Source organism: Eublepharis macularius, chromosome 19 (assembly GCF_028583425.1).
Source record: "Eublepharis macularius isolate TG4126 chromosome 19, MPM_Emac_v1.0, whole genome shotgun sequence".
Classification (NCBI taxonomy): Eukaryota; Metazoa; Chordata; class Lepidosauria; order Squamata; family Eublepharidae; genus Eublepharis; species Eublepharis macularius.
Window position 1 is genome coordinate 17248682 of NC_072808.1, and position 60948 is coordinate 17309629.

The 60948-nt window shown below is 46.6% G+C and overlaps 1 protein-coding gene across 1 annotated transcript; it reads right to left on the reverse strand.

Annotated features, from left to right (window-relative positions):
* Nucleotides 1-6553: 6553 nt before the first annotated feature.
* On the reverse strand, nt 6554-60692 carry RASAL3 (RAS protein activator like 3). Its single transcript, XM_055003270.1, has 19 exons — nt 60592-60692; nt 57050-57470; nt 49404-49528; nt 48771-48858; nt 46609-46706; nt 43917-44005; nt 41431-41536; nt 39407-39505; nt 34995-35537; nt 33452-33596; nt 31042-31186; nt 28200-28436; nt 25159-25360; nt 22598-22701; nt 21305-21572; nt 15348-15470; nt 12118-12317; nt 9420-9495; nt 6554-7177 (listed from the first exon to the last, which is right to left on the reverse strand). Exons 1-19 carry the CDS (start codon nt 60595-60597, stop codon nt 7022-7024), a joined length of 3231 nt encoding a protein of 1076 aa, XP_054859245.1. The 5' UTR covers nt 60598-60692; the 3' UTR covers nt 6554-7021.
* Between the last annotated feature and the right edge of the window lie 256 nt (nt 60693-60948).

The window sequence follows — 60948 nt, forward strand, 5'->3', positions numbered from 1 at the left end:
CCAGAGTATGATAAATAGCTGGCTGTCACTTTGCCTGCGTAAGGACTTAACCTTCAGCTCCTGGCCAAGGCCTGCTTGAAAGAAAGAACGCGTTGAACGGATGTCATGAATGAGTCAAGGCTCTTCTTGCTACACCGAGGATGTTCCGAATAACCATGTAAATTCTAGATATGGAGCTGCTTCTGAGGAAGGCATCGTCTCCATTACCTGATCTGAGCAGCCTAACCTGAGAAGGTAGTGGCACTCAATATCCAGATACAGCATAGCCAAGCTGGGTCTAGATGCTGCACTGGGCCCTGCAATGGCATGTCTGGAGCCACTGAAATCCTCCACAGTTTCCAAAACAGCCGTTCTGCTAGGCTGGAACATTAATTGTCTGTTGTTGTTATGCTCTGTGTGGAAAATGAGCTGCCAACTTCAAGTAGCTCAATGTGGCCTTTTTGGATCTGAGTTTCTTCATAAACTTTGGGATGAAGGAGAGGGAAGGCCGGTACGGACTCTCTCAACAAGGGGAGATTTGGTGTCACCTGGCCCCTGATCTCCGAAGAGGGACCTAAGAGGGATTCCAAGCTGTCCACTTGTGGTGTCCTGAGTCTCTCAGAGACCTGTTGAAATATATCAGGCTCCAAATATCTCTCACTGGGATCGATCATCCACCTGCTGAGGTAATTGGCTCAGATGATCCCAGGGCCTGGTCATGGACCAGCCAAGCCCAGCGGAGTAGAGACACAGAGGACTCTTTTGAGGGAGATGGAGTCAGCGTACCTGACTCAAGCCCACAGCCAGTGGCAGAGAGACTGCAGGAGGAGGCAGTCGCCAAGGGGGTTAGATATGGTCTCAGCCAGGAATTGGCATAATAACTCCTCAGCTTCAGAGTGCCAGCTGCCGGTCAGTTCACACACCCACCCCTTCACCAGATCCTCAGAAATGCCATCAGAAGAAAGTCAGGAGAGACTTCCAAGCCAGAAGGCGCAGCTAGTCTCACCACCAATCTCCAGGTAGTGGCTGGAGATCTCGCTGATCTCCAGGCACCAGAGATCAGTTCCCCTGGAGAAAATGGCTGCCTTGGAAGGTGAACTCTATGTCATTATACCCAGCTGACGTCCCTCCCCCGACGCCACACTTCTCAAGCTCCACCCCCTAAATCTCCAGGAATTTCCCTACCCAGAGCTGGCAACCATAGCTGCAAACAGGATTGAGGCAGCTGGCAGGTGCACGATGCAATACAGGTAGTGAGCAGCACGGGGCTTAAAAACAACAGAGAAGGGAGCAGTTGTGCAGAAGCAATGTGTCCGTTAGCTACTGACCTTGCTGCCCATATTCTGGACAGATTTCTCCATCTCTGACCTAGGCCTGTACCACAGAAACCTTGCTCCTGGAATTCCCTTCGGACTTGATTCCCTGAGCGTTGACTGATCTAAGCTGAAACCTTGGAACTGTATTTCGACCAACTCTGACGTCTGGCAATTATCTCCGTGTGCCTGCTGTGAGCCAGCAGTCAGGACAGGCCCAGAATATTCCCTGCACGTATAGACTCAGGAGCATCTGTGTCCATGTTAAAAGTTAGGATGCCTCTTGGCAGAGAGGGAGAGACTTGATTACTCCCTGCCTGTTTACATGTGGTAGGCCTTGTTTTCTGGCCTATAATGCCACTCTGCCACTCCACTGAACAAAGTTTATTTATTTAAATCTTTAAAACACACCTTTCATTTGGGCTGCCAGTTTGTTTCTGAGGTCAAGTCAAGGAGTTGGCCGTCAACTTTAAAAGCCCTCATAACCTGGAATCCACATATTTGAATGACCATCTCCTTCCATACGTCCCGGTACACCATCTGTTGGCTGGGCTGCCCTACCATCTTGAATGGCCCATCTGGCACCGACCAGAAGCCCAGATCTTTTCCATTGCGGCTCCTACTCTATGGAAAAGGGCCCCTAAGGAGGCGAAAGGAGCGTCCACCTTGGAGAGCTAAAGTAGCTGCTGTAGGACTTGTTTGTTTCCTAGGACTCTTGAGGGGTTGGAAAAATGGCAGATGTCTTTTAAGGGAGGGAGGCAGGTTTGGGGTTTAATCTGGAAACTATACCAGTTTTGTGTAGTGGTTAAGAGCGACGGGACTTTAATCTGGAGAACCAGGGCCGTCGTCACACGGGCATCTCTTCCGTTAAATTTACAGCATATAGCGTCCTACTTGTTATCGGCACAGTAACGTTGCTTTGGGTCACCTAACGGCTCTTCGCGCCACCAGCTGTCCACACCGAAGCACTCTGTTCTGTTCTCTCTAACCGCACAGAAGCAGCTCCTCCCCCTTTTTTTTATTATTCTGGCGTTTAATTCCGCTATAACGGAATAACAGCATATAAACATTCCGTTAGAGCAAAACATTATGACCCTTTTGTTTTTCCAACTTTGAAATTATATAAATAGCCCTTTGCCCGCAGAAAACTCCCTGTCTGACGTGATCCCCATCGCTGACGACTCTGCCATGGCGATTGAGTCATTTTTACTTCAGCAGAAAGTTTGCATTGTGTTATGTCGTTATGGCGTTATAAGGACACAATAAAATAAAAAAGGGGGGAGTTGCAGGAAGAAATGGATTCTGGGATTGAAGGGAGGGCATAGGACGTTGCGAGGCGAAATACATCGATGTGAGGCATTCACACTGAGGCACAAAATAGCGCGACTATCAAGCACAAAGCAGAAGAGAGAAAATCGCTACAGTGTTGGAATAAGGTGGGTGTTTGCCAGGAAATAGCGCCATTTTAGCGCTAAATAAAAGCCGGTGTGACGACGGCCCAGGTATGATTCCCCACTCCTCTGCTTGAAGCCAGCTGGGTGACCTTGGGTCAGTCACAGCTCTCTCACAGCTCTCTCAGCCCCACCCACCTCACAGGGGGATTGTTGTGAGGATAATAATAACACACTTTGTAAACCCCTCTGAGTGGGTGTTAAGTTGTCCTATAGGAACGTATATAAATCGAATGTTATTGTCGTCGTTATTATTGTCATTGACCATTATTGCAAGTTGCCTTGAACAACATGGAAAGGCTGGATAGAAATAATTTAATTAATAAATAAATAATTAAAAAGTTGGAAGACGGCTGCTACTTAGACAATGAGTGAATCCACCCCATCAGCTGACCTTACTGAGATGTATTTGAGGACAAAGAAGAGTCTGGCCAGTTGATATTTCTTGCCTTGACATGGCTGTTCCAGACTCGTGGATATGTTTTCCTTGACCTGTGGCTCCCCATCAAGTTGGTAACTGAAGAGTTTTGGCTCTGAGACAGGATTACATATACCAGGGCTTTTTTCTGGGAAAAGAGGTGGTGGAACTCAGTGGGTTGCCCTCAAAGAAAATGGTCACATGGCTGGTGGCCCCGCCCCCTGATCTCCAGACAGAGGGGCGTTTAAATTGCCCTCTGCGCCGCTTAGCGCGGTGTGGAGGGCAATCTCAACTCCCCTCTGTCTGGAGATCAGGGGGCGGGGCCACCAGCCATGTGACCATTTTCAAGAGGTTCCGGAACTCCGTTCCCCTGCGTTCCCCCTGAAAAAAAGCCCTGACATAGAGCAGAACCACAAGTGACAAAAGGCACAGATTGGACACTTGTCTGCTTCCCTCAAGTTTTGATGGGAAATGTAGGCAGCTTGGCAGAATGTTGGACAAGTGACAGTTGAAAAGTCCATTGGACAGCAGTCAGAGAGCGAAGCTGCGAGACCAGGATGCCTACATTTCCCATCAAAACTTGAGGGAAGCAGACAAGTGTCCAATCTGTGCCTTTTGTCACGTGTGGTTCTGCTCATATACTCTCCTTGGGAGAGATTGAGCTGTTGGAGATATTACCTCATGTTCTGGCAGAAAGAGCCTGAAATGTTGGCCTTCACGTTTTGTTTTGCCATGATTTGCAAGAAGCCTTACCTGAAACCTCACTCATTACACAGAACAGGTACAAGACCATTGGACCCTGCAGGCAAGCTAGGGTCAGGTCTGTAGAATTGAACTTCAGGACCTGGTGGTGGTGGAGAGTGCCCTCAAGTCATAGCTGACTTACGGCGACCCCTGGCAGGGTTTTCATGGCAAGAGACTAACAGAGGTGGTTTGCCATTGCCTGCCTCTGCAACCCTGGGCTTCAAGGTCTCCCGTACAATTACTAACCAAGGCTGAGCCTGCTTGGCTTCTAAGATCTGACAAGATCAGGCTCACCTGGGCTATCCAGATCAGGGTGGACCTCAAGACCTACTCAGCCAATTAATAGGCCTCTGGGCCTTGTCTTCATGAAGACATCACTTCTCTCTTGCCAAATCTGTTATGTGAACACGTGAAGCTGCCTTATCATACTGTTATAAATCATACTGTCCTACTCAGGCTGAAAGCAACTCTTCGGAGTTTCAGGTGGAGATCTTTCGCCACACCTCCTACCTATGGCCTTCTCATGCCAAGCAAATGCTCTGGACGTCCCGTCCCCCAAAGATACACTGCGGGCAGGAAATATGCCTTGGTCTGCAGTTGAGGAATATTTAGACACAGGATCAGAGCACTTTGTTATATATGAAAATAAAACAGGGTGGTGGCTATTGCCCAATAGACCCACTCCTGTATTGGTGAGCACACTGGTAATTAGTTGAGGTTATGCAAGCACCCCCTGCTGACACAGGCAGGCCATCAGGATCCCTTCAACCTTTGAGAAACCCCTTGGACTGTTGCCAAACCAACTAAAGGTGATTGCCCAGGTACAAGACTTTCAGATACTTCTGAACAGAAGAAAGGATGGGTATATTCAAGTATGTCTCTCCGAGACTGACCGTGGCCAGAACTCCACTGTGCTCCAAGGCCATGACTGCGAATCTCAGAGTCTCCCCACAGAAAATCCTGCTCTGGAATTTAAAGCCAGTCCAATCCATGCCCCTTGGAGACAGTAGAAATATGGGCTGTTTCCACACTACTCACCTTCATCCGGAGCGCTGCAGAACGTTGCGAAAAAAATGTGGAAGATAGCGTCTTCTCGTGCAAGTTTTGCACGATGTCACGCAAAACCCGCGCAAGAAGACGCTATCTTCCGTGGGGTTTTTTGCAACATTCCGCAGTGTTCTGGATGAAGGTGAGTGGTGTGGAAACGGCCACGGAGTAAAATTCTTCAGAAATTTTCTGATTGAGAGCCTTGCTACAAGTGACATTTTATACATGAAGGATAAAGGATCATTTTCGCAAGTCTTTCTGGGAACTGAAGTTCCTCTCCCCCACCCCTTTTCCTTCTGTTCCTTCCCCTCGCTGCCTGAAGAGACAGAGACACCCTACGGCAACATCAGCTTTTGCAAATAATCTTGTGGGGGGGGGGAATGCTCCGGAAAAAGCTGAGAAAGTTGCAGCTGCCTGCCCCAAAGATCATTGAGAGCAGGCTTGTGACTGGAGAAACGATTTGCAAAAGTTGCTGTTGCCGCAGGCTTTCTCTGTCTCTTCAGGCAGCGAGGGGAAGGAACAGAAGGAAAAGGGGTGGGGGAGAGGAACTTCAGTTCCCAGAAAGACTTGCGAAAATGATCCTTTATCCTTCACGTGTAAAATGTCACTTGTAGCAAGGCTCCTAGATACCTGTTATGGCGGAAGTAAGATTGCAACCAAGTGCACAGTGGTCTTCTGGGGAAGTCCTTGTATCTGTTGGAAGGAAGAGCTACACATGCGATGGCATGTGCTCTCTAGTTGTCACTGATCTCCCTGTGGAGGGTGGTTCCACAGGTTGCTGGAGCACCTGGAGTTGGTTTTCCACAGAGTTGAGCCTGGCTTCAGGTACAGAGTTACTGAAACCTACAAGACCATTGCTATGAGGGGCATTGCCCGGGAAGAAGCTTGGGTGGGGTTAAGACCCTATCGTCTTGTTTAGACTATGAAGGATGTGTTGATCGGTTAGAATCTGGGCAGCACATGCTGGTTGTGCAAGAAATGAAATTATTGATTCTTGAGATTTTGAGTCTCCCAGTTGTTGCCACTGATATATGGCCTTTTCCTTGTCCTTAGTTCTTGCTAAGATATCCTCTACTGGTCTCCAAAAAACTTTTCCCCATAGAAAAGAAGCATGGCCGAAATGAGTCGAAACTAGAGATGGGCACGAACCGGAAAAACGGCGGTTCGTTGCAGTTCATGGTTCGTCGCGTTTCATGAACCATGAACCACGAACAGGCATGAAATTGCCCTGTTCGCAAAGTGGTTCATTTGGTTTGTGAATACACCACTTCCGGATCAGCAGAAAGTCTGCAGAAAGCCCACCCCCACCCCCTCATTGCCTAGGAAACTGATTGATCTGTGTCAGGCTGTCTGCAATGAGAAACCAAAAAATGAACCAAATGAACTGCCTTAAAAGTCATCGCAATTCGTCATGGTTCATCAGAAATGACCTCTGACAAAACCGCTGGTTTGTGAACCATGAACCAGCCCAATTCATGAGGACTTTTGGTTCGTATTTTGGTTCGTGCCCACCTCTAGTTGAAACGGTAAACAACATACCAGGCTTTTAGGTATAGACAATGCTGGAGCACCACAACTGAAGACAAGATTCCTGAGGCAAACATTTATTTATTTTTTGTTTAAAAAAAACTTTTTTGTGTAACCAGTGCTTTAGATTCAAGAGGGTAAATCTGAGATATGAATATGGGGAGAAATTATCATCTCCAAGCAGAATACCAAGAATACCCATACAGATGGGAGGTCAGGCGCTTGTGCGGCTCCTAAGCTAAGAGGAGGATGGAGTTTTAGGCAGCAGTAGGGGTGACAGCAGCATCTTTGGCCACGTAGCATTGGAAACTAGGTAAGGTGTGTAAGACACAGGAAGATATGGCAGAGTTACTGGTGGGGCTGCCAAAATATGCACCATTAAAGCCGTTTGCACACGAGTCCCCCATGGAGAGCTCTGTTGATGGAAGGGACTGTCAGTCTATGGGGACCTTGGCAAGAGCTTTTGCTTTTCTGACTGGGAAGAGAGTTTTGCACAGGATTTGCCCTGGGTGAATTTGTTTTGGGGGGCAAAGTCACCTGTACTAGATCTCATTCCCATTTTCAGTCCTGTTTACCCATACGGGCCCTGAGAGGGGTCGCTGCAGTGAATTGATTGACTTTCCTCGATATCCCAGCATCTGGCTGACAGCTTGGAGAAGCTGGTCATGGTCCCTCTCCATTCTGGACAAGCGGTGTTCCTGCAAAAGAGACAGAAATTGCAAGCAGCTGTTGCCCAGGAGCCCCTCTCTCCTGTTCTGGACTATGTCAGGTTCCTGCATTACTGCTTAAAGACACACTAAAGACCTGTTTCCTGATTACCCTGCATGTGTGGACTCTACTACACGTGTCTGTTTCCTGTCTACACTATTATCTCCTATGGACTATGCCTGTTTCCTGTCTCTGCTATGGACTATGTTGTTTATGCTGTTCACTGCCTCCATGGACGCCTGCCTCACCTGGGCCCAGAGCCATGCTGTTAGCAGCCAGGTGCCAGCCAGGGAGACCCTCAACGAGCCTGGCCAGGCGCCCCCTCTCGTGGGCCGGTCACCAAGCTTGCCCTCACTACCGATCAGCCTGCTAGCAAGCCTCAGTCATGCCCAGGTGGCAGCCATGTTGCCAGGCAGCCAGAAGACCAGCCTGAACAGCCTGCTTAGAGAAGCCATTTCGTGGAAGCGTGCAGACCACGTCCACAGCGGCCAGCCTCACCCTGCTCTGCATATCTTGATAGCTGCCCCGGAATGGAAGCTAAAGTGCCAACCATCCTAAGCACTTAATGGACGGATCTCAAAGCAGCCTCCACATTCCAGAGCTGATGACATCGTGACCCAGCCCAGTGTCCTGGAACATCCATTCAACCCGCCCTCTGTCCCCTCTTCCCAAGGTGTCACAATAACAATCAGATTCTAAAGTGGCCCATCTAGGGTAGTTATAGAGCCATTAAAACCTTTGTTTCACCCGTGAGAATCACAGGGTAAGGCACCAGCCCCAGGGTACGTTTTGGGGTATTTAAGCCAGCCTCCCCGGCCATGTAGCACGCATGCCATTCCTATCCAGACCCCTTGCTGTCACTGTCTTGGATCTAGTGCAGGCATTAGTCCATCCCGTCTTGCTGCTACGTCTTCCTTCCATGCCGTGACTAGGTGTGTATACCCAGTTCTGTAGCTCTCAAGTGGGTGCTACTGCTCATGCAACCGTCTCTATTTTTCCTACTCTGTGTTTCTTAGTTTCTTGTACGTATCTTGTATGTGTGTGCTAACTTAGGCATACGCAACACTATTTAGTAAAGACACGTTTTTTTGTTATTAGTCTGCCTCTTTATTACACGAGTGTTCTGGAGAGGGACCCCGGTATAGTTGGTTAAGATCCGCACTAAATTAAAACCCAGACTGCATGCTAATTCCCCATTGAAAGAGCAGTTCTGGTAACACAGCGGTGTTGATTAATAGGGGGAAATCCAAATGCAAGAGTAGTCCTTAGTAAAAACAATCCAAAGGAGTAGCAAGTAGAGATGGGCACGAACCGAAATATGAACCAAATTTCGTCACGAACTGGGCCGTTTTTTGGTTCACAAACCAGTGGTTCATCAGAGGGCATTTCTGATGAACTGTGACAATTTTTGCTTAATTTTTAGTTCGTCACTGCAGACAGTCCAGCACCGATCAATCAGTTTTCTAGGTAACTGGGAGGGGGGGGATGGGCTTTCTGCAGATCTACTGATCCAGAAGTGACGTATTCACAAACCAAATAAACCGGTTCACGAACCGGGCAATTTTGTGTCAGTTTGTGGTTCATGAAACACTATGAACTACGAACTGCAATGAACCACTATTTTCCTGGTTCGTGCCCATCTCTAGTAGCAATTACTAGAATTCTCCCGAACACTTATTTGTCCAGCCAACATAAATTAAATATGCTTAGGAACAGGAAAGGAAGTAGCTTTCCATCTCTAACCCCGGGCGTATAAAGATATTAAAATTATGGTTATAGTACAGCTTTTAAATTTCATACATGTGTTAAACAGTACAGCTTGAATTATTTGATTTATTTATGTTACTTAGCAGTCTGCCTTTCCCGCTAGGACTCAAGGTGAATTACTGAGTGTCAATACAATCAACAAGACTGGAACATCCAATATATAATTTGTATAGTAGAAATTCAGAGACAACCTGAAAGATGGGCTGCTCCTACAGAGAGATTTCCCCCTGCATGGATAACAGAAAGCCCAGCAAGAAAGGATAACTTCATGCCCAATTTGTGCATAACTTCTCTGGTACTTGCCCACTCCCTTGCTCCCTGTTCACTTGCCCTCCACTTGCCCTCCACTCGATCACTGTGGCGGGCAAGTGAACAGGGAGGAATACATGTGAGTCTGTTCACTTGCCATTCAAGTGTCATTCGTAGCTTGGCCCTGAGTGAGGCAGGGATCCCGAATACTCTTACCAGACATTTGGCCTTCTCTTCAGTGCTTTGGAGTTTCTCTCGATCCTTCTTCCAGGCATTCTCCACAGCCAACACTCTGTAACAGAAGAGAAGGCAGTGTAGAGATCTACTCCACTCACCTATATCCTGCCAGTTAGCCTTGGGCAGCCTCAGCCTGCCTTTTGCCAAGTGAAAACAAGAACTTACAAGGATTCCACGTTAAAGGCATGGAGCGTACTTTTCGCACCAAGCACCTGACTGCCCTGGGCCACTCGTGTGCCCCCTTTAACGGTCCTGCAGCTCAGGTTCTGCCTTTCCCAGGTGAGTGATCCAGCTCAGCCACCTGTCAGTTTTACCAGAACATTTGGAATGTATATATTACTCCACTTCTCAGGGCCAGATCTAGTGTTGCCAGCGCCCAGGGCAACCCTTGTCCGGCTTTTCCCACGTGCGCACACAGCACTTTCGTGACATAATCATGCAGGGCAGGGCGTGCTGCCCATGTGGCAAGCCAGCCGACCCAGTACACGGTGCACTGCAGAGCTGGCGGCGGCAGCGCATGCCTGCGCTGGAGTGGCTGGCTTGCTGTGCGGGCGGCTGAGCTCAGGGCTGGAAGGCCCTCTGCGCGGTTTGCCTGCCCCACTGATGGGGCTCCCTGTCCTGTGCATGCAGCAAGCCAGCTGCCCCATCGGCGGGACATGCGGAGGGCCTCCCAAACCTGTGCTCAGCCACCCACACTGCCACCACCAGCTCTGGCGCGCTCCCAGCGGCTGGCAGCCGTGCCCGGTGCCCCCTCTTTGGCGGCACCGGGGGCAGGCTACCCCCTGCCCCCCCTCGATCCGGGCCTGCCATTTCTGCACAAATACCCTGGCAGAACAAATCAATTTTATATTTCACTCTTGCTTGGTAACTGTTATAATGAAATATCTTTTAAAGTAGCTAGATTTTGTGCCCGGCTGGCATGCTTATAATTAGGCAGAAGAATATGGTTTTATCCTAGCAATTTTAATCAAGACCCATATTTTATATACAGTATATTTGTATATCTATATCTTTTTACATCTATGACCTGAATTTAATGTATATGTCCCAATGACTTTGATTTTGACTTCCGAACTCAGTTCGTAACAATAAACTATACATACTCAGCTGTCCACACATAGCACATTTGGGTGTTCAAAAGGAAAGGTGGCTCCAGGTTCATCCTGGAGAGTGGGGGAATCCCACAGAGTGGTCTGCTCACCATCTAGAGGTGATCCCACTGGCCCTCACATTTTAAGTCTGAAACCATGTCTGCCACCACCTAATTCCTGACTTCTGTATACTCTGGGATTCACTCTTTCTCTACAAGTGGAAATATACATTACTAAGTACCTAGGGATGTTCAAGTTTCACGTGTGACCCATCCAATTCCCATGCAGTCGCTCGCACAATCACTCTTCAGTTTGCTCCGCATGTGTACATTCATGTGTTCTATATCAGTTCCTCCTCAACCAGTTCCCCCCACCTCCCACATCTATTCATTGAAATGCAGATTGTGACACTTTCTCACACCTTAAAGAAATCCAAATCAGCAAGTCAAAGGAGCCTACAGTACTTGGTCTCACAGCGGAGGACTCACTTGCAGATGCAATTGCACAAAGGGAGCTCTCATGAAAGCAGCATTCACATGCATCAAGCGAGAACAGCCTGCACATGAATTGAGGACCGCACATAAAATCCTGCACGTAAGCATCCCCAGGTAATTCACAACGTGTATTTCCACTCTAAATTTTATGGTTACATCTGGACAGTCTTGCTTCATGTATTCCCTATTGACATCTTCCCCGAATCCCAGGATAATTTGGTGTTCGAACAGGAAATCTAAAGAAAGCTGTGCCCCTCCCTTCTCCCTCTGCCACTGCGTGCACATAAATCCATGTGTTGCTGTATGAAGCACATACCCCTATTCATCGCATGTAACAATACACTTCAGAGAACAGAATGTAAGGACATGTACATGGAATAACTTTTAAACAATATCCAATGGCTGAAAATGTGTTGTCTTCAATGGCGCCTGAATTGGTCACCTGAAGTTGATGCTTCATTTTCATCCCACAGCAGAGTTGCCTTTGACAGTTAGTTACACAGTCCAGCTCCTCTGTTGTCCATCCTTACCCCCTCCTTTCTTTCCCCGGTCTTTGTTCACCCGCACTCACCTATCCAGGTCTCCCACATGTCCAGGGTAAGACAGATATTCCAGAAATCCATCCAGTGTCTGAGCCAGGGTTTTATGGTATGGTGTGAGACTGGCATCTCTGGCAGAACTGATCAGACTGGAGATGGATGGAGACCCCCCTGAGTGAAATATCTCTTTAGATGGCCTGTGCCCTTGTCTCAAGTTGGTTGTATCCCAAGCTTCTGTAGGATCGCTGTGCTCTGGTTCTAAATAGATGTCTTCTATAGACTACAGTCCAGTAGCACCTTTAAGACTAACCAACTTTATTGTAGCATAACCTTTTGAGAGCCACCGCTCTCTTCGTCAGATGTATGCATCATGCATCTGACGAAGAAAGCTATGGTTCTCGAAAGCTTATGCTACAATAAAGTTCGTTAGTCTTAAAGGTACTACTGGACTCTTTACTATTTTGCAACTATGGACTAACACGGCGAACTGGATCTATAGACTAGTCATGCAGTTCTTTGGGGTGAATTTTGGGGGATCCTATTGTTTTTTTACCTGCTGTTGAGTTGTGCAAAGCAGCTTTCTGCATCTTCCAGCCTCTTGTAGAGGATCTCTTCTTGCTCCTGAAACCTGGCCTGCTCTTCCAGGAGCCTTTGGTTCTGAGCAGCCAGTCTCTCCCATTGCTCCTCATAAAGTTTCTGCTTGTCCTTGGCTGAGGTCAGCTCCCTCTGCATCTCTTCCATCTGCCTCCCATACTGTAGGGAATGCAAGGGATCCTGTTAGACCAGCCAGGGCTTTGCACAGCACATTGCAGATGGCAAGGACAAGGAGCTCAGAGGCAGGACTCTCCAGCCCAGGCAGGAGAATGAGAACCAAGCTACAAGTGAGGCCTGACACAGGTTGGACACTTGTCAGCTTCCCTCAAGTTTTGATGGGAAATGTAGGCGTCCTGGTCTTGCAGCTGTAATGGAAAGCCAAGCTGTAAAACCAGGACGCCTACATTTCCCATCAAAACTTGAGGGAAGCTGACAAGTGTCCAACCTGTGTCAGGCATCACTTGTAGCTTGGCTCTGAGAGCCACGTCAGAGCCACAGAGGAGGGGGATGTGGAGGTCTGTTCTATTCTCATTGATGCCTCGGGGTCAAGCAAGATGTAACTGGCATCCTTCTGGTCACCATGACGATGCCACTGCCATTTAAAAGTCCTTTAAAAATGCCTTAAGGGCCTGATCCTGATCAGGTCTGCAAAGCAGCGCTGTTCCCCCCCATCATGCCTTTTCAAGTGCCATGTGGTGGAGGGGGATGCAGCCATTCAGCACAGTAAAAGGCATAGGGAGGGAAGGAATAAGAGCCCTTGCAGCGTTTTGAAATGGCTTTAAAATGGATCCAAGTTGGCAAATAAGCTCAGTTTCAAGCAATCGTGTTCCTTTGAAGTTTGAAGTCTCTTTGAAGTTGCCGTTCTCCTTTGAAATTTGAACTTCAGTCCCATTGCGGCAGAGAAACGCCAAAGGAAAGTTCTGACTTGAGATCGTTGAAATTCAGTTTATTTGCAAATTTGGAACAATAGACACCTTCTCCCCTGGGCCTAATAAGGACGTTGGATTTTTCTCTCACCGCAGATGCTGATGTTATGCTTTTCATACCCCTGCTCTAATTACTATACCTTATATCCTTAAATGCCCCTCTCACCATCCGTCTGGACAAAAAACGTACATACTTCCACTACTAAATGTATCCGAAGAAGAGAGCTTTGACTCTTGAAAGCTGGTCTTAGTTGGTCTTTAAGTTGCTACTAGACCTGAATATTGCTTTGTTGGATTATGTGGTCATGGGTGCAAACTCGGTTTCAAATGGCACCAAAAGCTTCTGGGGCAGAGCAAGTCAATTTTCTTCTCACCCACCCTTTCAATGAATACACGGGACATCTGACACGTGAAGAACACGTGTCGAGAGATGGAATGTTAGTCGGGAAGGGTAGTTTAAAAAGACAGAACCAGCGGCAGGGCAAAGGCTTTGCTATACACTGGAGCTGTGGGAAGGGGCTGTGAAATGCCAGAAGGGAAACTTCAGCCCATTAGAACTTCTCTAGGTCCAAGTCTGACTCTGGAAGGCAGCTCCAGCCCATTTCCATTCTTCACTGCCCTCTGGTTGCCATCCCACACAGTTTTAGACTGGAGAAGAGAAATTGGCAGGGCCTTCGGAGAGATGAAGATGAAATTAACAAACCCTCTGAGGAGCGATCTTTGCCAGCTCTGCCTTTTTAAATTACACTTCTCAGCTAACATTGTGTCTTCCTACACATTTAGAGAGGCTTTTTAATACAATCTGTATTAAAAATTGTGGCATATGGATAAAGAGGAGTTAGGCCTTTGCCCCATGCCCTTTCCCTGACCTGAAGTGGCCCATGCGTGGAGGTGCACAGAGATGTGCTTTGCTCCATTTGAGGTTGCATGTGTAGTGTTTCTACAATGGGGCAAAGAACAATGCCTCTGTGAGCTAGGCTTACTTCCATCTTTGAAGCAAAAATTGACTTAAATGGGTGGGAAAGGAAAATTTGCACAGAGTCTCAATGAGATGGGAAAGATAACAGCCCCTCCAGTTTGCAAAGTGTGTCCTGCAAAGCGCCCCCCCCCCCCCGGTTAGGGTTGTCAGTCTCCAGGTGGTGGCTGGAGATCTCCCAGAATTACAACTGATCTTCAGGTGGCAGAGATCAGTTCCCTTGGAGAAAATGGCTGCTTCGGAGGGTGGACTCTATGGCATTATATCATTCTGAGGCCCTCCCCAACCCCCACCCTTTCCAGGTACCACCCCCCAAATCTCCAGGAATTTCCAAACCTGGACCTGGCAACCCTAGGTCCTGGTCCCAAATGTTACTGGAGGAAAAGATGGGCTTAGGAACAACCTCCCTCAGCTTTATTTTCCTTGGAATATATGGCTCTGCCTAAAGTTTGTGACAGGTCTCAAAAACCTCTGCTGGGTGAAGAAATTCAACCACTAGACCTGATCGATTTGTACCCCAAATCAGTGGCGTCTTTTCTGCTTCGTAAGGCTGAGAGATAAGCTACAAAAATGCCCCCTGCACATTCCTAGGCTTTGGTCCCATTGTGGCAAAAGGCTGTACCAGCTTCCGTGGCACCCACCCCTCCATAACGGCCCCTCGGACTCTCTTGACGCAACATCCAGGGTTGAGCTGCCTTTTAGCATAATGTACAAAATTGCTGACAAATATTGCATGGAAGTTTGGTTGCCCACTGTCCTGGAGTCCTGTCCCTTGAAGAGAGGCTCGATGTGTGGCAATGGGCAGCAAAAGTTGGCATAGAGGTCAATAACACCCCCTGGCAAATAACATCCCATTAAGCCTGTACTGGAGAGGCAGGACGTTTTTCTACCAGCCAGTTAGCAACCCTATTTGGAAGATGGACACACGCGCACATGCACGAGGACAAGCATTAACAGTGTGCATGCTTTGAAGTGTAGTCTCTTTCTTATATGCCCCAGGTCATTCTAATTACCACTTTGGGGTCAGGAAAGGTTGGCCAGGTATCCTTGAGGTCTTTTGCCTTCCTCTGGGCACAGAGCAGGAGCCGCTGGGGGAAATGAGGGAGGAGATAATTGTGAATTTCCTGCATTGTGCCGGGGGTTGGACTCCATGTCCCTTGGGCGCCTTTATCTTTCTAAAGGGTTTGGGTGTGTGCATATGGCAGCAGCTACAAAGGAAAGTGTGGGTCCCCCTCTCAGGTGTGGACTGAGCAGATATCAGAGTGGAGGAAGCTGGAGTTCCACTACCTGTTCCAGGGACTGCACGGCACAAAAGCTACTCTGTGTTTCCGCTGCCTCTTCAGAGTATCGCAACCAGGGAACGGTAGGTTTCCGGGGCAGAGATCCGGAAGGGTGCAGCTTCGATGTCTCCTAGAACACATGCAAGGTAGTTAGGCAGGTTCTGAGAGGGACATCAGATCACAGATGCTAGAGAAAGGCGATTGATCCAAGGAAGTTAGCTGTGTTAGTCTGTAGTTGCAAAAGAATCCGTTTTGTTGTGAACAGCCAGGAGGCAGCTGCCAGATAAGACGCTCCTAACTGAGTGTAAATTCTCTCCTGTCTGAAGGACTGTGGATGAAAGACAGATAAGGTCAGACACCTCTGCATTGTGATATAAGGAAGCTTATTGCCAATAGTGAAATAAAGCTTACCCTAATTGTAAACAGCTGGCTGGCTGCTTGGAAATGCCTGCGGGGAAGCGACCACAAATGAAAACAGGGGAGTACTTTTTGTCAAAAGACTCCACTTTATTTGCTATACCAGTCTCTAACTGTTTTGGCCCCTTAGCTGATGATGCCAGCGCTGCTAATATGCCAGGTGAGGCGAAGGAGAGGGGAGAGCTTACCACACACCTGTTGCAGGGGTCATGTAATGAGGCAGATGCAAACGATTCTGAAAACACTCTTGCTGACCTAACTGAGCTAACAGCCAAAACAGTGGCACTCATTCTTGATAAACTAGAGGAGATTGGAAAACAGCTTGATTTTCTATTGCTGAGGTTTCCTGGGCTGAACAAGGGGACCCAGGGCCACTCTGGTGCAAATGAAACTCCTTATGGCAGGATACTACAATCTGCCCCCTCTGCTACTGTAAGAAAGAGTGATGAGCCCCAAACCGCTCAATTACAATCACAGCAGATAACTCAGCACTTAGTTCGACAACCAACTAAGATTTGTCTTTCGGTCTGTCGGTATAGAGGGACGACCCCAAGATGGGACTCTGTGAGGAAGGCCACAGACCACCTGAGGAATGTACTCAGTGGAAATTGCTGCTCAATTGACCTCTCCTCGGTAGAAGTCCTTAATAATATGGCTCAAACACAAAGAGTCATTCTTTCCTTTAAGAGCTCTAGACTCCCAATGAAGATTCTATCTTAAAATCTGGCTTAAGGCAAAAGGGGATCTTTCCGACGAGAGTCTTTGTGAATACAGTTGTATCCCTCTTGATTATAGACCAGCCTAACCTGAAAGACTGCTCATGTATTGAGAACCAGTGTGAAAACCTGACGACAGAACCCAGACAACAAGACCTAACAACCTGTGAAGATTCTACAGAGCAAGAGCCAAGACCTGTCACCAGTGTAATTAATGATGCCTTACCCGTACTAGACATAATGCCTCCCTTATTCACCCCTCTGGATAATACCGTATTGGATGAGGAAGTTCTGGAATCCTTTAAGGCCCTGCCTTTAGACGAGCAAAGGAAGGTCACGGACAGACTGGAAGCCGTGGGAACTAAATTTTTAAAGAATATGCTGGACAATTCTGGTCCCTCTACCAGTTCAATGGTAGGAGTGGAAGCACCATCAGCACCATTAGCGAACGCCGAGTGTACTGAGATTCAAGTCCAAGCAGTTGTCCACTGACTTAAGCCTTCCGGATTCCTCTCTTCAACTGTGCAAAGGGAGGGTGGGGCTTCTAGCTCTAAGAGCCAAGCTACAAGTGACGCCTCACACAGGTTGGACACTTGTCAGCTTCCCTCAAGTTTTGATGGGAAATGTAGGCATCCTGGTCTTGCAGCTGTAATGGAGAGCCAAGCTGTAAAACCAGGATGCCTACATTTCCCATCAAAACTTGAGGGAAGCTGACAAGTGTCCAACCTGTGTAAGGTGTCACTTGTAGTTTGGCTCTACGTCTCCAGGCACAGAGAACTCTTCCCGGTCGGCTGGCTCTATCAGTAATGGATGTGTTATTCTCGATGAGAACAATTCTTTAGATCAACTTGTTGAGATGGACTGACGCCCAGAGAGACCTTCACCCATGTCAATTAAATTTGTCTCTTGGAATATAGCAGGGTGGAGGAATAAGGCCAAAGACCAGGACTTCATAGAATATCTTAAAACCTTTGATATTGTCCTTCTCCAGGAGACTTGGACCCAAACTCCTTTATTTCTTGAGGGATTCAGATCCTACTCCCTTCCAGCATCTAGGACCAGTAGTAGTGGACGCCCTCGTGCAGGCCTAACCATCCTTGTCTCCTCTAGTCTTGATTTAAACTCTACTAATCTCCCAGGCTGCCCTCCTATTGCTCAAGCCATTATGATAAATTGTGGAAGCTCTCCTTTAATAATACTAAATATTTATATTCTACCTTCCTCTGATAGATCTATTTTGTCCTCCTATTGAAGCAGTCTGGCTGCCTATCTCGAACAGCTAGAACAAGAATTCCCCTGCATAGAAATAATCTTAGCTGGAGATTTTAATGCAAGAGTTGGTAATAATATTTCGTCTCTTTTTAGTAATTTGGGTCTTGATCAGGATACCTTGTTGCTTTTATTTACTCCCCCAATGAGACGCTCTAAGGACACTTGGTCAAATCCTGCAGGCTTGAAGCTAGCACAGTTTTGCACCTAATTCTGTAAAATCTGGCTGAATGGTATGACAGGCTTTGACAAATCATCCAATCCAATCCTAGCCATTTAATCGTGTCCGATCCTTGGCTACTCGGTAGATCGTATCCCTCCAGGCCTTTCTGTCTCTGACTGCTTCTTTCAATTCCTTCATGTTCAGTCCAGTGTCTTTCATGATGGTATCCAGCTAGCGGGTTCTTGGTCTTCCTCTCTTCCTCATTCCACTCACCATTCCTAGCATCATTGATGTTTCTAGTGAGTTGGCCCGCATTACGTGCCCGAAATAGCTGAGCTTCTGCTTTGTAATCTTCCCCTCCAGAGACATGTCAGGTTTTATGCGTTCCAAGACAGCTTGGTTTGTTACTTGTGCTGTCCAAGGGATCCTCAGGAGTCGTCTCCAACACCACAGTTCGAATGAGTCCAATTTTCTCCTGCCCGTTTTTGTTAAGGTCCATGTCTCACATCCGTAGGTTGTTATAGGAAACACAACGGCTGTGACCAGTCGGCGCTTGGTGCTTATTGTGACATCATATGAGTATACATATATTTCTACAAGGGGCTGCAGTGCCATTGACTATATTTTAGTCTCCCCTTCTTTTAGGTCACGTGTCTCTGGCTTTACAGTTCGAGATCAGATTCTTAGTGATCCTTAACCCCTGATTTGTGTCTTTGACATTAAGGGGAATTCCTCATCAGCTCTGACTCAGAGTCAAGCTACAAGTGACGCCTTACCCGGGTTGGACGCTTGTCAGCTTCCCTCAAGTTCTGATGGGAAATGTAGGCGTTCTGGTTTTACAGCTTGGCTCTCCATTACAGCTGCAAGACCAGGATGCCTACATTTCCCATCAAAACTTGAGGGAAGCTGACAAGCGTCCAACTTGTGTCAGGCGTCACTTGTAGCTTGGCTCTCAGGATGTGGAATTTCTGTCTAGGATTCCACGATCTCCGGATCTTGGACATAAGACTCTGGAGGTACTGAAATCAAACATTAGTTTAGACCTTAAATCTGCATTAATAAATTCTTCTGATCCCTTAGAGGTGACACAACTCTATGGGAACTTGTTAAATTTCATTACAGAATCCTTAAAACAGGATTCCAGAAGGGCTGTACCAAAGCAAGTAGCAAGTTCTCAGGTGGCTGTGTGGTTTGATGGGGAATGCAGGAATATAAAAGCCCATCTACATACTTTTTACCGTAATTTTCGTGATTCTGCAGCTACCTGCTTGCCAGTGGAGTATCAGAAAATTAAAAATCATTTACACCAGGGCAAAGCTCGAGGGGATGTTGAAACTGTTTCCCATGCTCTTCTCCAGTGCCCTTTTTACCTGGCGCCGCACCGGGATCTTCTACACCCTATATTAGCCCAACTTTCAGAGTTTTCTGATGATTTTAAGGTTCAGTTCCTGCTTGACAACCCAGGTGGGGAAATAAGTGAAATAGTAGCAAAGTTTCTCTGCAGTGCCATGGCTATACGCCCTGACAAGTAATAACCTATACTGATTTTGCTACACTGTTGCCCTGTTCCTATCTGTAATTTTAATCTCATTTTGTATGGAGTCTCTGTATTTAAAATTTTATATTTTATATAATAATAATTATAATTATAATTATAATATGTTTACTGCTTTTCCAGCCGAAGCCATAAGCCATACAAACACCAACAAAATATGAACTGTACACTTGAACATACCCAATTCACACAGACATAACTCGTCATTATCACTTTAAACTATCTAAACTCATGAAAATCTTGTTTCTTTATCACCGTGGCTAAAAAGGAAGCCACTATAGCAGGAAAGTTATCAGACAATAACACTGAGATTGCCCAAGGAAGGAAGGGAAGCTTTTCTTTTAACATAATAGGAATAATAAATCTCTCTCTTTCCTTACTCCACTTAGGGCAAAAAAATATTATATGATCCAAGGTTTCTAACTTTCCTTGTCCACAGTCACAGTTTGTGACTATTTTATATATGCCAATAAAGGCTTGCTTGACTGGCAAAAGAATCCAGTAGCACCTTTAAGACTAACCAACTTTATTGTAGCACAAGCTTTCGAGAACCACAGCTCTCTTCGTCAGATGCTGACAAAGAGAGCTGTAGTTCTCAAAAGGTTATGCTACAATAAAGTCGGTTAGTCTTAAAGGTGCTATTGGACTCTACACTATAGAGGAAGGTGGCAGATGCTGAGTCTGGTCCAGTTCTTGTCACACGACAGGGTCCACGATCTGGAGTGTGCCTGAGAGGCAACTGCTTGATCTGGTCTGGAAACCCAAAAGCGTGATGAGGAATCCTCCCTGGACCATGGACTTCTGGACTAGGAACTGGTTTTGAAGGACTTGACTCGAGAGATGCATCGTGTGGGATTGTACTATTGGGTTCTCAGGTGCCCTTGTGTTTCTACCAGGGCTTTTTTTCAGCTGGAACGCGGTGGAACAGAGTTCCGGCACCTCTTGAAAATGGTCACATGGCTGGTGGCCCCGCCCCTAATCTCCAGACAGAGGGGAGATTGCTGGCGTGGAGGGCAATCTAAACTCCTCACTGTCTGGACCATTTTTGCCGACGGCAATTTAAACTTTACAAATTGCCCCTTTGTTCCAGCTGACCCAAAGTGATGTCATTGTGCGGGCGTGAGTTCCACCACCTCTTTCCCCAAAAAAAGCCCTGGTTTCTACCATGAATGTTTGTGGGGGGGGGCATGCCTGGCTTGCCGGCTGGCTGCTCCTTTTCTCCTTAGTTTTCACGGGAATTCTTGCTGGAGGAGTTCCTTGCCTCCCCGGCCCTTGAATTTTGCACTTAAAAATCCTAAATGCTGTGCAGAAATTTCAGATTTTGCAACCAAAATAAGGCGTGCAAAGCATATATGCAAAATGCTTAATTCCATTAAAATAACCAGGTTTGTCTTCCCTTTTCTTTTGCCAGTGATAGGTAAAGGGAACTATGGGACAATTAGCAGGGGGAGTTTGTCTCTTAGGGTTGCCAGCTGTGGGTTGTGAAATTCCTGGAGATTGGGGGTGGAGCCTGGGTTTGGGGAGGAGGGGGTTCTCCAGGGCAACTGATATCTGTTGTCTGGAGATCCATTGGAATTCTTGGAGATCTCCAGGTCCCACCTGGAGACTGGCAACCGTGGCAACTCTACTCCTCTTCCTCAACCAGTTTCCTCAGCTTCCTAATTATGCAGTGTTGAGGGCTACACATGAGTGCCAATGCGCCCTTCGTTCCACAAAAACGTCCCGACTGTGCATTTTCTGCACCACGGAGGACAAGGGTTTTTTTTACTCCCAGGGAATTGCACAGCTGAAAGCAACCAGGGCCATTTGAAGGGTTGGGGATGTCTGCTTTGAGCCCAGCTTACCCGAGACGCCCTGCTGCTGTTGCCACACGGGTGGGAGGAACATGGCTCACTGCTGCCTGGCTTGCGCAGGTGCCGGGCGGCCTTGCTTTGGGTGGGAACGCTCTGGGTGCGATGCACTTTACTGGTCTTGGTTTGGGGCGAAGGGGCCAGCGGCTCCTCCTTGCCTCGGGCCTTCTGGATATTGGTCATGGAGTGGCTCTTGATCAAAGGGTTGTGTTTGCCCAGTTCCCGTGGCGGCACAAAGCCCGGCTTCTGGTTTTCTGTCCCTCTGAAACACAAACGCAGAGAGGCAAGGGGCAGTCAAGCGGGCTTTACGAAAAAGAGACGTGAGCCCAAAGCAGCACCTATTGCGAGTCCCATAACTGAAGCTACTGTGCTGCCCCAGCCTGATGCTATCCCACCATGATTGCCAACTTTGGTTGGGAAACACTTGGAGATTTGGGGGTGAAACATGAGGAAGGCAGGAGTTGTGGAGGGGAGGCAACTCAGTAGGGTATAATGTCCATAGCAGCCATTTTCTCCAGGAAATCAGTTGTAATTACAGGAGGTCTCCAGGTCCCACCTAGAGGTTGGCAACCCCATAGCCTACCCAAAGGGACAGGTAGCTCAAGTCTCCCATTCTCATAGATATGATGGACAAACCCAAGAGAAAGTGACCTGGCGCTTCCCAACAAGCTAAAGGGCTACAGGCTGATGTGAACGGGGCCTCCCAAGACAGAAGAAGTTCTCCCTATTTCTTGAAGAAGTTCAAAGCTGTACACTCAAATTGTGCAAATAAAATGGGTGCGGGAGCTTCCCCTCCATCAGTGGCAGCTTTCTGAGCCCATTTGCACACTCGTGTTTTTAACAGAAGCCAATCCCCAAGATGATGTGTGTCTGCGAGGAGCACGGGTTGGCTTAATGGAGAACTCATAAAAGGAAGCAGGGCTTTTTTTCAGCTGGAACGCGGTGGAACGGAGTTCCAGTACCTCTTGAAAATGGTCACATGGCTGGTGGCCCCGCCCCCTGATCTCCAGACAGAGGGGAGTTGAGATTGCCCTCCGCGCTGCAGCGGCGTGGAGGGCAATCTAAACTCCCCTCTGTCTGGAGATCAGGGGGCGGGGCCACCAGCCATGTGACCATTTTCACCGAGGGCGATTTAAACTTTAAAAAGCCCTGAAAGGAAATAACGTGTAGCATGTCTGTGAGTCTTTCTTTCTTATTGCCCTACTGGCCCTTGTAAGCAACTGTTCTCATCCCTTTTGGACAGCCCTCCCAAACCCCCCAGCTGGTATCATAAAGACAGTCCATTACCTTTTGTCTGTGTTCGAGCCAAGCTGAACAGAAACCGGCACTGGTGTTCCCTTTTGGATGGCACGCAGAATCGTGGGCAGCGGCTCCAGTCTCTCCTGTGTCCGCTTAGAGGCGAGAGAGCAGACATTTGTCCATGTAAAGAAGTGCTCCGGCATATCATAGGGGCACAACTGGGAAAGAGGGTGTCATGTCTGTCTGTCTACATACATGCCATGATTGTGTTGCTGACATTTACTGTTTACTGCTGATACCATTATGCTAAAGTCATACCACTGTATTTATGTGTCCCAATGCTGTCTCTCTCTCTTCATGCATAACTGTATTGCAGATGAGGACCTGAGCAGGGGCCTCATTCCTTATCTTAGAGAAATATGCCAGTCTCGGCTAGACGTGACCTTGGAGTGTCTAAGTGCCAGCTTCAGCTACTCTCCCCAGATACTGGGAATAAGTTGTTGTATACCTGATACATAGTCATAACTAAGCAGATTCTCACAGAACTCATGTAAGCTTGCGTGCCAAAACTCTTGTCGTTTGAAGCGTGGGGAAATTAAGTATAACAGAGATTGCCGGATTTGAATTGCCACTTCTGTCAAGCTCCGTGATGGAGAGCAGACCTGAACTGACTGGATTTTAATAAAGCTTTATCTGCTGGAACCAATGAGTGTTCACTGTGGAGGGGCTGAGGGATCTACCTGCTAGGGACTGACATTGGGGGTGTTCTCTAGGCTACATTGATGGGGGAGTGTGCTGTCCTTCCAGCTGAGAGTCTCTCTACACAATACTTTTGACACACGTTCTGCACATTGTTCGGAGACACAATGTTAGCCAAGAAACTTAGTTTTAAATGACAGAGCTGGCAGAGATCGCTCCAGAGGGGATGGATTCTATCACAGCCCTCCGCCGCCTCTGGCGTCTCCCCTTCTGGAGCCTTTACCCTGCTGAGGCTCGTTTAATTGAAAGTTTTAAGCAGTGAAGGTGGCAGGGTAAAAGCTCCAGAAGGGGAGACAGTCCGGCATGCTAGAGGTGACGGAGGGCTGTGAGAGAATCCATTCCCTCCAGAGTGATCTCTGCCGGCTTTTTCTTTCAAAACTACGCTTCCTGGCTAGCATTGCATCTCCCGACACTTAATGGACACACGCCTCGTGTGGAGAGACTCCAAGTCTAGCCATGATAAGCTGAAGGATCCACTAACAGCTTGTTAGCATTTCTGACTTTTTTCATGTATGATTTTTTAAAAGTATATATGGAGACATGCCCTCCCCTTCATACAAATCCCAATCCCTCCCATATATGCATGCGCGCGCACACACACACACACACACACACACACACACACACACACACACACACACACACATATATATATATATATATATATATATATATAAAATAGTATGTGTATATACTATATATACACATACACGCACACATATACACACACACTCTAGTATATATATACACACACACACATACTATCTTGCTCCAATCTTTTAAAGTCCAAATTGGATATACATTTGAAAACAAAAATCCCAAATTTTAAATTCCAAAAAACTGAAACAAAACTCCTTTTACCCCCTGCTCAATACAAATACAAGAAGGAATATTTTGAGGAAGTTTATTCACTTTTCTGATGGAAAAAAATGGAATTTGGGGGAGCTCCAAAAACATATCTATGATTTTAAAAAAAATTGTAATAAGTGAAATACAAAGATTTACTCACACAAAATGTATAGCATGAATTTGTTTTATGTAGGATAATCTACAGCATTAGATAATGTCAAGCTTTAATTTTTCGTACCTCTCAGGTGCTAAAGTAGCACAGGGTACAGAAGTCTGCAGTTTTCTCTCAAATATTGCATATATTTGCAGTTTTGCTTGCACAAAACAAAGGCATTTATACTTTTAAATCCCATCATTTTGACAAACAGTACCATTCTATATGCTAAAATATTTGCTTTTAAAGCGACAATATAATTTTTTAAAGTTTATGTTTGGTAGGAAAGTAAATATTGCATATTTGTATTTTCAAGAAAAAAAGGAGGGAAAGGTTTTTTTTTTTCATTGCTACATTTCTGACAATATTACATCTCTGCACACTGCCCCACAGTCGCTAATTTAATTCTGTCACTCCACGACAACGCTCACCAATCAGCACGCAGCCTTATGTGAAGCAAAGGGTGCAAGTAGACTAGTCACCCAGGCTTCCCAGAGATGCCACACCTGTTGGTTCATGCTGGGGTCTGCTTTGCATCCTTGCCAGGGCTTTTTTTCCTGGGGAACTCAGTGGGTTGCCCTCGGAAAAATGGTCACATGGCTGGTGGCCCCGCTCCCTGATCTCCAGACAGAGGGGAGTTTAGATTGCCCTCCGTGCGGAGGGCAATCTCAACTCCCCTCTGTCTGGAGATCAGGGGGCGGGGCCACCAGCCATGTGACCATTTTCAAGAGGTGCCAGAACTCCGTTCCCCCACGTTCCTGCTGAAAAAAAGCCCTGATCCTCGCCATGAACGGTTCCAGGAGAGTACACGGTTTCCAGCAGGCAAGCCACACACACACAGACATACCTCTTCTAGGCCAGAAACAATGTCCCAGAGCAGGGAATGCAAGATGGACAACTCCAGGGCTAGGTCAATGGAGTCACAATAGTCTGCAAAGGAGATGGTGTTGCCGGGACTGGAGACACGGTCGAGGAATGCTGCCATGTTGTCTGAGTTGTACTCCAGGAATTCATTCATGAAGCTCATGTAGGCTTCTTTTTCTCCAAACCTGCAACGAACAGATTGCCATAGTGTTGCCAACCTCCAGGCGGGGATCTGGAGATCTCCTGGCATTTACAACTGCTTCAAAGGTAGGCTGCGAGTATTTCCCAACCCACAGTGGGAAACCCCTAAATGCCATGATATCAAGGTGTTATTATTTTTATTATTATTTATTAAATGTGTAGTCCGTCTTCCCCGTGGACGGGCTCAGGGCGGATTACAACACATTGATAAAACGGTACATTAAATAATGATAAAAGCCAGATTTAACAGCATAAAACAAACTCTGCACTATGTTCTGACTCTGCACTATGTCCCAGGTTCACTTCACCCCTCCTTGCCAACCACAAGGGAAGAGAGGGGTGGGGACGTGAGTTGGTGCGAGATTGGCCACCATTCCTACATGGGGCAGATGACTCAATATAGCCCCCCACTAATAAGAGACAGGCAGGGAGGCCAATTGGTGGATCTGAGTACCAGCCTCAATCAAGTGCCTGGCGGAACATCTCTGTCTTACAGGCCCGCCAGAAGGACACAAGGTCTTGGCGGGCCCGAGTATCCTCCAACAGAGAGTTCCACCAGGTTGGGGCCAGGACTGAAAAAGCCCTGGCCCTGGTTGAGGCCAATCGAGCCTCCCTGGGTCCAGGGGCCGCCAGTAAATGTTTTCCTGAAGATCTAAGCGCTCTCCGGGGTACATATGGGGAGAGATGGTCCCTCAGGTATGCCGGTCCCAGTCCATTTAGGGCTTTATAAGTTAAGAACAAAACCTTGAACCTGATCCGGAACTCCATGGGAAGCCAGTGTAGCTGCTGCAAGGTAGGAGTCACATGTGTCCTGTATGGTGTACCCACCAGGACACATGCAGCAGCATTCTGGACCCACTGCAACTTCCAGGTCAGACCCAAGGGAAGCCCTGCGTAGAGCGAGTTACAGTAGTCTGATCTGGAGGTGACAGTTGCATGGATCACCGTAGTTAGGTCATGGGTTGAAAGACAGGGGGCAAGCATAGCTGCTGCTCCAAGAAGAGGTGTAAGGACTACTGATTTGCGAGATCACTACGCCATTTCTCCATACATACCTTCTCCAAGCAGATTGAGTCAGATAAATCAAAACAAGCAAAAAAACTCTTTAACAGTTGAACACATCCCAAGACAAATAAAAAGCTGAAGCAGCATCCAACAATTTAGGAGCCTATTTCTAAAAGTCAAAATTAGTATGAAACAGGGTTTTTTTTTAATCTGCCTTGGAAAAAACCTTGCCAGACTCGCACCAGGGCCATTTCCACACCTTCCCTCGGAACGACCCGGAACATCGTGAAAAAAACGCGGAAGATCGCGTTTTCTCGCACAAGATTTGCGCGACGTCACGCAAATCTTGCGCGAGAAAAGGCAATCTTCTGCGGTTTTTGCGCGATGTTCCAGGTCATTCCGAGGGAAGGTAAGCAGTGTGGAAACAGCCCAGATGTGCAGGAGAGGGTACGAGGAATGGTCTTTCTTGAGCAGCACACATTCGACTGATGATGAAGAACCAATGAAAATTTAGAACATAACATTTGCTTTCTTCCCTTGTATTGGTAAATTGTCTTTGCAAATGTATTTTTTTGGTACTGGCAAGAAGGGAATGGGGTAGGGGATAGGGGAGCAAACCAAGACTTACAGTGCAATCCTAAGGGGAAAATAGTAAAGAGTCCAGTAGCACCTTTAAGACTAACCAACTTTATTGTCGCATAAGCTTTCGAGAACCACAGCTCTCTTCATCAGATCCTAAGGAGAATTACTCCAGTTCAAGCTTATTGAAAACAATGGGCTTAGACTGGAGTAACTCTTCCTAGGATTGCACTGTTAGACAAAAATGATGTGGCCCAATATTGCCCAGTCTCTAATCTGCCCCCTAGGCAAAGTGATTGAGAGAACAGTAGTGAACCAACTCTAGGTCTTCTTGGATCACTCTGGTGCTTTGAATCCTTTTCGGTCTGGGTTCAGACTGGGCTATGGGATGGAGACAGCTCTAGTAACTTTAATTGATAGCATCCATCTGAATGCAAAGGTATATTTCTTGTTGCTCCTCCTATTATTATTCTTCAGATACAAGTGATCTGTGACTCATGAAAGCTCATACTCTACCACAAATTTTGTTAGTCTTATAGGTGCTACTAGACTCTTGCTCTGTACCTTGGATTACTGATCCTGTCTGCTTATGACTAGAGATGGGCACGAACCAAAATACGAACCAAAATTAAGCATGAACCAGGCTGGTTCGTGGTTTGCGAACCATGGTTTGTCAGATCCCATTTCTGACAAACCACCATGAACTTTTAGGCTGGTTCATTTGGTTCGTTTTTTGGTTCCTCACTGCAGACAGCCTGGTGCCAATCAATCAGTTTCCTAGGCAACAGGGGATGGACTTCCTGCAGACCTTCTGCTGAGCCGGAAGTGACCTTCTGCTGGCCCGGAAGTGATGATTTTCTGATCCAGATGTGACATTTTCATGAACCAAACAAACCAATTTGTGAACCAGGGGCAGGTTTGTGAAAGTTCGTGGTTCGTGAAATTTGACAAACCATGAACCGGATAGTTTGGTTTTTTTCTGGTTTGTGCCCATCTCTACTTATGACCTGTTCATCTGTAAGCATGAAATAAAGGACTGTACTGGACCACAAATGCATTTTGATACCTATAAATATATATGCAACCCTGCATGTATATAGAATTCCACCCAGACTACAGTTAGCAATTTCCTGAAAATGTATTGGGCTTCGAGACCCATCTGCATTGGCACCCCAAGTAATTTTCTAGCCCTTTTCTGAATTCCTCTTCCTGGATCTAGCCAGGAACTCCGTTACTTACGTGGTAAAGTTTGCCAGGTTCTGGATGACTTTGGCCACCAGGATGAGGGTGCGGGAAGTGGCGTCATCTGGGTATTCCTGAGTGAGGCCAAACAGGCTGGGTGACATGATGGCCGGGCACAGGAAGCGTAAGAAGAGGGATGCAGAGACGAGCCGCCGGCCAATGCCTGCCTTGGCCCGCAACTGGCATTCTTCCTGCCAGGCGGTGAACACCTCACTAAGTTCCGCTGGAAAGGAGCTGCAGAGAAAGGGAAGGGGGAGAGTGGCTCTCAGAGAGATTCATGAGAGCCAAGCTACAAGTGACGCCTTACACAGGTTGGACACTTGTCAGCTTCCCTCAAGTTTTGATGGGAAATGTAGGCATCCTGGTTTTACAGCTTGGCTCTCCATTACAGCTGCAAGACCAGGACGCCTACATCTCCCATCAAAACTTGAGAGAAACTGACAAGCGTCCAACCTGTGTCAGGTGTCACTTGTAGCTTGGCTCTCAGCAAGAAAGGCAGACTAGAACTGAAGGAAAAATTAAAGCTGAGCAAAATCATATCATGGCTATCGGACGCTCTTCCCACTGCACTAGTAATACCCCCATGGGATACCACTCCTACGTGCCAAGAAAATATCTACACCTTTGCCAGCCACCAAAAGTCTCTATACTGGAAGAAACTACCAGAGAGGTCTGGTTTAGGGGGGACCCAGCTAGGATGTTCTCATCCCTGGACCACTCCAGGGTGGCGATCACTGATTCCTTCTCCAGGTTGGGAGCAGGGAGGTCACTCATAACAAATATAAACAAACACAGCAGCCAAAGCCCTCAACTCCAGTGGATACAGCTGAGTTTCGGACATCTCTTGTAAGATGTCTCATGTAGAGAGATGCTGAGCCAAGCTACAAGTGACGCCTGACACAGGTTGGACACTTGTCAGCTTCCCTCAAGTTTTGATGGGAAATGTAGGCGTCCTGGTTTTACAGCTTGGCTCTCCATTACAGCTGCGAGACCAGGATGCCTACATTTCCCATCAAAACTTGAGGGAAGCTGACAAGAGTCCAACCTGTGTCAGGCGTCACTTGATGTATGCACAGCAACAACAAAGAAGGAAAAAGGGGAAGCCCCCACAAACTCAACCCAAACGAGCAGAGGGAAAAAGATAGAGGGGTCAAGTTAAATGTAAAATATATTCCAAGAAAGTATTTATTATGAATGTGCACAAAATATAGGTTAAAAACAAGTTTAAAACATAGGGCCTGAATAGCAGGCTTCATGCATATGTTAAAAATTGCTAAAATGTTCTCCATACCCAGATGATGATACAGTCCAATGACCCACACAAAGGCAGACCAGACACGTTTTGGCCCTAAGGCCTTCCTCAGTGGTCAATTGTACAATATTTATAATCAAACACACCCACACTTTCAGAAACCAATATAGAAATGCTCCCGATTCTTTATCTAAAGAGCCAGTTTGGTGTGGTGGTTAAGAGCAGCAGGACTCTAATCTGGAGAGCCAGGTTTCATTCCTCGCTCCTTCTCTTGAAGCCAGCTGGGCGACCTTGGGTCAGTCACAGCTTCTAGGAGCTCTCTCAGCCCCACCCACCTCACAGGGTGTTTTGTTGTGGGAATAATAACAACATACTTTGTAAACCGCTCTGAGTGGGCATTAAGTTGTCCTGAAGGGCGGTATATAAATCGAATGTTGTTATTATTATTCAAATTATCCAAAACACAATCAACAATCTATACTATATATAGAGGGGATAATTAGTAAGTAAGATGTAATAACAATATGTATGTTATGTTAACCATCCAATAAATTAAAAAAAAACAATAAGCAGAAGTCACGTTATCATTGATTGGCCTTGCTAAGCTGATACAAGTTTCTGCTGGAGACCTAAGTATCAACCAGATATCGGTGTAATATGTACGCTGTTGCAAGTAGCGCCGTCTTTTGCGGTTCTGTAGGTGTTATGTCAGAAAGCTGCAGTTTTTCCATATGAACTGCAAAGTTTTTCAAGATGGTTCCAAGTGCCCTGATGACAATGGGGACTACAGCTGCATTCTTCTTCCACAGTCGGGTGGTTTATTATTATTATTATTAAAACTCTTGTATTGTGTGGTATCATACAAATGTTGCTGCAGGCCAAGGACTGCACTCACACAATGGTCTTCATTTGATGTTGTATTCTGAGGCTTGGTGTCCAACGTATTTGGGCGTGTTTTATCAATCTGCCGTTCAACTGCAGATAATAAATACTTTCTTGGAATATATTTTACATTTTAGGTTGTAACTTGACCCCTCTAATTTTCCCCCCTGGATGCATGCACACCATGACGTGGAATGATGTTGGATCCAAGAAGGGACCCTTGTGAATTGGCATGGCACTCCCTGATGAACCATGGTTTTGTGGAACAATGCTTAGTCTCAGGACTTCTCAGACTTGCCCCATGTATGCTGCTTCCCTGGAAACCTTCCCTTTAATGTCCATCAGGTGAGGGTAGCTGCTTAGGGTCAAGCTAGCTGCCCAAGTTTTTAAAGATTCGATTTCCCTGCAGCCACAAAGCATATTTGGGATTGAAAAAGTATGGTGCATGTAGAAAGAGCCGATTATTAGCCCATGGAATTTGTTTTCAAGAGACTTTTGGGTTGGACCGGGCTGGAAAGGGGGAGCCCGAGGGAATCTTTGCCTGGGGCTCTTGGCCTCAGGGCTCCTAGATCGGACCTTTTTGGCCTATGAGTTTGCAGATGACAAACAGAAGTCTCTCTGTGCAAAGGAAACCAGAATTGAACCTCCCAAGGAAAACCACAAACGGAATCTCCTGTGGGTCTAGCGCCCCCTTCAGGCACTCACTGGCTGGACCTGTCAATCCTTTGGAAGACCTCTCCGCAGATCTGCTGCAGGTTGCCGCGGTTGTCAGCCAGGTCACTTACGGCACACTTGCTGGGGTCCACTTCACAGCTGTTCTCCAAGGAGTACAGGTGGGCTAGAACATCACCTGCAATAAACCCACATCCTTCAGATACAGGGAGGGCTGTACGTGTGCCCAGGCCACCCCAGGACATCTGCTGCTCTAAAGGACAGCCATTCTGCCCGTGGCCGGTTAAACGTCCAATCCAACAGAGGATCTACAGGTATGGGCCATCCCCAGATTCTTCCATTAGCCTATCAGTGTTTGTTTATTTATTTGTTTGTTTGTTTAATTCGATTTATATTCTGCCTTCCCCGCAATTGCAGGCTCAGGGCGAATTACATACAACATAATACATTATATACATATGTGTGTGTGTATATATATGTATGTGTATGTATATATGTGTATATATATGAATATGTATGTATGTATATGTGTATATGTGTATGTGTATATATATATACTTTAAATGGATAAAATCACATAAATATTTAAAGCAACATAGCAGCACTTTTCGAAAAGATCCATCACACAGTCCTCTCCAGAGATGTTTAACAGAAGATACATCTGGTAGGGAGGGCACATTTTCCTCTATTCAGCCGGCGGGGAGGCCTTCACCAGCATCAACCATGTGCTTGGCAGAACAGCTCCGTCTTACAGGCCCGGCAGAAAGATAGCAGATCCAGCCAGGCCCTAGTCTCTTGAGACAGAGTGTTCCACCAGGCTGGGGCCAGGACCAAAAAGGCCCTGGCTCTGGTTGACGCTAGGCGGGCCTCCCTGGGGCCAGGGATCATTTACAGCTGTTTGTCGCTGGATCAAAGCGTCCTCCGGGGCTCATATAGGGAGAGGTGGTCCCGCAGATACGTTGGTCCCAGTCTGCATAGGGCTTTATAGGTTTAGTACTATAAAGATCTCCAAGACAGATCAGTGGTTGATGCTAGGCGGGCCTCCCTGGGGCCAGGGATCATTTACAGCTGTTTGTCGCTGGATCAAAGCGTTATGTAGCTCTTTTGTCTTCTTAAATGGGAAATTTTATTTATTTATTTATTTGATTGATTGATTGATTGATTGATTGATTGATTGATTGATTGATTGATTGATTGATTGATTGATTGATTGATTGATTGATTGATAGTCTGCTCTCCCTGAAAGTGGGCTCAGAGCAGATTTACATCAAAAATTTAAAACAATTTAAAACATTGGTAGCAACTGTAAAATGCAGCATTTAAACATAAACAAGGCAGCTCATATTTGCACCCTACCTAGCACCCTGGGCCCACAGGGCAGGGCGATTAAAACTCAGCCAGTATAGAATTGGGGAGATGGGGAGGAATAAATGGACACAGGATATTTTACATGAAACATGAAACATGAAACATGCTTTACTTTCATCCTGTGATCTTACTACTTCTTCACCATACAACTGTAGCAGCCTACAGTCTTACTGGTATTTAAGATATTTTAACTGCGTTCTTGACTTCTATAAATTCAAATGAAGCCAGCAGCTACAGACCCCCCTTCCTTGACTTTTGAGCATTTAAAAAATCACCTGCAATTGCGCTGCGGTCACTTGTTTCTTATGAAGGCACGCTCATATAGAAACAGAGACGTTACAACCTCATGATGTGTTTCCATGGAAAGCTAAAATGCTTCTTCAAGGAAAACATCTGAGTTTCATTGTGGGTATGGTGATGGGTGAAGGATGGCAGGTTTTATTTTTAAAAAAATAACAGTGGAAAGAAGTTCTAGTATAGTTTTTGCACTTGCTTAACTCCATCTACCTGGAGCTTTGGAAGTTCACACAAAGAGTGAAGGTCCTCTGGAACCATGACTACAGCAGGCATAAAATTTCTCTTAAGTATCCTTTTAAAATCTTTCCTAGTTCCACTGATCGAAAGTTTCCCAGATCACATATGTATTGGCTGTTGTGGGTTTTCCGGGCTGTATTGCCGTGGTCTTGGCATTGTAGTTCCTGACGTTTCGCCAGCAACTGTGGCTGGCATCTTCAGACTGTGACACTGAGAGATCTCTGTCTTTTGGTGCTACACCTCTGAAGATGCCAGCCACAGCTGCTGGCGAAACGTCAGGAACTACAATGCTAAGACCACGGCAATACAGCCCGGAAAACCCACAACAACAATCGTTCTCCGGCCGTGAAAGCCTTCGACAATACACATATGTATTGTTTGACAAAGTGCCTGTGTGGTACCAGGCACTGTGGAGGGGGTGGCGGCACTTTTTTCTACATCCATACGGCAGCCTCCATACAAAGCAAGAAAAACGTAACTAATTATTCCTGTAAATGCATCCTTGGCTGCCCACTGCAAGCCAGGCACCCACTTAACTTACTCAGTGTATCCAGAAGATATGGCCCTCCTACCAGCTTCATGTATTCATCGATAGCCTTGGTGGCAAGAGTGTTCTCGCGGAAAATCAATGCTTCCCGTTCATCAAAGCGATCCAGTTCTGCAATGCCCAAATCGATGAGAAAAGCCTACAAGGCCAGACAGAAAAATATTAGTGGACTGACCACTTACCTGGTTTTGGGGGGGGGGTTGCTTCTTCACACATCCCCCCCCCTCATCTCCCAGTTCACCTGTGTATTATCTGGGATTCTGGCAGGTGCAAAATTTTTTGAAATATTGGAGGCCTAAATGTGCTACCTGAGAGTGTCTCTAGACATCTGACACATAAAGAGCACATGTCAGGAGAGGCAATGTTAGCCGGGAAGGGTAGTTTAAAAAGACAGAGCTGGAGGCAGGGCAAAGGCTTTGCTATACACTGGAGCTGTGTGAAGAGGCTGTAAAATGCGAGAAGGGAAACTTCAGCCCGTTATAACCTCTCCAGGTCCAAGCTCGGCTCTGGAAGGCAGCTCCAGCCCATTTCCATTCCTCGCTGCCCTCTGGTTGCCATCCCACCCAGTTTTAGACCATGCCAGCAGTTCACTTGATTAAGTAAATCCAGAGATTCTCCCCCCATCCTCAAGATAACCAACTGGGTAAACAGTCCTAAGTTACATTCAGTGGCCACACAGTGGCACCTACACACAAGTTGGGCAAGTTCCCTTTGTAGCATTTAAGACACGATAATAGGAAGGGGGTGCTGTGACTGGAATAGCCCAGATGAGCCTGATCTCATCAGATCTCAGAAGCTAAGCAGGATCGGCCTTGGTTAGTAATTGGATGGGAGACCTCCGACGAAGATCAGGGTTGCAGAGGCAGCCAATAGCAAACCACCTCTGCCATGAAAATCCCACCAGGGATCACCAGGAGTCAGCTATGACTTGAGGGCACTCTCCACCACCAACATCTTTTGTTTTGTCCCTAGTTTTTATGTAGACGGGGAGCATGTCCTGCTCATTCCACATCACCCTCAGGCTTCTTTGTCTACGTCAGATGTCCCCAACGTGGTACCTGTGTGCCCCATGGTGCCTGCCGACATCATTCCTGGCACCCACCAAGTGTTTTTTGATCATGAACAGGGCCAGATGGGGGTTTATGCCCAGCAAGGTTTTAACTGGCCACTGGAGAGCTGATCGACTGTGCAGATTTCTTATAAAGCTGCTTTGGCAACAGCTACCACAGCACACCACAAAGATTTTCACTGTGTGAATGAAGGTAAGCTGTGGCAGCCATTTTAGTGGCTGGCTGGTTAAGCCTCCTGTGGCAGCCATTTTGTGGATGCACCCGCCATGTTGAGTCAGAATTCCCAAGGTACCTGTAGGCTCAAAATGCTTGGGGACTCCTGGTTGAAGGTCTTACGGATTTTTGGTAGGTCTTTCCAATAGTCTCAGCTGCTAAACTTTTGGAAGAAATCTACCAATATTTGTCAGCAGTTGTATTCCCAGACCTTTTTTTCCCCTCAGCCTCAACGCTTGTAAACAAAGAGATACCTTGGCTTTGCCTGTGCTCTGCAATATGCGCACCAGAGCACCTGTCAGCTCCTCTTTGTCCCTGGCATTGAGGGAATGCTCCAGTACGGCACACAGCTCCCGATAGTGGAAGGTGAGATACTCAGCAAACTCTTTATATTGCACAATGGGCAGAACGTGGATGCTGCAATAGCGTCCTCGAAGCCGGAGCGACGGCATGTTGGGCTTGCTCCTGCCCATGGGGTACCATTTCTCCAGTGGCTGGCGCACAGCAGCTAGGTCCTTGAGGGGAACGGCCACACTGGCAACGGTGCTGCCCTTGTGCCTCTGCCCGTCCTCCTCCTGCACCAGGCAGACTTGTAGTTCCTGAGCTGGTGGCAGCGACTTCAGGTCAAAGTGCTCGCCCCAGAAGATAGTTCCAGTGGGGCTGCTCTGCTTGGTTGTGGTGCGAGCATACAGGGCCCCGTCCAAGCGCAGCTCACAGAAACAGGGTTTCCTGGGAGCCAAGTCTCGGGCTTCGTACACCCAAAGGCTCAGCATGTGCTCTGTCCGCTCGCAGTTGTCCTGGGGAAACAATACAGGGAGAGGACTAAGGAGACGGGACATGGAACAAGGCAAGATGGAGGATGAGGAACCAAATGACTCTGGGAGAGAAGAGTCAGACAGGAGAGACAAGAAACAGGTTTAACAAGATTAAATCAGAGAGAGCACCAGCAAGTCCAACATGTAAGGAGGATTAAGTCCAGTGATGTCAACAGAGACAGATGTGAGAAAGCAAACAGGTAAGGTTGTGAAGGAATTCAAAGCAAGCAAACTATGCTCAAGACAACGAGAAGGAAAAGCAAAGGGCTTAGGATAGGCTGGCCGATGCCGGAGGACAGATCTTTCTGCTGTCTGTGAAGCAAACCAGTTGCTCTGAGGGCCAAATGTTATGTTTGCTTGGGCCGTTTCCACATGGCTTCCCTTGTTCCGGAAAACAGCGAAATCTCACATGAAATCGCGCGAGAAGACGCGATAACAGCGTCTTCTTGTGAGATTTCGCGCGAGATTTCGCTGTTTTCCGGAACAAAGTAAGCCGTGTAGAAACGGCCTAGGCCTGCAATTCTACTGCTACAGAAAGGAATGGGATGGCCAACTATTCCCCTCATCCAAAGCACATTGCTGCTGGGATTCATAGCCACCCACTCACCCTTCATAGCTGTCCTTCCTTTCTTTGTGCCCTGTCTCTCCCTTTCCTTTCTGTTATAAGATAGGCTAGAGAAAGAGCCAGCGATGCTCCGAAGCCCAAGGAGTTCAGCTGTTGGGTGTGAAGAGAAGAGGAAATGAGGGTTGTCGATCAAAACTGGATATGAGCACGCGTATGTATTTCATGCATATTAAAAAGGGTACAAAATACTTTAAGAAGCATGCATGAATTCATTCTAAGGCAGGGCTTAAACCTCCAAGTTCTACCATAAGATGGGCTGGTAAAATGTTCTCCTTTCCTTGCAATCCGCATCTGTGCATCTACAAAAGTAAGCAACAGTGGCCATCAATAAGCAATAGCAACAGTGGCCATCATCTTTAAACGACAGGTAGCAAGCAAGCATAGAACATCACACAGAAACAGGGCTTTTTTTCTGGGAAAAAAGGTGGTGGAACTCAGTGGGTTGCCAGCACAGGGGGCAACTCCCAGTGGGAAGTGGTGCCCCTGGTACCACATGCACACGCACAAAATGCACAGACGCTTCCGGGACAGTGTAATGACATCACTTTGGGTCAGCTGGAACGAAGGGTGGGGGAGTTTTTTAAAGTTTAAATCGCCCTCAGTGAAAATGGTCACATAGCCGGTGGCCCCGCCTCCTGACCTCCGGAGAGAGGGGAATTTAGATTGCCCTCCGCACTGTGTGTGGAGGGCAATCTAAACTCCCCCCTGTCTGGAGATCAGGGGACGAGGCCACCAGCCACGTGACCATTTTCAGGAGGAGCCAGAACTCCGTTCCACCGTGTTCCGGCTGAAAAAAAGCCCTGCACAGAAATATGCCGAATTTTCAGGATGTTCGCTTTTTCCCAATGTGCCATACTGAAACAGTGGCATTTACCTTTCTTCAACAGAGCATGGTGTTAAGCCTGATCACATAGCGCCTTGCCACGATTTCCATGTGCTGCCGGTGCATGCGCTAAAGATCAGATGCATGTCAAATGTTGCTTTTTTGGCAACCTGGACGTAGTGTCCCTACACAGTTACTGCCAGTGTGCCTGGCCCAACAGTTTTAATGCATAACCCTCTTGAAAATACTGTCCAGGTTTGTATTGCACATGTGTGGCCAAGGAAATGGTTTTTTTAGTGGCAGCGATTCCAGAACTCTCCAAGGTATTTCACTTCAAGCTGGTGATGTAATCATTTTACATTTTATCATTTTATACTGCATTTTTTATTTTTCTTTTCAGTAGTGTTAAGAGTTTATGACCTCTTGGCTAGAATTCCAGGAACCGCTGCTCCACATGTGTGTGTTACCCAACTTGGTAACACACACACATAACAACCAAACAACCAAAAGGGAGACTGCAATGAAGAAATCAGAAGAAGATTGAGACTTGGAAGAGCAGCTGGGAGGGAGCTAGAAAAGATCCTTAAAGATAAAGATGTCTCTCTGGGAACCAAGATCAAGATAACCCAGACTATGGTATTCCCCATTACTATGTATGGATGTGAAAGTTGGACAGTGAAGAAAGCTGATGAAGAAAATTGATACATGTGAAATGTGGTGCTGGAGAAGAGTTTTACGGATACCATGGACAGCCAAAAAGACAAGTAAGTGGGTACGAGATCAAATCAAGCCTGAATCCTCCCTAGAAGCTAAAATGACAAAACTTGGCCTATTGAACTTTGGTCACGTTATGAAAAGACCTCTGGAAAAGTCAATAATGTTGGGAAAAGTGGAAGGCAGCAGGAAAAGAGGAAGACCTAAAACAAGATGGTTGGATTCAATAAAAGAATTGAATCCTCCAGTTTGTAGGATCTGAGCAAGTCTGTTAATGACAGGACGTTTTGGAGGTCTTTCATTCAAAGGTCGCCATAGGTCGTAGGTGACTTGACAGCACATAACCCACACTCAACACACACACAACTTGGTACACGTGCCAGGCCCATAATAAACAAAGTTCCCTCTACAAGCATAGGGTTGTACCATGCCTCCTGGGTAGTTATTTCAGGGACAAACAGCCTGGTGTATACTTGGGTCACAACTTGGCATAGTGCTCTAATTAGAAAGAGAAAATGAGACACAGAGAGAATAAGCTTTATTTTCCTAACAAGATACAAGATTAAAAAGATGAATTGCAAAGGACAGCAAAAACATGAAATGATGATGAAATGCAGTAATACAGTCCTAGCAATGCTGTTCTTGGTAACTCCCCAGATTGGGAGAATGGCGAATCTATTAGAAAATAAAGGGTGAAAAGAAAAACATACGTGGCCTTATCTTGAAGAGATGAGTCCACTGGGCTGTGATTTGGGGCAGAAGAAACGGGAAGCTGGTTGAGAGGTGAAGGAGAAATTGAAGCCGAAATGAACTAAGAAGTTGGAGGTGCAAGGTAGGGGATTCAGCGATTCAGCAAAAGGGTAAAGGTCCAGGAAGCAAGTCAACCCCAAAGTTAGACGAGGAGGCTTGGCTACAGAACTAGTTATGAAGTTGGAGGGGCCTGAGGGGCCCTTTTTAGAGGGTCTGGGAAGAGGAGTTTAGGATCCACAACGGGACTAAATCAAGAGCGCAGGATAGAACTAGGGAGTTACTGGGATGATAGACCAGCTTAGGATGTTCTACAAAGGCCAAGTAATTGATTAGTAATATTTTTCTAGGGAATTACCAGGGTAAGCTAAATGAGGATAGTATTGTAGTGGCTTTAGGTTATTAACCAGCAAACTAGAGTCAGTCAATCTTGGGTGCGAGGATGCTTCCAGAGGCTTTGAGACGAGGGACAGAGAATTTGGCTTTATTCAAGAAGAACAGTAAAGAGTCCAGTAGCACCTTTAAGACTAACCAACTTTATTGTAGCATAAGCTTTCAAGAACCACAGCTCTCTTTGTCAGATGAAGAGAGCTGTGGTTCTTGAAAGCTTACGCTACAATAAAGTTGGTTAGTCTTAAAGGTGCTACTGGACTTTTTACTATTTTGCAACTACAGACTAACACGGCTAACTCCTCTGGATCTATGTTCAGGGAACAGAGCACCTAAGAAGGACAAAGAACTGAGAGAAAGAAGAACATCTGGAAGAATAGGGGGTCTAGCTTAAGAAATCTGATACGAAGCTCATTACATGGTGAAATGGGTGAGGAATGGGGAGCAAGACTTGCACCAGGAAAAAGGAATGGACATACAAAGTGAATTGGTTGCAAAGGGAGCACGCAGACTCACAGCATGCGCTACAGTCGAAGGAAGGGCTGCTTTTACCTTACTGGGCTGAACAGCTCGGCACAAGTCCTCCATCCAGCGGGTCCTTTCAATGGCAGATGTGCAGGAGAAGCAGCGGCGCCCTCCAGCAGTCAGCACCTGGATAATGGAAGGATTGTTTTTCGGGCAGCCAGACCTCAGCTCTCCAGGGCCGTTTCCACACGGCTTACCTTATTCTGCAAAATAGCGAAATCTCACACGAAATCTCACGAGAAGACGCTGTTATCGCACGAGAAGACGCTGTTATCGCACGAGAAGACGTGATAACAGCATCTTCTCACGAGATTTCTCTATTTTGCAGAATAAGGTAAGCCGTGTGGAAACAGCCCTGATGTTGGAGAGATTCCACCACACCCACTGATGATGAGGGATACAGAAACGGGCGGGGCCACAAGATGCCATCTGAGCCAGAACTCACACCTGGATCCCGTGTGTCAGTCTGGCCGCCTCCTGTTAAGAAGGATACTTGCCCTGCCCTTGTTTACTCCTCCCTGATGGTGGCCTGGCTATTTTAAGCACGTTCATGCTATCAAGTTGCTACCGAGGTACGCAGGGCTTTTTTTCTGGGAAAAGAGGTGGTGGAACTCTAAAGAGGGAAATGAGGGAGAAACACATGGGCCCCCTTACAAAATGGCCATTTCCTCCAGGGAAAATGATCTCTGTCTGGAGATCAGGGAGGGTGGGGCCACCGGACACGAGAGGTGCCGTAACTCTGTTCCATTGCATTCCCGCTAAAAAAAAGCCCTGAATGTATGTCGACTTGAGCAAGCGGCTTTCAAGGCAAGTGAGAAGCAGAGGTGGATTTGTCATTACTTTCCTCTGCAGAGAAAAGAGTCTTCCTGTTTAGCTTGTGTGATCTAACCAGGGCCATTTCCACACGACTTACCAGCCCATGAAACGTTCTGCAAAACACCCGGAAGATAGCGTCTTCTTGTGCGAAATCATGCCAGGAAGACGTTTTCATCCGGGAGTTTTGTGTGAAGTAGCATCTTCCTGGCGCAATTTCGCACGAGAACACGTTATCTTCCGGGTGTTTTGTGGAATGTTTTGTCAGTTGGTAAGTCGTGTGGAAACTGCCCAGATCAGGCTCTGCCATGCCACCTTCCCTCCCTGGCCTATCGTAGGGGATGTTTTTCTACAGGCCGAAGACCACTAGTCGAATTCCTCACAGCTTCCTGTGTGGCCAAGATAATTTTAAGCAGAGATCAACCTCTTTTCCTGGCTTAGAAGATATAGTAGATGAAGAAGAAAGAGCCCCTGCATATGTGCAGAACGTATTTGTTTGTTGAGAGTTTTATTTATAAAAAAAGACAAAACATAAAGATGCAATTACACAAAAACTAGCCAAAAAAAAAAGGGAAACAGCTAACAGACAAAAATAACAAACCATACAAACAGAACAAAGAATAAACATACTTCACTGATCAGAAAGAAGACACTGGCCATTTCTACACTACTCACTATCATCCGGAATGCTGTGGAATGTCGAGAAAAAAACACGGAAGGTAGCGTCTTGTTGCACGAGTTTTGTGCGACATAGCATAAAACTCGCACAAGAAGATGCTATCTTCTGCGGTTTTTTCGCGACATTCTGCAGCGTTCCGGATGAAGGTGAGTAGCGTGGAAACGGCCAATAAGTCGGTTTGTTGTCAAATGGAAACCCCTTATTGACTTTTTACACAAAATAGACAATAATGATTCGATTACTTGTGGATTTATGGATTAAGGAATTTGGACATTAGAAAAAAAGAGAGCTTTTATTTTTAGCATAGAGTAAGAGAAAATTTGAAAACGCTGATATTTGTCATGGAGAAAATTGGAAGCCTTCTTTTAATTTAAACAGTTTTTCTTTCCTTTCTAGGTTTATTCTTTGTTGTTTGTATGGTTTGCCACTTTTGTTTGTATGTGCAGAACTCATTTGATGCAGGTCTCATCCATCTAAAGGCAGAAGGAATCACTTTCAAGGAAGGCTGTGATCACCACTGCCTCTATCTTCAGCTCAAAGGATTACAAGAAGTCCTTACCTCAAAGCAATACCGCTTTCCTAGAAGGCTGCTGTGAAGTGGGCGGATCAAGACATCTTTCTCTTTGGTCAAGTCCAGGATGAGTTCTGGGCCAGGTAGGACTTCCCTATAGAAGAGGATAGAGGACCAGAATTGAAGAGGCAGTCAAATTCTGCTTTGTTTGCGGTATAATTCTTCTGATGCAGAGACCAAAGAGAGGGGTGGAGCAAGCCTACGCCCAGGCCCAGAAGTCCATCACTGGACCGCATCCTACACTGGTGTAACTCCAAGAGTCTCTCTACATAAAATACCTCAGCACATGTTTGTCAAGTGTAGGGAGATGCAATGTTAGCCAGGAAGCGTAGTTTAAAAAGACAGAGCTGGCGGAGATCACTCCTCAGGGGGCTTGTTAATTTCATCTTCGCCTCCCTGAAAGCTCTGTGTATAGGAAAGTCTTTGTCCTGCTGCTGGCTCTGTCTTTTTAAACTACCCTAACATTGCATCTCCTGACACGTATGTTAGATGTCTCATGTATAGAGACTCCAAGATATGCCAAAATATCTGATACTGGTGTAGAAATGGGTGGGTGGGGCAAGCGGAGCTATATCAGTGGCCTGGGTCTTGCCCATGTTTCCCTTGAAAACTCAGGTGTATGTTTAAACACACCCACTGAAGTCACTGGAACTGAATTAACAACTTCCCCTTCCCTCTTCGTCATGCCACACCTCAATGCCGCAGAATAGCTTAAGATCCCTGCTAACACTGAATCCAATTACAGCTCCCTTGCCATGACACCCAAATCTCCTCCTCTGGGTAGGGTTGCCAGCTCCACGTTGGGAAATCCCTGGAGATTTTGGGGGTGGAGCCTGGTAAAGGGATAGGTACTGTAGACTATACTACTGTGTACTGTATGTTGCTGAAAGTATGCTCCTACATAGGGGGACACAAGGACAAATGCCGCTAAATGAGGGAGAAGAATCTCCTGCCTCAACTGCTGCAAATTTCTCCCTCCTAACATGTCCTTACTGGGGCAGATCCTACCCCTATCCTACCACTCCACTGAGCAGTTTATTCATTTTTTTTCATTTATTAATCAGTTCCCCTAAATGGCTGCTTTAGGGAGTGGACTCTATGGCATTATACCCAATGGAGGTCCTTCCCTCCCCAAACCCTTCCCTTCCCAGAGTCCATCCCCAAATCTCCAAGAATTCCTCAACCAGGAGCTGGCAACCCTACTTTCACTGAAGGATGGCTGAATCCACCCCACTGTGTGCTGTCCCAGCAACCCCCACCCTCAAAATCACTGGCGCTTAGGGTTGCCAGGTCTAGGATGGGAAATTCCTGGAGATTTGGGGAGGTGAAGCCTGGAGAGGGTGAAGTTCGGGGAGGGGAGGGACCTCAAATGACATAATGCCATAGGGGCCACCCTCCAAAGCAGCCATTTTCTCCAGGTGAGCTGATTTCTGTCACCTGAAGATCAGTCGTAATTCTAGGAGATCTCCAGCCACCACCTGGAGGCTGGCAACCCTAGCTGACACCCACCCAGGTGTAGGCACAGTGTGAAAGGCCCCCTACCCACCCAGGAGATATGTTGGGAGAATATCATCACATGGACAGCATAATGTTATGTGCGTGTAATCCCAAAGGCAGGCAGAGGAAACGGAGCAGCAGCAGCCCCCGCAACTGACTCAGAGCAGGCAACCCTAGTTATGCAAATAAATCGTTATGTAGGCACCAGAAACCTAATTAAAGGATTCCATGTTTGGCCCGTTAGCAGAGTCTATTGTGTGGCATAGGAAGCGTGATTATAGGTGGTTGTGGGCTGGTTCTGCTGTCTGGTGTGTGTGCTGGAGAGAAAATAATAAAAGCATACACTTGGTTTATATTTATAAAAGAAATAAGAGTTCTTTATTGTAGGAACTCCATACTGTGATAGGAAAGGAGGAGAGATAGATCCTAACTACCTATCTAGTCTAAGGATGGACATGGATTGCAGGGCAAGGCCTGCATCCCGGCTGCCAAGATGGAGGGAGGATAAGGAGAGAGGTGTTGCCTGGACTAAAGCCAGGAAGAGAAGAAGTGAGAGGGAGGAAGTCAGGAGGAGGAAATCCTGAAAATAGCAATCTACATATCAAAGGACAGTTAGAGCAGTAAACAGTAAACAGAGTGAGCCAAGCTACAAGTGACGCCTGACACAGGTTGGACACTTGTCAGCTTCCCTCAAGTTTTGATGGGAAATGTAGCCATCCTGGTCTTGCAGCTGTAATGGAGAGCCAAGCTGCAAGACCAGGACGCCTACATTTCCCATCAAAACTTGAGGGAAGCTGACAAGTGTCCAACCTGTGTCAGGCGTCACTTGTAGCTTGGCTCCTTTGGTTTGAACCCCTCTGAAACCTGAGGAAAGGGATAGCACTGAATCCTCCTCTTCCAACAACGCACACACCATGTTTTCTTGAAAGTGTTTCCCTTCCTTCCTTATTATCAAAATTTCAGTCCTCAAGGCCTACCTGTTACCGTTGGCAGCAGTTCCAGCTGACGAGTCCGTCCTGGCTTGAATCCGCTCTTTCCGGTCTCTGAGCCGTCTCCACAGCAGGCCCTGGAAGTGCAGTTGGTGAGGATGGAACAAAGCGTAATAAGGGCCTCTAGCCTGCTGCTTTGAGGCAATGTCCCTGGACTTAGCAGAATAAAAAAGCAGAGCTGGAAGAGACCAAAAGCCATCCAACCCAACATTCTTAAGCTTCCGCTCTCCTATCACTCTACAAATGATGCAAAACTGAACTATTCAGGGGGGCGGAATGGTTCAGAAAGATGCTTTGGTAAAGGGAGAGGTACTGTAGACTATACTACTGTGTACTGCCAGTTGCTGAAAGTGTGCCCCTACGATAAGGATCCCATTCCCCTGGTGGGGGCAGGGAATCCCCTGCTTTCACCCTCCACCCCCCACCTCCACTTAGGTGGCTGGCAGGGGAGGAAGGCCTCCTAGGCGCGGTCCGGGGGTGGCGTGATGACATCATCGCTCTGCCCCAACAACACTCCTGTACTTTGCAGTGAACTGATTTTGTGACGATGATGTCACTTCATGGAGGATCATGGGCCTAGGAGGATCATGGCCCCAGCAAAAAGACAAGTGCCAGATTCCCTGCCTCCCACTGGGAGGCTAAGGGGACATGGTAATCCTACCCTACTAGGTTGTGAGTTGTGTTCATGTTGTCGTCAATTTACTTAATGTTGTCTTTCAGCATTGCTCGAGCTCTGCATTTGGATCTCCGCTTGTTTTCAAATGCCTGCTATCCATACTGTGTTGCATTGTTTATTGAATGCCCTACCCAGTGATCGTCTTTGACTTAAGTCCCAATGAGAAAGGCGGACTATAAATAATTTAAATAAACTCTTTTCAAGGTGGCATTCCTCCAGATTGGACACGCTGGATATTCTGTTCCCAGCAGCAAGTGATCTATAGAAAGTCGGGGAAAGGGGGACTAAGGGAAGGCGAAGAATGCTTTTGACTTTGGTGTAAGGTTGTGAACTCTGGCTTGGGAAATTCCTGGAGATTTGGGGATAGAACCTGGGATCAGCAAAATCGGGGGGGGGGGCGGACCTTAGCAGGGTCCCTCAGCCTAGACTCCACCCTCCAAAGCAGCCATTTTCTCCAGGGGCAATCATCCCGTATTCTGGATGAAGGCAGTTGTAATTCTGGAAGATGATGAGCGCCACCTGGAGGTTGGCAACTCTACCTTAATAATAAGCAACTGTGCCTTGAAGTCAAGTCGAATACCTTTATTGGCATAACAGGACATGCGTATGCACAGTCAGCATATGACTGTGGCCAATGAAACTGTTCTAAAACGGGTGTACTGGATTTTGGCTGCCTTTTGTACTAGTTGCTGTTTCTGAGATATGAATGAAATGAAATCCTGCCCTCAAGTCATAACTGATTTATGGCGACCCCTGGTGGGGTTTTTATGGCAAGAGATTAACAGAGGTGGTTTGCCATTGCCTGACTCTGCAACCCTGATCTTCATCAGAGGTCTCCCATCCAATGGCTAACCAAGACCAACCCTGCTTAGGATATCATCTAGGGTTACAGATACATGTCTCAGGTAGGGAGGGAACGTTGTCTGGCTGTGTGTTCTATATTGTGTGTTCTATATTGGATACTTTAATGTGGTTTTAATGATACTTATTGTATTGTATTATCTGGTTGATACTTGTGTTGGTTCCTGACTTGTCCAAAGAATGGTGGGCTTGTAAATATTTCAGAAAGATAAACAGATAATGTGGTGTGTGTGTGTGTGTGTGTGTGTGTGTGTAGGGAGAGGGGGATCCTGCAGACTAAGCACAGATGGCAGTGCATATTCTTTGCAACAACACTAACTTGCTCTTCTATAAGCAAGGGTGCATCTAGGAGCACACCCTGACTTTTAACTTGTCTCCACAACGCCAAACAAATGCGCTCTAATAATAAAAAATCTGCTCCTTTCAAGGTATTCACTTTCTCCTTCTTCACAAATTACCTTTGTTCTTTCTTCAGCTTGTTCCCCGTCATGGGAAATAGCTGGGCTGGGGGAACCAGGGTACATAAACCCCATGCAAATTTAGGACCTATCACTGTTTAAATTAATCTGACGGCTTCGTATGATTCTTTGATTGTACATTGTTTCATATCTGCACTATGTCACTTTAAGAGGTCCTTTGGTATAGAATGCGGTAGTTTTTGCCAATGATGGTTGTGTTGTTTAAAAGTGAATTTTTGCCTAGAATTTTGGATTGCATATGATGTTCATATTGTATATGACGGTGTTTGTAACTTGAATTTTTTGAATTCTTATTTTTAGTAAGTTAAGACGGGTTTCCGACTCATTGGTTAACTTCCAGGTGGTGGCTGGAGATCTCCAGGAATTACAACTACTCTTCAGTTCCCATGAAGAAAATGGCTGCTTTGGGATATAGACCCTATGACATTATACCCTGCTGAGGTCCCACCCTTCACCAAACTCTACCATCCCCAGGCTCCACTCCCCATATCTCCAGGAATTTCCTGACTGGCAACTCTAGGACTCATTGGGAATTTGGGGGGTCACATAGGCAAGCTTTCCTCTTCAACCTTTCCTCTTAGTGACCACTCTGCCCACCTTTTCCTTTAAGCACAACCTGGGATCCATCCCTGAATCTGCAACAGAAAAGGGGAAGGGGCAATACCTTCACATTGCTGAGCTGTGGCACAGAGGGAGACTCTTGAGGGAGCACTTTTTCAGGCGACTGTGAGTCAAGAAAGCTTCTTCCATCACAGGATATAGCTGTGGGAAGAAAAGTAGTGTCAGTCCTAGGGTGGCAGTCCCTGGCAGTTAGATCCCCAAGCCCCTCACAGCAAGCACGTGGGTGCATTGGTTGAAGAAACTTTATTCAGGGATCTATTCAGTTCAGGTGTGTTGAATTGAATAGATCTTACGTAGAAGGTGGCAGAAGTGATTATTCAAACAATAGGACTACTGATTATAGGGGACGTTCTCCCGCCTTCTGGCCCGTTTGCATTCAGGGGCGAAAACCCAAAAAGTAGTTTAGTCTAGACAAAGTACAAAGTGGAATCATTCTCTCCTGTGAAAAAGATACATTTCAGTACACAGCTCCAGCTCCAGTCCAAGGACATTTAGAAGTGAAAGCGCATATTTCTTAGAGATAACAAAGAGGCCATTGGCTCCTCTGGAAATTAATATTAGCAGTCTAGACACCCTCAGGTGACTTATATAAAATGCATAAGATACAGTATTTAACTTGGGCATTATATCAGTATGAGTTCAAGATGCAGTGTATGATGCAGAATACAATAATGGCGTGGATGCTTGCATACATGACAAGTAGACTGAGGGCCAAGCTACACATGACGAATGACACTTGAACGGCAAGTGGATTGAGTGGAGGGCAAGTGAACAGGGAGAAATACACTTGCCATTCAAGTGTCATTCGTCATGTGTAGCTTGGCCCTGAGTGGAAGCTGCTCAAAGTTCCCAGTAGTAGTGGAAAGAAGAGAAACCTGACAAACTGGATTAAGAATAGCTATACCATTCAGCGGAAGGCAAGCCGGCATGGTAGAGCTCGATCTCATCAGATCTCAGAAGCTAAGCAGAGTTGGTCTGTGGATAGGGGACTGCCAAGGAAGGCTCTGCAGAGGAAGGCAATGGCAAACCGCCTCTGCTCCTTGAGAGGCTCTTGCTGGAGTCACCATAAGCTGGTTGTGACTTGACAGCACATATATCGTTACATAAGCAGCCCAGTAAGCAATTCAGCTGAGTGTCTCTCGTGTATTTTCAGCACAATACATTTGGGTAGACAAGCCCCTAAAAACATTCCCTCTTTGGCTGGCCTGACTGACAGCTCTGCTCCTCTAACACCGCCCCTCTCCATACAGCCACCAACACTGCAAACTAGGAATTCATCAATGAACCACAGTGTTTTAAATCAACATGTTTTCAAACCCTGGTTTGCAAAGACAAACCAACTACCATTTGTGCATGTAACCGATCCAGCTCTTAAAACAACCTGCAATTAATTGCTGGCTTGTGATTTGGGCAGCGTGTGCAAAGGGGAAGGGAGTGTGCAAGACAGGGGATTGTGGCTGCATCTCATTATAAACAAAGCCAGTTTTGTTTGTGATATCTGAATGCAACTTCACATTCTCTCCTCGTAACACCTTGTAGGCTGCCAGCCAGTGTGGTGTAGTGGTAAGAGTGTCAGAGCTAAGCTAAAGAAATGAATTACACAAGGGCCCTTTTCACACTACTTACCTGCTCCCGGAACGTGGCGAAATATCGTGCAAAAACGTGGAAGACGGCGTCTTCTTGCGAGAGTTTTGCGCGATGTCACACAAAACTCTCGCGAGAAGATGCTATCTTCCGCAGGTTTTGCGTGATATTTCGCCATGTTACAGGAGCAGTTAGGTAGAGTGGAAAGGGCCACAGACTCTGCTTAATCAAAAAGAGTCCAGTAGCACCTTTAAGACTAACCAATTTTATTATAGCATAAGCTTTCGAGAATCAAGTTCTCTTCAGAGAACTTGATTCTCGAAAGCTTATGCTATAATAAAATTGGTTAGTCTTAAAGGTGCTACTGGACTCTTTTTGATTTTGCTACTACAGACTAACACGGCTAACTCCTCTGGATCTAAGACTCTGCTTAGCTTCCAAGATCTGAGCAGACCAGGCTAGCTCGGCCATCCAGCTCAGGGCATTTAACGTGTTTCTGGTCTTGCATTTTGTTCTGCGTGAAGATATGTGTCAGTGGGCATGTGTTCCAGGCCCTGAAACCATGCCAGCGGAACTGTACAGGTGCCTTGTGAGTACACACAGCAGTCTCTCAGCACTCACCGTAATTCATCTGGCCACACAAAACGGGGTACACAGAACTTGTCTCTGAGACGGAACTGCTAGTTCGTGTCCGGTTCTGCAGCACACTCTGAAAACAGCAAAAAGAACATCAAGGACAGAACGTTGGGTCCCCGGTGGGGAGAAAGACGGAGTATCAATGAAGCTAATAAGTCAATCAATCAATCAATCAACTCGCCCTCTTTCCCTGTCTGTTACAACTGCAGACTGCCTCATGGCCCAGCAACGCTTTTGTTTGGCCAAAACATAGACTTACAATGGATATCCGTGCCAGGGACAGAATGGAAGAAGATTTCCATCTATTCTGAAAATCCTGGCAGGAAATCTTCAGCAGCGGACAAGCTGATACTATCTATAATGATTTCCCTGAACATTGATCCCAGAGGTCAAATATTGGGACCTCCCGGGTAGTAAACTAACATTGCAATCCTAAGCAGTTACTCCAGTCTAAGCCCATTGATTTCAATGGGCTTAGACTAGAGTAACTCTGTTTAGGATTACACTTTTTGTTCCTGAGTTTAGCCAACACCAGTATTTTCTCAGCATGCAGGAGAGGAGCAATCTGGTTGGTTTTACCCAGAGAGACCTTCCTTATTTCCACAGGAGGGGACCCACCTCCTCATCTCTGCCCATGAGTACCAACTGTCGGTCCAGAAGAGACACACTGGCTACATCCCAGAGAGGAGCATCAGGAACGGCAACCAGAGCCAAGGGAGCCAGCTGGACAGCAGCATTACCCCCTATTGGAAGAAACATGGAGACACGGCGTTATGGCAGGCACCTGTCAGAACAACAAAAGCTTACCGGATCAGGTGACATGTTAAAAAAGAATGTGGAGTCCATTTCTCTCCTCATTAAATAAATCCTTGCCTGTTATCAGGCTCTTTCCTTCTACACCCTGGTGTACTGGTCCAAACAGCCCATGATCCCACCCAACTTTCTACTCCTACTCTTGTTTCTGTGTCTCTTTTCACGCATGGTGGATGCTTCCACGCTAGGCTTTGGGGGGGGGGGTGCCTAGCAAGGATGTGACATCACCTTTGTCATCTGATGGCATTCCCTAAGCGCCACCCCTTCCAATGATGTCATTTCCAGCATACTGAGCCAAAACCCCACCCCTTCCTGTGATGTCACTTTCAAGGCACTTCCTCAAACCCACCTCTTCCTCTGAAGTCACTTCAATGTATCATGTCTGGTGGCTCTCTAACATTTGACTGTGACATGCTCAATGTGGCAAGAGATAGTTGGATAAAACCCTATATCCAGGAGTGTAGCTGTGTAGTAGATAATTTGAGGTTTCTTTTAGAAGAGATGGGCAAATTTATAGCGTTAATCAGAGACAAAACACTTCGTATATTCGTGGCAAATTGGAAACCCTTTATGGACTATCTGCGAGAGATGAAGAAAAACGAGTTAATGATTTGTAGTTTTGATTTTTTAAGAATAAGGATCTGGGGTATCAAGAAGATGAGATATAGAAAAAAGATATTAATTAGACCACAAGTCGATTGATACTAAAGGAGGAAGTGTTGTAGGCTAAAAACTGTAAAGGATAAATAATATTCTTATAATGCTTTTTACTATTTTTTTTTTACTTTGTATATAGGCCACTGTTGGCTCTTTGTAGTTGTGCTTTTGCGATATTTTACTTTCTTTCTTTGCTCTATCTTTTAACTTTTCTATAATAAAAATAAAAAAACAATTATTGGCAGAAGAGATGGATTTTAATGTCACATCGGCAGTTGCCAAGTTCCTCTCTCAATTGAATAAGATTCAAACCTGTTAAATTTCATATTATGCAGATCTTTGTATCAATACATTTTCTCTTATTTTAATTCTAGTGCGACAGTGCTCAGAGCCGAATTGGCTATATGAGCAGTATCATTAAAGTAAAGCAGGAGACAGACGACAGAGACAGAGGCTGTGAGACTGCGGTATGATATGCTTCATTTGCAACTTGCCAGTTCGGTCAAAATGAACAGTGTGGCTCAGTGGTGGAGCGCCTGCTTGGCATGCAGAAGGTCCAAGGTTCAATCCCTGGCCTCTCCGGTTAAAATGCGATGTGAAAGACGTCTGCCTGAGGCCCTGGAGAGCAGATGCCAGTCTGAGTAGACAATGGCCATTTCCACACACGTTGAATAATGCACTTTCAATGCACTTTCGCAATCCTTTTGAAGTGGATTTTTTGTTCCACACATGGAAAATCAGTTTCAAATGTTCACTAAAGAGTACTGAAAGTGGATTATCCAACGTGTGTGGAAGCAGCCAATATTGACCTCAATGGACCAAAAGGTTTGAATAATTAAATAGCAGTTTCCTGCGTTTGTGTGACAAGATCTTTGCAATGAAGACCAAGGGCATGAAGACTTAGCTTTTACGCATGGGCTATTTGCTCCCCTCTACTGTGTTAGATGTTATTCTGATACATGCAAAGCATTCGATACCTTCCGTATTCATCCCAGCACTATTGTGGGGTTTGCTCGAGTTAAATGGATGCTGGTTTCTCACAATTTTTGTGGAATGTGAGAACATGCCAGGTCTGACTCTCGTAGAAATGTTTACATTCGCCTGTCATCAGTAAGCCCTAGACCTGCCCCCTGCGTAATGATTGGTTTGTTTGGCTCTTCTCCCCCCACCCCAGTTCCTTGAGGGCACTCAGCCTTTCTGTTGTGCACAGCAATCATCTTGCTTTGCTTTGGCTATCCTGAGGAATATCTCTCTGATTAGCACCTACGCGTTCTGTCTGTACACATGTAACCTAAAGGTTTCTGGATAACTTGAAACCCAAGGCTACACAGTGTAATTATAGATCACTCTGCTTACAATCACAGCAATTAGGATCACCCAGAGCAAAAAACACAAAATGGATTATCAAGGTTCAGCACTTGTGCCTTGAGGATATCTCACAAGACTTCACAACAGAGGGTGGAAATACATGTTACAAAGTACCTAGGGATGCGCAAGTGAACCTCATTTCACATGTCCCCCCTCCAACTTCCCATGCACTCGCTCGCACAATCACACTTCAATTTGCTCCGTGTGAGTACATTCACGCGTTCAACATTAGTTCCTCCTTGACTGCTAAAAGAACCGCAGTTTCCCCCACCTCCATTCATTGAAATGCAGATCTTGACATTTTCTCGCACATGAAAGTGATGCAAAACGGCAAGTCAAAGGAGCCTACAGTAGGCTACACCAGGCTAACAAAACACTCTACACCCGACAATAGCCCTGCGGAGAAGATTAGCACATCAAGCACCAATCCACATGCAAAAGAACCTCCTCAGAATACAGTGAAGCCTCCCGCCATTAGCATTCCACACCCTGGGAAACTCTTACAGGATGACTCAGCCCAACCCCAACGCTCCTGAGTAGATACAAATGACCTGCCAACACCTTTTCCACACTGTGACACTGAGAGATCTCTGTCTTTTGGTGCTACACCTCTGAAGATGCCAGCCACAGCTGCTGGCGAAACGTCAGGAACTACAATGCCAAGACCACGGCAATACAGCCCGGAAAACCCACAACAACCATCGAGCCTACAGTACTTGTTCTCGCAGTGAAAACAGCAGAATAGTCACTCTGCCCTCTGGAATCACTTGCAGATACAATCATACAAAGGGAGCACCCATGAAAGCGGCATCCACGTGTGTCGAACAAGAACAGCCTGCACATGAATTAAGGACCACACATAAAACCCTGCACTTGAGCCTCCCCAAGTAATTCGCAAGGTATATTTCCATTCAGAGTCTAGCTTTAGTGGCCAGGAGCATACTGCCTTGGTTTTAACCAGAACTTGCATATGCTGCAGTTATGGGAGGCGAGCGAAGAGGAGAGGTGCTCTACTGCTCTTCCTCTTTTTCCAAAATGAGGGGGGCACCTTGTCCCTGGCTGGCTCAGGAGCAGGGTGGGGTTGTGAGGTTTGCCTACTGAGCAGCCTTGTTGGACTCCCTGGCTTTGCTGCAGCTTCCTCCACACCTCCCTGAACCCCCCCACACATACACTCTCCCCGTCATTGTTGCCCCTTTACTTTTGCAGCAGCAGCTGCATGTAGAGCAGGGCAGGCATGCTCTGGCCTCACGGTGCACAGGCCCTGGGCTGTCTCACCAGAGTGGTCGCCCTGCCTCTGGCAGACTTGGGAACTCTGTGTGTGTGGCTCCCCTTTGGAGTGGCCTCCCCTGGCTCTCCAACCAGCTGCAGCTTCTGCTGCTCCAGGGATGGAGGCACACCTCTTGGCGACCTCCCTGTGCAACCCCTCTTGTGGCCGCCACTTCACCTCTCCAGCTGTGGCAGAATGGTGGTGGAGGAGGGCCCACACAGGCTTTCTGGTGCACAGGCGAGGGGCTGCCTCATGGGAGGTGGGTGCCCTGCTGTTGTCAGGGCTCAGGGCTGGGTGGTGAGGCCCACCAGTGCAAACAAAAAAACTCAAACAAACCTGTTATCGTTATCGTTATCGTTATCGTTATCGTTATCGTTATCGTTATCGTTATCGTTATCGTTATCGTTATCGTTATCGTTATCGTTATCGTTATCGTTATCGTTATCGTTATCGTTATCGTTATCATCGTTATCGTTATCGTTATCATTATCGTTATCGTTACCATCATTATCGTTATCGTTGTGCCGCCCCTCAGGACAAATTAACGCCCACTCAGAGCTGTTTACAATGTATGTTATTATTATCTCCACAAGAACAATCACCCTGTGAGTTGGGTGGGGCTGAGAGAGCTCTGTGAGAGCTGTGACTGGCCCAAGGTCACCCAGCTGGCTTCAAGCAGAGGAGTGGGGAATCAAACCCGGTTCTCCAGATTAGAGTCCTGTCACTCTTAACCACTACACCAAACTGGTAACAAACAGAACTAGAGAGAAGGACCACTGGGCCTAAGCTGCCAGTGGGGAGGGAGTGGAGGTGTATCTCCTGCCTGATGAGTACTCCCCTCCATTGCCCACTTTGCTCTGACTGTTGGGGAGGGCACGCTGCAGCCTCAGGCAGAATGTTGACGACTGCTGGTTTAAAAATTATGCAAAACAAGTGACGTGTACAATAATATAATCATTTTCACAGGATCTTTCTTCCAATCAGAACTCTTTTTCCAGGGTAGTGGGGGGGGGGGGAAGCTGTGTGGACAATTAAAGTTGGACAGAAATCAGACCCCAATGCAAAGGTGTGTAATGAAAGAAGCAACAGCAGGCCAAGTAAATGAGCTTTCACTTATGAAAAGATCAGGAGCAAGGCGAGAGGGTAAAAAGGTAGAACATGTTGACTGCAGCCTATATCAAAATATCAGGGAAGCTCTGGATTATGTCTATTGTCAATCCCTACCCAGATTGCAACAGAACGATACTCTGTCCTGTCAATTATGCTTGCAGGCAATAATCAAAAGCTGACTAGGATGGTTGCCAAGTTTGGTTGGTTGGCATACTGATCTAGAGAAGAGACAAAGAAGTACAGATAGGATGATTTGGCCTTTGATTTTAACATTAATTTTCAGATTTTTAGAATTTTTAACTCTGATATATAATTTTAGATGGTATCCTATTTTATAATTGTATTGCTTTTTTATTAATCATTTAATAGTTTTCTTGAATTAAACTATTGAAGTGTTTGCTGGCCTTTGACCGTAACAATAAATCGAATCGGTAAAAAGGTAACATGACGGAGTTATATCTCTGAATGCTGCCTCTGAGAAAGCTCAGTGCGCGGCTTCTCCTTACCCTTGTGGCCCTTGTTTGTTGCATCCCATAGCCTGAACAGGGTGTGAGACAAGTGAGATTAGGCTGGGTTGTCTTTTAGTCGGGATTTAAAGAGTCTCTCTTCATGTTACTAAGCACCTAGGGATGCTCAAGTGCAGGATTGTATGCGTAGTCCTCAATTCACATGCAGGCTGTTCTTGCTCGGTATGTGTGAATGCCACTTTCTCGGGAGCTCCCTTTGTGTGATTGCATCTGCATGTGTGTCCATAGGGTACAGCACCGATTCAACTCTGTTTTTGCTGCAAGAACAAGTACTGTAGGCTCCTTCGACTTGCAATTTGTATTTCTTTAAGGAGTGAGAAAGGGTCAAGATCTGCATTTCAATAAATGGATGTGGGGGAAACTGGGATACTTTTAGCAGTTGAGGAGGAACTGATATTGAACGCGTGAATGTATTCACGTGGAGCATATTGAAGTGTGACTGTGCGAGTGAGTGCATGGGAAGTTGGAGGGGGAACACCTGAAATGAGGTTCACTTGAGCATCTCTAGGTACTTCATAACATGTAGAGACTGACAGTGTCGAAGCCTTAAGTGAGGGCCAAGCTACACATGACGAATGACACTTGAACAGCAAGTGTATTTCTCCCTGTTCACTTGCCCTCCATTCAATCCACTTGCCGTTCAAGTGTCATTCGTCATGTGTAGCTTGGCCCTGAGATCTGCCATGAACAACACAGAGAGTGAATCAGACAGTGATGGAAACAAATATGGCTGTTGGGCTGAGGGTGCTGGAGAACCAAACACAAGAGTTGGTTTCAGGAAATTTCTTAATGTTTTCTGTATACGTGTGCAATTGAATTTGGTAATTTTTTACTAATAACTGCATGCAAAATGTATGTTTCTAATGTAATGTATTATTATAGCTTTGCTATTATTATAAAGATGTTTATGTTACTGTCTTTGATCATTGTGTAAGACATTTTGGAACGATAAGTTATTAAAAACAAATTTTCTGCGGTGCTTTTTTGCTTTATCTCGTTTATATGCTGTGGTCTCTCAGTGTACTCTGATTTGCATAGTGAATTGGGATTTCCTCCCTGCAAGCCAACGGCGGCTGCCACTCAAGCAGAGGGAGAGATCAGAGGGAAAGGAGGGGGTGGCTGTTGGGCCCCTCCTGCCCCTGAGGTGGATCGTGCCTGCACTTGTAGGGCTAGGGCACATAGAGGGAGGGAGGGATGGGCCAGTACAGCCAGTTGTAGTGGTTGACAGCCAGGGATACAACGGTACAATTGGGCAATTGGTGCCAAGGTAACAGCTCGGCTTGTCTCCTAAAGTTCTACTGGCAATCTGACGTACAAATCACTGCAGAAGAAACCTGGAAAGACATTCCTCCTTTTCCCATAGCCCTGCTCATCCTTTGAACGGCACTTGGCAACTTGCCTATGAAAAATCCTAAACAAAACTTTCATAAAACTTAACATTTGCATGGAGCGATTGGGAGCAGGAAAGTGAAACCTGGACACGTCCACACCAATCCAAAAATAAATTACAAATGCAAAGCATTTGCAGACTGGTTTATTTTGCTTAACTTATGGGGGGAGGGGCACGTTTTGCATCACCTGTTTTGAATTTTACTAGAAGCTGGATATGTCTTTCTTGAAAGGCATGTTGTAAAGATCAAAAAATGTGTGAAGTAGTTTAAGTACTATGTATTGTCGAAGGCTTTCACGGCTGGAGAACGATGGTTGTTGGGGGTTTTCCGGGCTGTATTGCCGTGGTCTTGGCATTGTAGTTCCTGACGTTTCGCCAGCAGCTGTGGCTGGCATCTTCAGAGGTGTCTTCAGAGGTGTAGTTTAAGTACTATTGGGGGGGCGGGGCATCTCTTCTGTTCTTGGTGAATTTATTTCAGGAAATCAGCAGAAGAAAAGAAATACTCGGTCTCAGAGCCAAACTACATGAGACGCCTGACATGTGTTCTTCCTGCAAGGTTCCCTGGGTAGTGTAGTCTTACAAAGAACAGGCGCTCAATGAGATTCTCTGCTGGGGGAAGAGCAATGGGAGGGACTCTCTCTCTCTCTCTCTCTCTCTCTCTCTCTCAAAAAGGCTCGGCATGGGTTTTCCTCCAGGGGTTCAGAGAGGGGGGATGTAACAGCAGGCAGGAAATCCAGGGCAGCAATCCCCCCCTTTTCCCTGGCAGAGAATCACATCACAAATTCTTTCTCTCTTATAGGGCCAAGCTACAAGTGACAAATGACACTTGAACGGCAAGTGTATTTCTCCCTGTTCACTTGCCCTCCACTCAATCCACTTGCCAGGCAAGTGTCTTTCGTCATGTGTAGCTTGGCCCATAAAAAGCTGCCCTGGATTTCCTGCCTCCTGTTATGCCCCCCTCCCCGTGAGCTCCTGGAGGAAACCCCGATCACAGGCTTTTTAAAGGAGAGAGAATCCATCCCATTGCTCTTCCTCCGGCAGAGAATCACATCAAGCGGCTGTTCTTTGTAAGACTACCTTCATCTAGTCCAAAACAATCTCATGACCCAGCCCTGGGGCAACGTGGTCTTACCTTTGCTTGCTTCCTTAGTTTCCCTGTCTGATCGTGGTGCACCTTCCTGGTTCTTCCAGTGGGACATGGAGCGCAAATACTTCCGTAGACTCATCTTACCACCTCCTTCCTGGGCCTTGGGTATCTTTGCAGGGGTAGAGAAAGCCCGTCGGAAGACAGACCTCTTGGCGGCAGCCCGGCTGTCCATGGGGACTGCTGCAGGTACTTTCTGCTCACTGGTAGGTTCAGAAAGTTCGCTCTCTGTTTGGCTTTGTGCGCGCTTCCATCTCTGCTGTTTGCCTCCGTGCCCACTGGACCCAGATGCCGTACTAGGAGCAAGCTCCGTCTCCTTCCCCCCATTCTGGAGGACTGTCTGCCACCTGTAGGATCTCAGCAAGGATGGAGCCTCTGCTCTGTGCCTTGATTTGAAAGATGCCTCCATCTGCCGAGAACGTAAATAGAGAATGTTACTGGAAAAGCAGCAGTGCTAGAGTTTCGCATTTATTGATTTCCTTCATTTATTTCTTCTCAATGCGGATCCAAAGCAGTTTATGTTGGCTCCTCTCCTCCATTTTATCCTCACAAGAACCTTGTAAGGTAGGTCCCAACTAACCACACTACAGCTTTCTGCGCTTTTTACATGAGCCAGCATGGTGTAGTGGGTAGGTTAGGTTGAGAGTGTGTAACAGGCGCAAGGTCACCCAACAAGCTCCGAAGGCAGAGCAGGGGGAACTGAACCTGGGTCTCCCAAATACTAGTCTAACCACTACACCATACTCCCCATGCAGGGACTGAGAATCGAAGGTAAAGCCAGAAACTACCCTAGACTTCTTGGCTCTTACTGAATTTTCCTCATCATCAGTAATCCCTGGCTTGTGCAGCAAACACACAAAGGCAATAGAAAGATGCTATTTTTCCAGCTGGCCCCATCCTTTCTAGAGGCAGGGAATTGTTGTGACGTAACTACAACCTGTGCCTATCCATCCCAGGAGCACTGCTTGAGAGGTTCTGCAGCTGAAAACTGCCGCACTGTGCCAGCTACATCTAGGTTGCCAACTTTCTTGGCATGAACCCCAGCAGGGTTTTTTTTCTGGGAAAAGAGGTGGTGGAACTCTCAAGAGGGAAATGAGGAAGAAACACACGGGATTCTCTGAAATCATATTATTTTCATGCACTATTGCTGAGTATTTTCAAGAGGTGCCGGAACTCCGTTCCACCGCGTTCCCGCTGAAAAAAAACTCCCTGAACCCCAGGAAGGGTTCTTATGCCTATAGCAACTGAAATAGAAACTTTCCCCTACATAGGACCAAGCTACAAGTGATGAATGACACTTGAACGGCAAGTGAACAGATTCACGTGTATTCCTCCCTGTTCACTTGTGCTCCACTTGATCACGTAGAGAGCCAATGCAGTGACGTAGGGCCAAGCTACAAGTGACGACTGACACTTGAACAGCAAGTGGATTGAGTGGAGCGCAAGTGAACAGGGAGAAATACACTTGCCGTTCAAGTGTCAGTCGTCACTTGTAGCTTTACCCGTAGGGCCAAGCTACACATGACGAATGACACTTGAACGGCAAGTGGATTGAGTGGAGGGCAAGTGAACAGGGAGAAATACACTTGCCGTTCAAGTGTCATTCGTCATGTGTAGCTTGGCCCGTAGTGATCAAGTGGAGCGCAAGTGGAGGGCAAGTGAACAGGGAGGAATACACGTGAGTCTGTTCACTTGCTCGTAGATTCCTTGACAGAACATGTTGATAGCCCTCATTGCATCTTACATTATGAGTGACGTATAATATTGCCTTTGAGGAAAGAGCTTGCATTGGATTTGCAAGATTGATAATTGTGGAGGTTCTTCTTGAGCAACCAGGTCTGGCGGCCCACAGAACTTGAGTATTGGTACTGCGCTGTGGATGTATCTCATGCCCTGTACAGAGGGGGAGGTTGTTTGCTCCGTTTCATTTCCTGCCCTCCTTGCTGTGGGAATCGTTTCCTGTCAGATGGCCAACCCCACATCCTCTCTAGGTTTGCAAGAGGTTCACTCCTGTGGCCCATTGCAGAGCATTCTGTTTAGAGCCAGAAATGGGGGGAAGGAGTCAGAGCTTCACGCTTGCTGATTCCAATGTGCTAAGCAAAATGTTCCAGGACAGCCTTGTGCAAGATGTTGTGATGGATGCGCTGTGCTGGGCAAACCCTGGGCTGTAAAGGAAAAACACTAGGCGGGAGTATGGAACAGCTTCTTTTGTTTGTTTATTAATTTTCATTTATAGTCCTCCTTTCTTACTGGAACTCCAGGTGGATTATATGCACAATGGAACGATTTGTCAGTCGATAAGCTGATTACAAAATATGATAAGATTTGAATGATAACTACAGCATGATTCCTAGTAAAACAAAGCTATCCAGTTAATCAAGAAGCGGATTGCAAAATATAATATTTGAAAAAAGCAAGAGTCCAGTAGCATAGAATCATAGAATCATAGAGTTGGAAGGGGCCATACAGACCATCTAGTCCAACCCCCTGCCCAATGCAGGATCAGCCTAAAGCATCCCTGACAAATATTCATCCAGCCTCTTCTTGAAAATTGCCAGTGAGGGGGAGCTCACCACCTCCCTAGGCAGCTGATTCCACTTTTGAACTCCTCTGACCATGAAAAAGTTCTTCTTAATACCTTTGTGCATGTAATTTAAGCCCATTGCTCCTATAAGACTAACAAAATTTGTGGTGGGGTAGGAGCTTTCGTGAGTCACAGCTCACTTCTTCAGAAGAAGTGAAGTGAAGTGCTACTGGACTCTTGCTCTTTTCTACTGCAATAGACAGACTAACACGGCTACCCATCTTGATTTATAATGTTTGAGTCCTAGTCGTCTTACAGCAGCATGATCAGTTTTTCATCCTAGGACATCTGTGCTTCCAGCTGCCCACTGAAGCCCCAAACCAGAAGTGCAAGTTGTGTCCTAGAGGACATCACTTTTAGCAATAAAGGTGGGCTAAAATTTAGTGAAATAGTTACATCAGTGGAGGCAAAAAGCTCTTCCAAAGGCATTGCTTTCCCTGCAGGTTATTGGGGTGTTGCACGTCTATCACTGCTCCTTTAGCAAGTCCCCAGTGTTTGGACTAGACAATTGCTGACAGAGTATCCCTCCCTCCCCACACATCCCATCAGTTGTCTCCTTGATTGATTGATTAACTTAAAGCTGGATCTCCCAGAGTGGATGACATAGGGCGAAGCTACAAGTGACGAATGACACTTCAACGGCAAGTGTATTTCTCCCTGTTCACTTGCGCTCCACTCAATCCACTTGCCGTTCAAGTGTCATTCGTCACTTGTAGCTTGGCCCATAGTTAATGAGCAATAGATGACTTTGCAGCTTTCAGTGCGACTGGGATGAGAATGGATATTTTTGGGTTCGCATCTAAGGCCCCTCATCTCTTGCACTCTCTCCTCCCCGCAAGTCCCTTGGAGTTCTAGCCTTTCTCACAGTCCCCCCAGCCTAGCTCTGCTGAAATTGCTACAGCAAAGAGGTAAAGCAGGTGCTTCTCCTTGATCCTTCTCAGCATACCTTCATCTCCCATCCACAGGATCCCGACGACCGGCTGCTCACTGCCGTGGCATAGAGCCATCCACTCTGTTCCTGTGGCTTCCTGCTGCGCTCATGAGAGGGTCCTTCCTGTCTTCAACACCACCTCTGTCTGACTGGTTTCCTTTCCGGCTCACCCGGTGCTTTGCAAGTTTCCCATGTGATCGGCTGCGAGATGGTAATCTCCCCACCTCGCCCAATCTGAGCAGCACTGAAGCTGCTTCTTGGCATGTGGGTGGTGAAGAAGCCAGGCGTCCTGTCTGATCTGGAAGGAGGTGCCCAGGTTACATGTTTCACACCTGTCCACAGCTCTAGGCTCCAAGAGTTCCAAAGAGCTTA

Coding starts and splice junctions, on each gene's coding strand:
- RASAL3 (XM_055003270.1), bottom strand. Junction 44,006..46,608: donor CACAGCTCAGCAATGTGAAG/GTATTGCCCCTT, acceptor CTGCACTTCCAG/GGCCTGCTGTGGAGACGGCT. Junction 39,506..41,430: donor GAAAGCGGTATTGCTTTGAG/GTAAGGACTTCT, acceptor TCCATTATCCAG/GTGCTGACTGCTGGAGGGCG.